This window comes from Nerophis ophidion, linkage group LG16 (assembly GCF_033978795.1).
Source record: "Nerophis ophidion isolate RoL-2023_Sa linkage group LG16, RoL_Noph_v1.0, whole genome shotgun sequence".
Lineage (NCBI taxonomy): Eukaryota > Metazoa > Chordata > Actinopteri > Syngnathiformes > Syngnathidae > Nerophis > Nerophis ophidion.
In genome coordinates, this window is record NC_084626.1 from 14,653,679 (window position 1) to 14,725,767 (window position 72,089).

A 72,089-nucleotide genomic window follows, 5' to 3' on the forward strand; every position below is an offset into this window, starting at 1 on the left:
TTAGATCCGGGCGACCATTCTTCCCAATCACGCCTCTCCAGGTTTCACTGTCGTTGCCAACATGAGCGTTGAAGTCTCCCAGTAGGACAAGGGAATCACCCGGAGGAGCACTTTCCAGTACTCCCTCGAGTGTACCCAAAAAGGGTGGGTATTCTGAACTGCTGTTTGGTGCGTAAGCACAAACAACAGTCAGGACCCGTCCCCCCACCCGAAGGCGAAGGGAAGCTACCCTCTCGTCCACTGGGTTGAACTCAAACGTACAGGCTTTGAGCCGGGGGGCAACCAGAATTGCCACCCCAGCCCGTCGCCTCTCACTGCCGGCAACGCCAGAGTGGAAGAGGGTCCAGTCCCTCTCGAGAGAACTGGTTCCAGAGCCCTTGCTGTGCGTCGAGGTGAGTCCGACTATATCCAGCCGGAACTTCTCTACCTCGCGCACTAGCTCAGGCTCCTTCCCCCCCAGTGAGGTGACGTTCCACGTCCCAAGAGCTAGCTTCTGTAGCCGAGGATCGGACCGCCAAGTGCCCTGCCTTCGGCTGCCGCCCAGCTCACAATGCACCCGACCTCTATGGCCCCTCCTATGAGTGGTGAGCCCATTGGAGGGATGACCCACGTTGCCTCTTCGGGCTGTGCCCGGCCGGGCCCCATGGGAACAGGCCCGACCACCAGGCGCTCGCCATCGTGCCCCAACTCCGGGCCTGGCTCCAGAGCGGGGCCCCGGTGACCCACGTCCGGGCGAGGGAAATCTGGGTTCATTTCGTTGTAATTCCATAGAAGTCTTTGAGCTGCTCTTTGTCTGATCACTCACCTAGGACCTGTTTGTCTTGGGAGACCCTACCAGGGGGCATGAAAACCCCCAGACAACATAGCTCCTAGGATCATTGGGACACGCAAACTCCTCTACCACGGTAAGGTAGCAGCTCAGAGAGGAGCACCCAGCTTGCAAAGATTGTAATAAATCTATTAGAAGACAGCCTGCTGTTTCCTTAAACTTGGACACACACATCTATACAGTACCTTTGGCCATTCTGAGCAAGTAATTTACAGAAGTTATCTCATCCTGTGAGAAGCCATCATTTTACTAATAATTTCCAATGTTGCAACAACGTGTAGAATATAAATTAAAATACAACATTTCTGTGAACGAAGATTTGTGACAGCCTTAGATAGAAGGCTAATATAACTAATATGGCCACTTACATCATATGTTGTCTTCATTATAACACTTATATAAAACTTTTAAAGTAATTTTGATAGTAGGCAAATATAGCTAATATAGACACTAACCTCATGTGTTGCCTTCATTAAAACACTAATATATAAAACTTTTAAAGTAATTTTGATAGTTAGCTAATATAGACACTTACCTCATGTGTTTCATTCATTATAACACTTATAAAAAACTTTTAAAGTCATTTTGATAGTAGGCTAAAACAGACATAGGGCAATGGGGCGGCATAGCTCGGATGGTAGAGTGGCCGTGCCAGCAAATTGAGGGTTCCAGGTTCAATCCCCGCTTCCGCCATCCTAGTCACTGCCGTTGTGTCCTTGGGCAAGACAATTTACCCACCTGCTCCCAGTGCTATCCACACTGGTTTAAATGTAACTTAAATATTGGGTTTCACTATGTAAAGCTCTTTGAGTCACTAGAGAAAAAGTGCTATATAAATATAATTACTTCACTTCACTTCACATCGTGTGTTGGCTTCATTTTAACACGTATATAAGACTTTTAAAGCTATTTTGATAGTAGGCTAATATAGCTAATATAGACACATCATGTGTTGTCTTCATTATAACACTTATATAAGGGGTTTGATTATTTGTGGCTCCAGACAGATTTTTTTTTGGTACTTTTGGTCCATTATGGCTCTTTCAACATTTTGGGGTGCCGACCCCTTTACTAGTACAAGGCCGTATGGTGTCAGGAGAGTGGATACCTTGATGGACAGCATAGCAGTAAGAACAGCCATGGTGACCCCCATCAGAATATAGCCAAAGCCCATCAGTTTCTTGCGGCCAGCACGGTCTATAATCAAGGACTGAAGCACATCCAGAACTATGTTTAGATAGCATCATATCTATACGGATATAACTTGCTTGGTACTGGTACTGTAGTAAAGGGATCTTCAACATTTTCCCAGGCCAAAGAGCCCCGAACTGATGGAGAGCTGGAGCGGGAACTCCCTACTTATATATCCTGCATATGGTTGTGTTTTAAATCAAAAAGGTTCTTAAGATACCTTGTAATTGTGCAATTCTAAGATTTTAAAAGTTAAAGTTAAAGTACCAATGATTGTCACACACACACCAAGCAATACAGAATACGGTAGCGCCGCTATATGCAAGCTGGCAGCTGATAAAATGAATATAATAATATATATATTTTTTTCTTTTGAACCTATAAGACTCAGTGAATAGTGTGCCCGTATCACTATTGTTTAAACACTACACCACAGTGTGCTGCCTCTATGTTAATGTGTATTTAAAGATATTTACATTTGTCGAAAAATTGCGGGGAGTATAAAAAAAAAAGTCTAATCAACCATTAATTTCACAACCCCTGTTGAAGACCTCTGCTGTAGTACACAATATTTACATCACATATTTAAAGGCCTACCGAAATTAGATTTTCTTATTTAAACGGGGATAGCAGGTCCATTCTATGTGTCATACTTGATCATTTCGCGATATCGCCATATTTTTGCTGAAAGGATTTAGTAGAGAACATTGACGATAAAGTTTGCAACTTTTGGTTGCTAACAGAAAAGCCCTGCCTTTACCGGAAGTCGCAGGCGATGACATCACCCGTTGATGGCTCCTCACATATTCACATTGTTTTTAATGGGAGCCTCCAACAAAAAGAGCTATTCGGACCGAGAAAACAACAATTTCCCCATTAATTTGAGCGAGGATGAAAGATTCGTGTTTGAAGATAGTGATAGCCACGGACTAGAAAAAAAAAAAAAAGTTTAAAAAAAAGAACGCGATTACATTGGGACGGGTTCAGATGTTTTTAGACAAATTTACTAGGATAATTCTGTGAAATCCCTTATCTTTCTATTGTGTTGCTAGTGTTTTAGTGAGTTTAATAGTACCTGATAGTCAGAAGGGTGTATCCAAGAGTGTCTTAAGGCCAGTGTCTGATGGAAGTCGACGGCAGCTGTACGGACGGCACAAGCTCAGCTGATCTCCGGTAAGAAGCGACTTTTTACCACAAATTTTATCACCGAAAACTGCTGGTTGACCGCTCTGATCCATAGTAAAGTTTCACCTCTGGGAATTTTAAACAAGGAATCACCGTGTGTTTGTGTGGCTAAAGGCTAAAGCTTCCCAACTCCATCTTTTTACTTTGACTCCTCCATTAATAATTGAATAAATTGCAAAAGATTCAGCAACACAGATGTCCAAAATACTGTGTAATTATGCGGTTAAAGCAGACGACTTTTAGCTGTGTGTGTGCGCAGCGCTAATATTTCCCAACAGTCCGTGACGTCACGCATACGCGTCATCATTCCGTGACGTTTTCAACAGGACACTTTGCGGGAAATTTAAAATTACAATTTAGTAAACTAAAAAGGCCGTATTGGCATGTGTTGCAATGTTAATATTTCATCATTGATATATAAACTATCAGACTGCGTGGTCGGTAGTAGTGGGTTTCAGTAGGCCTTTAATCTTTTCTTCACATCATCAAAGTGTGGATTTTCTTTCATTTCTTTTCTGTTATTCTTGTTCTTCAAGAGCGATTGTCTCCTTGATGTTGGACATTTTTGACGTTACACAATTACATTTTATTACATTTTATTTTTATTTACTGATGTGTGGCTTTCTACAGTTTATTTTTGTCATGTTAACTATAACCTTTTCTTTTAATGGGATTTTATAAAAATAGAATATAATAGTCTTTAGACTATAATTTATTTTTTACTGTTGAAATGTTTATTTAAAATATATATTTTTTTACAAACATGATCATTTCTAAATAATAAATTATTGTGTACCCAAGTACTGAAATGCACAATATTTTTCTCTCAAGCTGATATTTATATATATGATACATATTTAAAATCATATATATGATAATATAATTTTTCCTCCTTTTTGTTTTTAATTTACAGTGTTTTTCTTTTGTATTATTTTTGTATTTTACTATAAAATTAAGTTCTTTTTTTTAAGTTTACAGTTATTTGTTCTCATTCTATTTTGAAATTTGAAACATGTTTAATTGTTACTCCCCAAAACTGCAGGTTTTCCAATTTATTTTGTTTTCTTTCTTCATAAATGTTTTTATGATTGTATTTTACCAAATTGACGAATAAATATTTTTTTAAAAATGCTTAAAATTCCTTTTATTAAGACTTTTATTTTAATTTATTTTGCCTATCATTCACAATCATTATGAGAGAAAGACCTCACCTCTCTTTTTATTTTTAGGATTCGAAAGATAAAAATACGCTTGCAAAATGAGCCAAAATGGAGTCCCTTTTGTTGCCTCCAAAGCCCCTTAAAACAAGTTAAAAAACCTACATTAACGTTTTATATACATGTTGTACATATAAACTGTGTATATATATATATATATATATATATATATATATATATATATATATATATATATATATATATATATATATATATATATACACACACACACACACACATTACAGGCCAAAAGTTTGGACACACCATCTCATTTCGATGTGTTTTCTTTATTTTCATGACTATATGTTGGCTCTACTGAGGATGTCGTTGAGGTTTGTGCAGCCCTTTGAGACACTTTTGATTTAAGGCTGTTTAAATAAACATTAAATGATTGATTGATATTTACATTGCAGGTTGTCACCGGAGGTCTCAAAACTATGAAGTGAAGCGAAAACCTTATCAGGTGACTACCTCTTGAAGCTTATCAAGAGAATGCCAAGAGTGTGCAAAGCAGTAATCAGAGCAAAGGGTGGCTATTTGGAAGAAACTAGAATATAAGACATGTTTTCAGCTATAGCACTTTTTTTTGTTATGTATATAACTCCACATGTGTTCATTCATAGTTTTGATGCCTTCAGTGACAATCTACAATGTAAAATAGTCATGAAAATAAAAAAAACGCATTGAAATAGAAAGTGTGTCCAAACTTTTGGCCTGTACTGTATATACACATAATAGATAATAGATAACTACAATTCATAATGTGATTGTGAAAGATAGGCAAAATCCCCAAAAAGTGCAGTTAACCTATAAAAAAGAAACATCATCCTCTCATGGTATCATGCGTGGAACGTCAGATTTTATTTAATAAAAGTTTTTGATATCTATTTATTTATTATTAGATTTATCTTATTCATTGTTTTCGGTTTAATTTCATAAAAAAACAAAAACAAAACAAAAAACCACAGAGGCCTTAAAGGCCTACTGAAACCCACTACTACCGACCACGCAGCCCGATAGTTTATATATCAATGATGAAATATTAACATTGCAACACATGCCATTACGGCCTTTTTAGTTTACTAAATTACAATTTTAAATTTCCCGCAGAGTTTCCTGTTGAAAACGTCGCAGAATGATGACGCGTATGATGACGCGTGTTTGTGACGTTATTGGGTGGAGGGGACATATTAGCCCAACACCACTTACGGCTAAAAGTTTTCTCTTTTCATCGCGCAATTACACAGTATTTTGGACATCTGTGTTGCTGAATCTTTTGCAATTTATTCAATTAATAATGAAGACGTCAAAGTAGAAATTGTCAAAGTAGAAATTGTGGTAAAAAGTCGCCTCTTACCGGAGATCAGCGGAGCTTCTGTCCTGCTGCAGCTTCGTGACTTCCCTCAGAGACTGGCGTTAACACACCCGTGGACACACCCCTCCGACTATCAGGTACTATCAGGTACTATTTAACTCACTAAAACACTAGCAACACAATATGTAGATAAGGGATTTCCCAGAATTATCCTAGTAAATGTGTCTAAAAACATCTGAATCGCTCCCAATGTTGTGCATTTCAGTACTTTGGTACACAATAATTTATTATTTAGAAATGATCATGTTTTAACTTTATTTTATTTAAAAAAAAAATTTTTTTAGTCCTTCATTCTAAATTTCCTCATCCATGAATATTTCATCCTCGCTCAAATTTATGGGGAAATTGTCGCTTTCTCGGTCCGAATAGCTCTTGCTGCTGGAGGTTCACATTATAAACAATGTGAGGAGCCCTCACACCGGTGACGTCACGCGCACATCGTCTGCTACTTCCGGTAAAGGCAAGGCTTTTTTATTAGCGACCACAAGTTGCAAACTTTATCGTCGATGTTCTCTACTAAATCCTTTCAGCAAAAATATGGAAATACCGCGAAATGATCAAGTATGACGCATAGAATGGACCTGCTATCCCGTTTAAATAAGAAAATTGTATTTCAGTAGGCCTTTAGATTCCTGTGTCTGCTGTTTTGATGTTTCTCACTCCAAGTTCTATCAACTATATCAAGTAGGTAAAAAGTGAATGTGTTGAGTCTGTGAGACACTCACACACAGCATCACAGTGATGAGCTCTGTGGCTCCGATCCCGATTGCCAAGTAATGCATCTGCTCCTCCGGCACTCCTGACTCCCGGAAAATGTCGAATGCGTAAAAATAGAGCTACAAGAAAGGCTTGGGTGATGCGAAGCAGCTTTCTAACAACGTAGGAGTGTGGAACGAGCGAAGGTACATACGGCATTGATGCCGCAGAACTGGATGCCAGCACAGGGGATGGCCAAGGTCAACAGCTGCCATCTGACGCAGCGACGAGTCAGAACGTCCTTCACCGTCTTGGCCTGCTCGCCTTGGACACTCTCACGCTCCTTGTCCATGTCTTCCAGCTCCTGCTTCAAGTCGTCTTCCTGCCACAGCCACTGCAATGCTGTGGCGCAGGAAGGACACGTGCCGGTGAACTTCCATTAAGAGCACACTTAATGGTTTACAAGTGTAAAGAAGACAAGATATAAAACAACAATTGTGTCCTGATCCTTTGAATAATCTTGATCAGATTATGTCTGTGTAGTGCGGGGGTCAACAACCCGTGGCTCTTTAGTGGCTCTCTGGAGCATTTTTAAAAAAAGATTGGAAATGGAAAAAGATGGGGGAAAAATAATATTTTTGTTTTAGTATGTTTGTTGTTTGAGGACAAACACGACACAAAACTTCCCAATTGTTAAAAAGCCCACTGTTTAATATGTTTGTGTGTACGCTTCCTGATGAGGATTTGGTGAACAGTATTTTGTCCTACTCATTTCGGCGGTTCTTGAACCCACCATAGTGTGGACTGTGAAGCAATAGTTCGTTTACATGTAAAATCTTCCACTCCTTCTTTGTCTCATTTTGTCCACCGAACGTTTTATGCTGTGCGTGTATGCACAAAGGTGCTCTTTGTTGATGTTAATGACTTGTTGGAGTGCTGATCAGGCATATTTGGTCAGTACATGACTGCAAGCTAATCAATGCAAACATGCCATTTAGGCTAGCTGTATGTACATAATGCATCATTATGCCTCATTTGTAGGTAGATTTGAGCTCATATAATATCCTTTACGTTTACATCTATACATTTGGCCAATAAAAGCCAGTAATTTCCAGGAGTTATCTCACCTTCTGAGTAGCCTCTGATTTACTAATATTTTCCAATGTTGTAAATATGTTTAGAATAAATATTTCATGTCAAAATTTCTGTCAACGAAGATTTGCTTCAGCCTGCGACACATAGTCATTTTGATAGTAGGCTATTATAGCTAATCCGCTGTGAACGGGACTCTCGCTGCTGTGTTGGATCCGCTTTAGACTGGACTCTCGCGGCTGTGTTGGATTCATTATGGATTGAACTTTCACAGTAACATGTTAGACCCGCTCGATATCCATTGCTTTCGTCCTCTCCAAGGTTTTCATAGTCATCATTGTCACCGATGTCCCACTGGGTGTGAGTTTTCCTTGCCCTTATGTGGGCCTACCGAGCATGTCGTAGTGGTTTGTGTTGTGGTTTGTGCAGCCCTTTGAGACACTAGTGATTTAGGGCTATATAAGTAAACATTGATTGATTGATTAATAATCTAGACACTTACGTCATGTGTTTCCTTCATTATAACACTATAAGGCTATTCATCTTTTGCGGCTACAGACAGATTTGTTTTTTGTATTTTTGGTCCAATGTGGCTCTTTCAACATCTTGGGTTGCCTACCCCTGATGTAGTCTGTTTTGCTCTCGCCAACATCTCTGTTGTGACTTATTTTTGTATTAATGTGACACTGTTATTCAAAATATTGCACCGTATTTTTTGGGAGAAATGTTATTTGAATGGAACCGGTACAAAAATATTGGTAAACTGAAAGTACCTTTATTGTGAAGGGCACTAAACTGGATGTTTTCGCCTGTGTCTGACATCTTTACAACTAACAAGAGCTAATCAATTTGTTGCTTTTCAAAAACAAATTTGAACATCTAAGTTCCACCAAAGACTTTGACTCGACTAACGTCTCTTCGGCCAGATGGATAAGAGGTTCTCATTTGAGAGCTTTTCAAAAGTCTTTACTTTAAAACACTGTAAAACTGAACTTACATAAATAAAGTAATGTTAATATAACTTAGATGAGATACAAAATAACTTTTCTCTAAAATTCCGACAAAAAAAAAAAAATGGATTAAACAAATGGGCTAGCTGGATGCTAATTTACATGGGATTTACTATATACATGAGACTAATTAGCATTAGCGATTTGACATGGGAATTTCAACGCCACCAAATTTGGTAATCAAAACTACAACTAAGATACACATTACAATCTGTTTAATAATCATTACAAAAAGCTTGGTAACTTCTGGATAATTATTGTCCAAATATTGATAAATAAGTTTTGTTTAACGTTTTTCACGATCGCATTTAACACGTGCACTCGTCAGTACCCTAAAAATGTGCTCCAATTTCGCTGTGACTTGGCTAAGCACCCGAAGGTTACATTGTTTACTTCGTGTTGTGCTGTGTTAGAAAATCCATGTCAATCCAACATATGGGGTTTAATAACAGCGCCATCATGTGGTGTTTTTGTCAGAAAAATGATAGAATAGGCCGTTCAGTAGGGTTGCATGTTTTGACAATTTTTTTTACCTTTGCGGTGGTTCAGTTGTAGAAGAGTTAGCTTACACACAAATAAATTCCGACATGTGGACGTGATGTTTGCAGTGCAATACTGGCATCTAGTGGTGCTTTATAGGTATTGCTGGGGTTAACTGTGTAAAGTATTTAATTTACAATCTGCTTGGTTAAATGACTTAGTTTATGTCAATGATAAGTCACTGTCATACATTAACACCCTTTCCTAAGTTTCATTTCTGGCTCTGCGGTTATCGTCACACTTTTCCTCTTGGTTACTCTTCACAAAAACAGACTTGGGATCTGCTTGGTGACGTGTCCACTCACCTTTCTTGCCGCCTTCAAAGTCCCCTTTGTCGATGTAAAGGTACCGAGGAGACTCGGGAAAGAATAACAGTGCCACAAACTGCACAATGGCGGGAATGCCGCTGATTGCCAACAGGAAAGGCCACATTTCTTCAGAGCCCATTATCTCCCTGCAGGGACACAGTGAAGGACAATCAATCCTGTGTTACTTAATCAGCTTGATGCTGTGGTAGCCTTCTGGAAAATGTTTTGTCATTCCTATGCTGATTTTATTCAAATGTAGAACAAAATTTGTGTTTTGTTTATGTACTCTCCCTTCACACACTTCTGAAATACAAGCCTTTCTGCAAGACAATACAGTATAATAGAAATGTTGTCCCACCATTGCCTGAAGATCACAGTTCAGTTTGCCACAGTAAACATGACATTAAACTAACCTAGTGAGGCATCTGTTACCTTCCACAAGCGTACCAAAGAGTACCACTGCAATGAGCGGTACCAAAAAGTGAATATTTTGGTGCCCTTTCCATAAGGTCTCAAATTGTACCACTCGGTTGAATCAATGTGCATTAAAGGCAGGGGGATAGATACAGTTCTTTTTATTCCGATACGATACCGATATTGAAGTCTTGCGTATTGGCCGATACCAATATATTATTCTAATACAATATCAGCAGCAATCATACAAATGTGTATTATTTTGTAGTTTTGAATGTTAGAAAAAGTTTGAGCAAATGAAATGACTCAAAGAAAGAACAATGTTAAGTATAAAAAAAACTGAAATGGACTTAAGCAGTCTACGGGGCGGAGCCACCTTTGCACACACCTGATACCCATTTTCTCCTGACTACTTCAAGAGGAACTGCACTGGGTTTTTTTTGGAATTTTGCCTATCGTTGACAATCATTATGAAAGAAATTACAACGGATGTGTTTTTTTTTAATGCATTCTAAATATTGAGTAAATAAAAGTCTGCTTACAGCGGAGCCAATGGAGCTCCACTATCTGATAAATAAGCGTTCAAAAAGGGCTAACAATGCTCAATTGATTTGAATATCAACCAAGTATTAGTGATATTGTAAGCTTTCTATAGCGACGACGTGATCACTTCTGTGTCTCCCTATGTTTACATCATCGAGTGATCTGCTGCTTCCTCACTTCCCTGCTCCCTGCAAGTTTATTGTAGACCATAAATCTTGCCTCTCCCCTGGACGTGAGACATTTGGGTAGGTAATGCGACAAGTTGGGAGACTTTGACAGCCAATTTAGGACCTGGAACGGGCGAGGACGACACGAAAAGTGCTTTTTTCTCCCCCACCCCGTTTCTTCGCGAGGATTATGAGTCATTCTTCATCTAAAGGGGAATTTAAGAACATCTTAGCAGTCGACATCCTAATGACAGCAGCGAGCAGAAATCAGTGACAAAAAAAAAGCAACGATTATAATGTGTTTTGGAAATAAAAAGATCAAAACACGTAAATATTAACTGGCTGTCCAGCTTTGGACAAGTAAATGCTTTTTAGGAGTGTTTGTATTGGGGCGGCGTGCCTTACTTGGTAGAACAGCTATGCCATCAACTTAAAGGTTCCAGGTTTGAACCCCGCTTCGCCATCCTAGTCACTGCCCTTGTGTCCATGGGCAAAACACTTGACCCACCTGCTCCCAATGCCCCCCACGCTGGTTTAATTGTAGCTTAGATATTTGGTTTCACTATGTAAATCACTTTGAATCACTAGAGAAAAGTGCTATGTCATTATAATTAACTTCATATTGGTCATTTTATATGCAAGGGGATATCATCCGATACTATTTTTTTTTTTTTCAGAATTATATAAATATCAGATCAAGTACACCCCTAATTAAGCATTCAATCTAAGTGGGAGTATAGGTATTGCTATGATTTGCTGTAATGTGCAGTATTAAGCATCTATCAGCAAAATTTAACTTCATACTTGATGCCAATGATTTGACCCATAACCTTCCCCAAACCAATAAAGATGGAGCTGGTGAGAGTCAGGAATCCTCTTAGTTTCTTTGGAGAGCTTTCACCCAAGTACATGAGGTGCACGCTCAAGCCAAGACCTACACACACATCACACAACAGGGAGGTTACAACATGAAAACGTCATCATCATTATCATCATCATCACGTACCAATGTTGTATCCGAAGAGAAAGCGGCCTAGCAAAATCATCTCAAAAGATTTGGCCGCGCGGCTGAAGAGCATGAACAAGGCGGCCACGACGGCCACGACATCGTTGATCAATAACGCTTTCTTCCTGCAAGACAACGATTGTTTCCTTCATCATCATGCAACAGCTGGAGCCCTAACCCAAGGAGTCTGTTAAGTCGATGTATTTGTGGCCTGCAACTTGTCTTTATTAGTCCCACCTCTGGTGCCTTTTATTTTATGTCAAAGTGTGGACACGTCTACTGAAAAATATTTACTCTCTTTTGTTCCTGATGCCGAGTCATACCAAAGACTATAAAAATGGGACTCACTACCTCCCTGCTTGGCACTCAGCATCAATGTTTGGAATTGGGGGTTAAATCACCATAAATGATTCCCGGGCGCGGCACCGCTGCTGCCCACTGCTCCCCTCACCTCCCAGGGGGTGATCAAGGGTGATGGGTGAAATGCAGAGAATAATTTCGCCACATCCAGTGTGTGTGTGACAATCATTGGTACTTTAACTTAACTTTAACTTCTAAAATTGCAGTAAGAAACACATTGGTTTCCACTTTCCACTCTGAGTAATATGAGTAAATGATTGGCAGTTTGATATGTATTTTTTCATTTTCATTTTCCTACGATATGAGTTTAAAAAAAAAACACTTGAGGTCCAAATGACAAGAAATCTCTGTAAAAATATAAAATATTATATTATCATGACAGAAAGGACAAGATCACGGGTACAAGTGGCCGAAATGAGTTTCCTCCGCCGGGTGGCGGGGCTCTCCCTTAGAAATAAATAAATGATAAATGGGTTGTACTTGTATAGCGCTTTTCTACCTTCAAAGTACTCAAAGCGCTTTGACACTACTTCCACATTTACCCATTCACACACACATTCACACACTGATGGAGGGAGCTGCCATCCAAGGCGCCAACTAGCACCCATCAGGAGCAAGGGTGAAGTGTCTTGCTCAGGACACAACGGACGTGACGAGGTTGGTATTAGGTGGGATTTGAACCAGTGACCATCGGGTTGGGCATGGCCACTCTTCCACTGCGCCACGCCGTCCCTACGAGATAGGATGAGAAGCTCTGTCATCCGGGATGAACTCAAAGTAAAGCCGCTGCTCCTCCACGTCGAGAGGAGCCAGATGAGGTTGTTCAGACATCTGGTAAGGATGCCACCCAAACGCCTCCCTAGGGAGGTGTTTAGGGCACGTCCGACCGGCAGGAGGCCACGGGGAAGACCCAGGACATGTTGGGAAGACTATGTCTCCCGGCTGGCCTGGGAACGCTTCGGGATCCCCCGGGAAGAGCTGGACGAAGTGCCTGGGGAGAGGGAAGTCTGGTTTTCCCTGCTTAGGCTGCTGCCCCTGCAACCCGACCTTGGATAAGTGGAAGAAGATGGACGGATGGATGGACCACATTTTAGAAAAAAAATTAATATATTTGCTGCATACTTTGAATTAGAAAAAGTAGTGCTATTTGGTGGATTTGTATGAAAAAAATAAGTAGAAAGCTGGTACTCACACTGGATTGCATTAGTTCATGTTAGAATAAAAGTGGGCTCAAAAACGACATTGTCTATTGATTTCAACGGGACATTTTTTGTAGCTTGCATTCAAAGCAAATTTATGGAAAAAAGTTTAAAAAATACAAAATACAGTATTCATTCCATCAATCCATTTTACTACCACTTATTCCCTCTTGGGGTCGCTGGCGCCTATCTCAGCTACAATCGGGCGGAAGGCGGTGTACACCCTGGACAAGTCGCCACCTCATCGCAGGGCCAACACAGATAGACAGACAACATTCACACTCACATTCACACACTAGGGCCAATTCATTCCAACTAAGACAAAATCATAAAAAAACGCTCTTACCGGCCATATTTGACGGGCAGACTTCCGCTGTGAACGGCGCCAAGCCACGCCCCCAAACTCAACACAGCCACGATGAAGGACCAAATGAGTTGCTCGGTGGAATTTTCCACGGGAGTTTGGTATCTCAGCAACCACGTTTGGTTGATAAAAGCCTCGACGTGCTAGAGGAAAGTTCAGAAACACAGATACTTTTATAATTATCATTATTGTTTTCAATTTATTTTTTGTCCTGTTTTAAGTGTTTTGACACTTCAGGGATGCCGTACTGCAAGCTTGTAATACGGAGGTAAACCAAAACCTTGAAAAAAAAATTAAAAATTCCCCCACTGCTGGAGTCGTCACAGCTTTTACTATTACTATTTACAATATTATTGATACTATATTATATGCTATACTATATTTATTTATTTATTTATTTATTATTTATTTAAATTACTAATTACTAATAATTCGGTTTCAAGGTTTACATACTCTTGTCCATGCTATTGAATTTGAAGGTGTGTACGAACATTGTATATTATTCAAACAAAACGCCACATACTGTGTGCCAAACAACAAACTCAAGCCAGATTTGACTACGCTCAACTTTAATACAACTAAAATTAGAAACTTAAACCATTACTTTATATCAAACATTTTCCCGCCAAATACTACCTCAGAAAACACTCGGCTGTCCAAGTGTCCCCATAATGACCCACGTTAAAATACAGTAACGCAAATATTGATTAAAAACAAGGCAGATGTTTTATTTAATTATTGTATTTAATATTTAATAACAATACACACAGTTTGAACAGCAACATTGTGTTTGAATGTAAGAAAATAAAACCCTGTACATTATTCAAGTGAGTCTTTGGCGTACGCGGCTCTTTAGCGTCGTCTAAGTGGCTCCCTGGAGCATTTAAAAAAAAGGTTTGAAAATAGAAAAAGGTGTGGGGGTGAATATATATTTTTGTTTTAACATGTTTTTTGTTTAAGGACAAACATGACACAAAACTTCCCAATTGTTAGAAAACCCACTGTTTATATGTTTGTGTGTATGCTTCAATGATGAGAGTATTCGGTGAACATGGTTTTGTCCTATTAATTTTGCCCGTTCTTGAACACATCATAGTGTGAACTGTGACTGAACAGTTTGTTTACATGTAAAATCTTCCACTCCTTCTTTGTCTCATTTTGTCCACCAAAAGTTTTATACTGTGCGTGAATGCCCAAAGGTGCGCATTGTTGATGTTATTCACTTTTTAGAGTGCTAATCAGGCATGTTTGATCACTGCATGACTGCAAGCTAATCTATCAAAATATGCTATTTAGGCTATCTGTATGTACATTTGGCATCAGTATGCCTCATTTGTAGGGATATTTGAGCTTATTTAATATCCTTTCATCGTCTTTGTATATAATTAAATGTTGCATGTCTCACAGCACATTATTTGTATGTAATATTGGCTGCATTTCTGATAGTTGTTTGTGTGCCATGTTGCTCCAGACCACAGCAAACATTACCCAGTTTGCCAAAGATTGTAATAAATCCATTAGAAGAAGACAGCCCGTCGTTTCCTTTAACTTGGACACACACATCTATACTTTTGGCCATTCCAAGACAGTAATTTCCAGGAGTTATCTCACCCTCTGAGAGGTTGTACTATTGTTGTAAAAATGTGTATAATAAATATTAAATTGAAACATTTCTGTCAATGAAATGGGGATAGGTTGATTGGCAACACTAAATTGGCCCTAGTGTGTGAATGTGAGAGTGAATGTTGTCTGTCTATCTGTGTTGGCCCTGTGATGAGGTGGCGACTTGTCCAGGATGTACCCCGCCTTCCGCCCGATTGTAGCTGAGATAGGCGCCAGCGCCCCCCGCGACCCCAAAAGGGAATAAGCGGTAGGAAATGGATGGATGGATGGATGTCAATGAAGATTTGATTCAGCCTGCGACACAATCATTTTGATAGTCAAGCTATCATAGCTGGGGACGGGGACGGCGTGGCGCGGTTGGGAGAGTGGCCATGCCAGCAACCTGAGGGTTCCTGATTCAATCCCCACCTTCTACCAACCTCGTCACGTCCGTTGTGTCCTTGTGCGAGACACTTCACCCTTGCTCCTGATGGGTCGGGGTTAGGGCCTTGCACGGCAGCTCCCGCCATCAATGTGTGAATGGGTGAATGTGGAAATAGTGTCAAAAGTGCTTTGAGCTCCTTGAAGGTAGAAAAGCGCTATACAAGTATAAGATACAAGACACTTACATCATGTGTGGCCTTCATAATAAGACTTATATAAGACTTTTTGAGTAATTTGGATAGTAGGCTACTATAAATAATGTAGACACTTACATAATGTGTTGTCTTCATTAGAACACTTATATAAGACTTTTAAAGTAATTTTGATAGTAGGCTAATATAGACACTTACATCATGTGTTGCCTCCATGATAATACTTATATAAGACTTTTAAAGTCATTTTGGTAGTAGGCTATTACAGCTAATATAGACCCGTGTACCCGTACCACAGTTTGAGAAATGAAAGATTATGTGAGTCCAGCCATTCAAATGAAACACAAGAGTGGATGTAAACACAAAATTGTATTCACAGAATATAGTCAGTGTAAGTCAAAGCTGATGGTTCACATTTATCCTGGATGATGTCATCATATCTGTCTGCATACATCCTTTTTCTGACACTAAAACACCAAATTCTTACCTCAGCTGGAGCAGCAATGGCCGACACTTGAATGCCATACTGAAAGGAGCCACCAATCCCCAGAACCACGGCCAGAAGATAAAGTCTCCAGTATTGTAGCTAGTGCGACAATAAAACGTGCGCACACACACACACACACACACACACACACACACACACACACACACACACACACACACACACACACACACACACACACACACACACACACACACACACACACACACAGTCTTTGAGTTAGCTATTACACATATTCACACTTCCACACTTCTTGCACTGGACTGTCATGCTCCACTGATGTGTGCTTAATTATTACAACTTTTGCTTGTTCTTCTCTTGTTACTCAAGTTTTTTTTCCCGTTTTTTTTTACCAACATCAACAAGCTTACTGGTGTCCATAACACAAGCCACACCTGCAAAATAGCATCACACCCAACAATAACATGATAATGTTGTACAAACCCCGTTTCCATATGAGTTGGGAAATTGTGTTTCAATGATTTGCAAATCCTTTTCAACCCATATTCAATTGAATGCAAAGACAAGATATTTGACGTTCAAACTCATAAACTTTAATTGTTTTTTTTTTGCAAATAATAATTAACATAGAATTTCATGGCTGCACCATGTGCCAAAGTAGTTGGTAAAGGGCATGTTCACCACTGTGTAACATCACCTTTTCTTTTAACAACACTCAATAAACGTTTGGGAACTGAGGAAACTAATTGTTCTTGAGCTTTGAAAGTGGAATTGTTTCCTATTCTTCTTTTATGTAGAGCTTTAGTCGTTCAACAGTCCGGGGTCTCAGCTGTCATATTTTACGCTTCATAATGCGCCACACATTTTCGATGGGAGACAGGTCTGGACTGCAGGCGGGCCAGGAAAGTACCTGCGCTCTTTTTTTACGAAGCCGCGCTGTTGTAACATGTGCTGAATGTAGCTTGGCATTGAAATAAGCAGGGGCGTCCATGAAAATGATGGCGCTTAGATGGCAGCATATTTTGTTCCAAAACATGTATGTACCTTTTAGCATAAATGGTACCTTCACAGATGTGTAAGTTACCCATGCCTTGGGCACTAATGCACCCCCATACCATCACAGATGCTGGCTTTTGAACTTTGTGTCGATAACAGTCTGGATGGTTCGCTCCCCTTTGGTCTGGATGACACAATGTCGAATATTTCCAAAAACAATTTGAAATGTGGACTCATCAGACCACAGAAAACTTTTCCACTTTGCATCAGTCCATCTTAGATGATATCGGGCCCAGAGAAGCCGGCGGCGTTTCTGGATGTTGTTGATAAATGGCTTTCGCTTTGCCTAGTAGAGCTTTAACTTGCACTTACAGATGTAGCGACAAACTGTATTTAGTGACAGTGGTTTTCTGACGTGTTCTTGAGCCCATGTGGTGATATCCTTTAGGGACTGATGTGGGTTTTTAATTGATACAGTGCCATCTAAGGGATCGAAGGTCACGGTCTTTCAATCTTGGTTTCCGGCCATGCCGCTTACGTGGAGTGATTTCTCCAGATTCTCTGCACCTTTTGATGATATTATGGACAGTAAATGTTGAAATCCCTGAATTTCTTGCAATTGCACTTTGAGAAACATTGTTCTTAAACTGTTTGAGTATTTGCTCACGCAGTTGTGGACAAAGGGGTGTACCTCGCCCCATTCTTTCTTGTGAAAGACTGAGCATTTTTTGGGAAGCTGTTTTTATACCCAATCATGGCACCCACCTGTTATTAATTAGCCTGCACACCTGTGGGATGTTCCAAATAAGTGTTTGATGAGCATTCCTCAACTTTATCAGTATTTATTGCCACCTTTCCCAACTTCTTTGTCACGGGTTGCTGGCATCAAATTCTAAAGTTTATGATTATTTGCAATTAAAAAAAGTTTATCAGTTTGAACATGAAATATGTTGTGTTTGTACCATATTTAACTGAATTTGGATTGAAAATGATTTTCAAATTATTGTATTACGTTTATATTTACATCTAACACAATTTCCCAACTCATATGGAAACGGGGTTTGTATTATGTTTGATTGCAGATGTACAAAACCATATCAGTAAACCCTTGTTTATCGCTGTTAATTAGTTACGGGCCTGACAATGATAATTGAATACCTTTGAAGTCTGAATTATTAATTGAATATGTTGTACTATAACCACGAAACAACACTCACATAGTCATTCATACTTGTTAAGGTGGGACTGAATGCTGCCTGAGGCTGAGCCAATCAGTGGCCGCAATACTGAACTGTGTTTGGTTTGGTCTCATGTAGTTGCCAATACTATTGTAGTATTATGGTACATTTAGCCGTGTTTATTGTTACTAATGCTCAATTTAGGCCAAAATTATGCAGAATAATTCAATCGAATGCGCGATTGAATAAAGCCGCCAACTTCAAAAGGAAAAGTGCCAAGAGACAAATGTATTTTTATTCAGGTATTTTATTAGTATTAATAGCATTTTGAGGTGAAGGAGTAAAAGCTGATAAAACTTTTTCGGAAAAGATGAGTCATCGAGGTTTACACATGCGAAACGAGTCAGAGCTTTTCTTCTTGTCACTCTCTCTATAACACCAGTGCCTGTGTTAAAGATTGTTAGCGAGTTAGCAGACGGCACAGGTGTTATGATGCTAGTTAGCAGCTACTGGTGATCAACAAAGTGCAAAAGTGTATGTTGTCACATATCAAGTAAGAAATTAGATTTCAATGGTGATTTTTTTTTTTTTTTTGATGTATATGAATTTGACTAAAAAAGATGACGTGCCCTTAAAGACCCCTGGAAAAAAATGATTCAAACACAAGAATTGTACTCTTGTTGAGTACGATTCTGAATCGATCCAAAATAGTCAAGAATCCATTTTTTAAAACATGTTTTTTAGGCCATGACTTTACCTACTGACAGTACGAACACGTCAGCAGCCAAAGCAACAGTTTTTGCAAACTGTTTTTAAATCTTTTTATTATTTTTTATTTACTAAGCAGAATTTAATTTGAAGACCTCCCCCCATTAGAATTTTTTTGTACATGTTTTTTATGTGTAACAATTTTCATACTTATTTTTTCCTCAAACTGGAATTTAATTTGATGCATGTTTTGAACAATTAAGACCTTCAGTATATCTGTATGTGGAATTAAATTATGGAATGGATTAAGCAAAGAAATCAAACAATGTACTAACATGATCCACTTCAAGGAACTCTTCAAACTTTTAGAGTGTTTACAAAGTACAAAGAAGAAGAACCATGATAAACATTCTGAACTTATTTCCTCCATCCATCCGTTCATTTTCAAAATAATCTTACTCATCTCACCATGTGAAATGTAACTTTACTTCACTGAGTATTATTTATTTTAATTGTGAATACTCATGGAGTATTCATAACTAAGCAAGGTAGAAGAGGGGTTAGTACGTCTGCCTCACAATACAAAGGTCTTAAGTAGTCCTGGGTTCGATCCCGGCCTCGGGATCTTTCCGTGTGGAGTTTGCATGTCCTCCCCATGACTGCGTGGGTTCCCTCCGGGTACTCCGGCTTCCTCCTACCTCAAAAGACATGCACCTGGGGATAGGTTGATTGGAAACACAAAATTAGCCCTAGTGTGTGAATGTGAGTGTGACGGACTCACGCCGTCGCGTGGGTTCCCAGGACCACCAAGAAAGGACATGGCTTGAGCAGGTGAAGACTTCTTTACTTTTCAATAAGGAAAATCTTTTTCGGGTTGCTTTTCTTAGTCGCCCGCGTCGTCTGCCTCTTGCTCTCCCTCTCCCGCTCTTCCGCGTTGCATGTGCTGCTTGTCCTGGCTCTCGTGTCTCTCGCTCCTCTCGTTCCTCTCCTGCCTCTTGTGCTGCTGATGTCCTTTTATACAGCGAGAAGAGATCCATTAATAGTGTACAGGTGCGCGACCCCGCACTGGATCTCGATTGCGGCATCGCTCAAGGCTCGCCCCGCCTCGCCGCTCGCCGTCCACGCCTCCATCTTGGGCCGGGCTCCGGCGTGCCCTTCCCCGCCGTCGGACCGCCAGACCCGCCTCTCCACACACCTCCATCGCCAGACGCAAGCTGGAACTCCGACCGGCCAAGCCAACTCCCCCCTCCCCTTTTTGAAGGGGCGGGAAATGAAAACTGCCACCTGTGCCCCCGGTCTTCTCTTTATTTTTCCCTTGTTCTTCTTCTCTATCTTCCTCCATGTCTTTGTCTTCCTCCTTGTCTTTGTCTTCTTTGTTTTCTTTGTCTTTGTATTCCACTTCTTCCACCACCACCTCTTCTTCTTCTTCCACCACCACCACTTCTTCTTCCACCACCACCACTTATTTTTCTTCTTTTTCTTCCACCACCACCACTTATTTTTCATCTTCTTCTTCTTCCACCACCACCACCACTTATTTTTCTTCTTCTTCTTCTTCTTCTTCTTCTTCTTCTTCTTCTTCTTTTTCTTCTTCTTCTTCTTCTTCCACCACCACTTCTTCTTTTTCCTCCACCCCCACTTCTTCTTTTTCCTCCACCACTTCTTCTTTGGGAACTATTCGCCGCCCCCCACTTAATCCGCCAGCACCTGCAGGAGCTGCAACTCTTAGCGGGACTCCTCGAGCTGCTGCTGGCTGCCTGCCGCCAGCTACATGAACACGCCGACAATAGGCAATAAGGAGATTGTTCTCCCCCACCTCCACTGGTCATTCCACAATGGCCACCAAATGTGACGGACTCACGCCGTTGCGTGGGTTCCCAGGACCACCAAGGAAGGGCATGGCTTGAGCAGGTGTAGACTTCTTTATTTGTCAATAAGGAAAATCTTTTTCGGGTAGCTTTTTTAGTCGTCCGCGTCGTCTGCCTCTTGCTCTCCCTTTCCCTCACTTCCGCCTTGCATGTGCTGCTTGTCCTGGCTCTCGTGTCTCTCGCTCCTCTGGTTCCTCTCCTGCCTCTCGTGCTGCTAATGCCCTTTTATACAGCGAGAGGAGATTCATTAATAGTGTACTGGTGCGCGACCTCCGCACCTGATCCCGATTGCGGCATCGCTCCTGGCACGCCCTGTCTCGCCGATTGCCATCCACGCCTCCATCATGGGCCGGGCCCGGCGTGCCCTGCCCCGCCGTTGGAACGCCAGACCCGCTTCTCCACAGTGAGTGTGAATGTTGTCTGTCTATCTGTGTTGGCCCTGCGATGAGGTGGCGACTTGTCTGGGTTGTACACCTCCTTCCGCCCGATTGTAGCTGAGATAGGCACCAGCGACCCCAAAGGGAATAAGCGGTAGAAATGGATGGATGGATGGATTTATGGAGTATATTGTGAATAAATTAAGGACAGGAAGTGAACAAACGTTTTAGCAACTGTTATGTGAAAGAAAAGGGGTAGGATTAAATAAGCTCAGCTTCTTCCTACTCCTTTTTGAACATGATGAAAAGAGAAACTGGAAATTGTGATGTATTATGTTGCGTGCATGCATGTTCGAAATAAACTCAAACTAATATGCTCAATCATTTATTATTCTACTGCAAAAAACAATAATTCAACCTAATAGAAACTAACTTGCTTACAACCCATCATTTTTGCACTATTTCCCCCATAGGGGGCACTGAGAAAAAAGAACATATACCATTATATTCTTATCACTGATTAAGCAGGAAAGGGCTAGGAATATAATTGCGGTAAAATATCGTATGATCCTGGGAGCAATAAGCACAGCGCATGATTGATTTTTGTAAGATTCACACCACTGGTGGCGTATCTCGCCACTTTGTGCTTCGAGTTATCGTGTTTTTTTAACATATATCCATACAAAAAATAATATCACAGTTCCTGGCTGTTTTGCTTTTGACTATGGCAGTGCTAGGCAAAATACGGCCCGCGGTCTGTTCTACTCAATTTTTTTAGACTTTTAACATCAAAACTGTCGCCGTCATCATAATGCGCAGTGCTGTTTTTAAATGACCGTAAGTCTTGAACAATAGAAATTATTTCAATGGTCGGAATCTGCGCTTTTGAGTGTTGTAGAAGTTATTATGGTGATCTACGTCACAGCAGCTCGGACAAGGAACAAATCAGAGTGGGCGGGGTTTGTTTTCAGAGCAGCCAGCCCGAAACGCACGTGTCAGCAACAGATGCAGAAGCTTATTTTTAAAACAAATTTCTGCATAAAAGTGATAATGCATCATATTTTAGGTGTTTATTACACTTAGCATTCATATTTTGCTGTTTTTATTTTTTATTTTTGTTGTGTTTTGCTTGATTGTAAAAGATGTCTATCGAGGAGCTGGTCTGAGAAGTAAAAGTGGAGCGACGTTTATATAATGTTAATATTCAATGTTTTATTGTTCATAGGTAATATTGTTATGGAGGGGGGCGTGGAATGCGGGCCTGAGTAGATGGCCCAGGTGGTCTTGTTATCTAATCACCTTTCGCCTTTATTAGCAGCAGCCGGTACGAGACACAGGGTTGGAGTTGGGAGATGGAGAGCAAGCGAGAGCGACACACCTAAAAGAGACTGCTGAAAAGAAATTCCAGACTGTTGTGTTCAAATAAAAGACTGTATTTAAAATGTCTACCAGGCTCACAGAGGACCTTTCGGACTCAGGAGAACCTTCACGGCAAAGAGTCTTTTTACAATTGTAAATCACTTTTTCTTTATTTTAATGTACATTTTGGGTGTCCCATTCAGTAAAAAATTGTAAAATTTCATGACGTTTTTTGTAAGTGGTCTCTCATAACTTTTTTAGATCGGACATTGTGACGTTTGGTATTAGTGTTCCTGTAAAAAAGGGACTCACACACATACTGTACAACAGACTTTTACAGCTACATGTATGTGTATCATTTATACACACAAACACATTGGCCCACCTGACACATTTTTCCTCTCAATATGGCCCCCGAGTCAAAACTATGGCCTGTTATTAATCAAAAAGATTCACATTTTAGCAGGTTGTATGTATATTTGGCCCGAATTAGGCTTTTCAAGCATAAAAAACAAACTTATCAAATCAGGCACTCAGCAGCAAGGGTTTGAATTGGGGGTTAAATCACCAAAAATGATTCCCGGGCGCAGCCACCGCTGCTGCCCACTGCTCCCCTCACCTTACAGGGGGTGATCAAGGGTGATGGGTCAAATGCAGAGAATAATTTTGCCGCACCTATAGTGTGTGTGACTATCATTGGTACTTTAACTTTAACTCAGGCACTGTAATGTATTGCACATTATCATCAACATCATCACAGGAAGTGGCAGTATTTTCACAGCTTCGTGGTCGTGTTAAAAAAACTAATGTCTTATTTTTTTCTTATTAGTATTTCTATATTGCGTAAACCAAGTGTAAAGGTGACTATAGTAGTCTTATTTCATGTCTAGAGGGCTTTAATAATAGTAAAAATGGTACAATGTCATTGTTTTTTAATCTGCAATGAAAATAAAAGCCTATTCCATTCTTTTTAGAAGCTGGTACATAGTTTTTTAATGCTCTAAATATGAAAATATTTGCAACCAATTAACTGTGATAAACAAGTGAACTACTCTACATAGAAATATGAAATCATAATATCATGATAGAAAGTAAGCACTTAATCCAATATCAAATAATATTTCTCCAAGAATAATAGATCCCACCTTCTTTGATGCTCCCTCCATGTTTGTGCTGCAGCTCGCTGGATGCTGACCTCAGCAGAGCTGCACATATGAAGGCCGTCGCCATGCAGTTACACATCGATAGCTTTGGTTGTCCATTAATGTCGTTAGCGCAGCATTGTCGTGTTTTTGACGTAAATCGCAGCACCGGATAAAACCTGGTCTGTCTGGCGGTGGCGTGTTCTAGTAAAACATTAGGTTCCCTCGGGACCGCGTTCCCGTCCATCAAATATCAACTTGAAGTGAGACGGTCTTCCATCGAACGTTCAAGGCCTCAAAAATCTAACTAAACTTAATTATCATGCTTGCCGTCAGAGAGCCTCTAAATGTGATGATAACCATAGAACCAGAAATGGAACACAATTACAAATATCAATGACATCAAATGAACATGTTGAACGTAGTATTAAAGTCAGTAGATTATTTTCTTTATTTATTTTTTTTATAATAAAATAATAAAAATATTCTCCGTAAAACTAAAACTGGTGCAAGTTTTCCATTTACTGTTATGCACTGTATAAACAAAGACCTCAGATTTTCCTGTTAAAAACTTGCAGAATTGTAATGCAAAAAAAAACATTTTTCAATTTACAGTTAGGCACTGTAAAAAAACAAAACAAAAAAGTGGTAAAGAAAATGGTAAGAAAACTGGCAGCTCAGTCGACAAAATTTTACGTGAAAAATAACAATGGTATCATTTTTCATGCACTATAAAAACAAATCTCAAAAAGTCAGTAGATTTTATAAAAAAATGTTGTAAAAATAATAATGATAGTGTTTTGTTTTTTCGTTTTTAGGAAGACACTGTAAAAACAGACCGGGGGAGTTAACTGTAAAAAAACAAGGAAATACCGGAAATAAACAATAATATTTATTTAATTTATTCCATTTGCAGTAATTGGCTGTAAAAAAGAACAGATTTTATGATAAGGAAACCTGCAGCCCAGAGCCCAGAATTGTAATATGAAAATAATAATGTTAGCGTTTTCCAATTTAAAGTAAGGCACTGTAAAAACAACCAATATACAGTATATGTCGCTGTAAGATGAGGCTGAAAGCAGCACTCCTTTGAGAACAAAAAAGTACAGATTCTGGACAGCGAGAACGGATTGGTTAAAAAAACATCCCTGAACAGAGGTGGGAGTCTTGCACATCACCTATTTCCCACATTCAACAATGTCCTTTAAAACAACCCTAAAATACTCGGCAATTTAGCCTCCAACAATTAACAAGACTTAGAAACATTCTGGTCTCCTTTGTGCCACTTCTTTACAACTGACTGGAACGTGGGCGATGCCGACTATTTTGGGCCAGTAGTGGTCGATCCACGAGGTATCCTTTCTGCCAAACGATACCTTAATGCTAATCCGGGGAGTTTACACTTCAACGACTGTCATTGGCATTGACAGTTAGGATTGCTCTTTTGCATCAAAACAGTGGTTTTGCTTACTACCATAGGGTGAGACAATACTTTCCCAGGCACAGCCTTCTGGTTTTGGAGTACAAATATTTGGGGTTCGAAGCCAGCCGCGAGACTACATCTGACCAATCTAAGTCAATGAGTAAGAACTTATGAAGCTTACTTGAAGGTCGGGTCGCGGAGGCAGCAGCCCTAGCAGAAAAACCCAGACTTCCCTCTCCCCTGCCACCGAGTCCAGACCTTCCCGGGATCCTGAATGTTTCCCAGGCCAGCTGGGAGACATAGTCTTCCCAACGTATCCTAAGTCTTCCTTGTGACCTCCTGCCGGTCGGACGTGCCCATAACACCTCCCCAGGAAAGCGTTCCGGTGGCATCCTGACCAGATGCCCGAACCACCTCATCTGGCTCATCTCGATTTATTCTGAGCTCCTCCCGGATGACAGAGCTTCTCACCCTATCTCTAAGGGAGAGCCCCACCACCTGGCGGAGGAAACTCATTTTGTACACGTGATTTTGTCCTTTCGGTCAGAAACCAAAGCTCATGACCATAGGTGAGGATGTAGATCGACCGGTAAATTGAGAGCTTTGCTTTCCGGCTCAGCTCTTTCTCTACCACGACAAATCGATACAGGGTCTACATGTCTGCAGATGATGCCTCAATCTGACTGTCGATCTAACGATGCACTCCCCCACTCGTGAGCACATACTTGCCAACCCTCTCGGATTTTCCGAGAGACTCCCGAAATTCTGCGCCTCTCTTGAAAATCTCCCAGAAGAAATTTTCTCCCGAAAATCTCCCGAAATTCAGCCGGAGCAGGAGGCCACGCCCCATCCAGCTCCAAGCGGACTTGAGTGGGAACAGCCTGTTTTCACGTCCGCTTTCCCACTATATAAACAGCTTGCCTGCCCAATCACGTTACAACATCTGCGGATTTTAATAAAAAACTGCACACACAAGGAGACAAAGCAGAAGAACAAGGAAGTTACAGCCATGGCGACGCCGTGGACGAGCAAAATTAAGAAATACGCTTGCAAGTTCCAAAACGATTCGAAACAAGAATTTCAGTTTATCCAGGAGATTTTAAAGGGTAAGGGGTATGTTGCCTGTTAATTTTGTAGAACAGACTTCTTCATTGAACACGGTGGCCGAACGGATATACTCAGTCATTAACGGTCAGCGAAGCACAAAGCGTCCGCAGCGCAGCATTGTTCACAACCCAGTATTATGGGCCACCTTGCAAAATGGAGACACAATGGTGTAACTTTTGCTGAGACAAAGATGGCTATGCTGATAGCAGGAAGCAACATCCCGTTCTCCTTTGCGGATGTCTACAACAAGTCTGTGAAGGATATGTTCCCGTATTCGGAGATCGCTCGCCAGTACGCAAATGGCAGAATAAAGGTTTCTCAAATAGTGACAGGTAAGTGTTGTTTTGTTTTTTTAGTAACTAGCAAGCACAGTACAGTTAGTACAAACCCTGTTTCTATATGAGTTGGGAAATTGTGTTAGATGTAAATATAAACAGAATACAATGATTTGCAAATCCTTTTCAACCCATATTCAATTGAATGCACTACAAAGACAAGATATTTGATGTTCAAACTCATTGACTTTATTTTTTTTTGCAAATAATAATTAACTTATAATTTCATGGTTGCAACACGTGCCAAAGTAGTTGGGAAAGGACATGTTCACCACTCTGTTACATCACCTTTTCTTTTAAAAACACTCAATAAATGTTTGGGAACTGAGGAAATTAATTGTTGAAGCTTTGAAAGTGGAATTCTTTCCCATTCTTTTTTAATGTAGAGCTTCAGTCGTTCAACAGTCCGGGGTCTCCCCTGTCGTATTTTACTCTTCATAATGCGCCACACATTTTCGATGGGAGACAGGTTTCGACTGCAGGCGGGCCAGGAAAATACCTGCACTCTTTTTTTATGAAGCCACGCTGTTGTACACTTGTCTTGCTGAAATAAGCAGGGGCGTTCATGATAACGTTACTTGGAATAGAACATGTGTTGCTCAAAAAACCTGTATGGACCTTTCAGCATTAAGGGTGCCTTCACAGATGTGTAAGTTACCCATGCCTTGGGCACTAATACACCCTCATACCATCACCATACTTGCCAACCCTCCCGGATTTTCCGGGAGACTCCCGAAATTCAGCGCATCTCCAGAAAACCTCCCGGGACAAATTTTCTCCCGAAATTCAGGCGGAGCTGGAGGCCACGCCCCCTCCAGCTCCATGCGGACCTGGGTGAAGACAGCCTGTTTTGACGTCCGCTTTCCCACATTATAAACAGTGTGCCTGCCCAATGACGTTATAACTGTAGAATGATCGAGGGCGAGTTCTTGGTTTCTTATGTGGGTTTATTGTTAGGCAGTTTCATTAACGTCCTCCCAGCGCAGTAACAACACAAAACAACAGCAGTCACGTTTACGTCTACCGTAAGCCGTAAACAGCATGTGACACTCTTAAACATTACAATACTGGCATCTTCTGTACATGCACCACAACACCTCCAGGAAACTTCAACCATACACATCCAATCTCCCCGGATTGTAAATAACCTAATGTAAATAATCAAATGTATTTCTAATGTATATACTTGTTTTTATGCTATGTGAACTCACTATGTTCTCTGCTCGCTGTACATATCCTACTAAGTAAGACCTACACTGTTTCAATGTCCATTTCTCTGTTGGTGCAATTGTTGATGACTGAAGTACTGATATCAACCAAAGCTCCTCATCCTCAGCCCCCGGATTGTAAATAATTCCATTTATGTACTATGATGATTAACTTGTGTGGTGACTGTATTATGCTGATTGTATATATTTGTACCATGAGTTGATTAACGTGGACCCCGACTTAAACAAGTTGAAAAACGTATTGCGGTGTTACCCTTTAGTGGTGAATTGTACGGAATATGTACTGTACTGTGCAATCTACTAATAAAAGTTTCAATCAATCAATCAATCATGCATATGTGACAATAACATCTACTTTAGAAAGTGCAGTGCACAACTGTGCACACAGCAGCTGTAAATATACTCCTCCCCTCTTAACCGCACCCCCAAACACACCCCCGACCCACCCACGACCACCCCCCCACCCCCACTTCCCGAAATCGGAGGTCTCAAGGTTGGTAGGTATGACCATCACAGATGCTGGCTTTTGAACTTTGCGCCTATAACAATCCGAATGGTTATTTTCCTCTTTGTTCTGGAGGACACCACCATGATTTTACGGACTGTAGATGGTAAAATCCCTAAATTCCTTGCAATAGCTCGTTGAGAAATGTTGCTATTGCAAGGAATTTAGGGATTTTACCATCTACGGTCCGTAAAATCATGGTGGTGTCCTCCAGAACAAAGAGGAAAATAACCATTCGGATTGTTATATATATATATATATATATATATATATATATATATATATATATATATATATATATATATATATATATATATATATATATGAAATATTCGAGGTGGTGCATTGTAGCTGTAAATATACTCCTCCTATCTTAACCACGCCCCAACCACGCCCCCCGCCCCCAACCACACCCTTAACCACGCCTTAACAACTATGATTAATCCTAATACAATATATAGTATATTGATATTTCTAGATGGACCATTACAATCAAGGGGGTGGCGACTTGTCCAGGGTGTACGCTGCCTTCTGCCCGAGGCTCCAGCACCCCCGGCGATCCCGAAAAGGACAAGCTGGATGACATTTCAATCGCTGAAATAAACATTACATTTGTTTGTCAAACAACCATATATCCATATGAAATTAATATTTTTGATTTCTTAAAAATAACATATTTATTTTAAACAATGTAAACTAATTCATTAATGTCATTAAGAAACATGTAACCTTTTCCAATAATTTGTGTGTGTGTGTGTGTATATATATATATATATATATATATATATATATAAAATGCATTATGTGTTTGTGCGTGTATATGTATATATATTATGCACTGACATTTCTTTATTTAAAACTTCGTTTTTATTTTCTATATTTTATTGTTGGCATTTAAAAATATTAATAATATAATGATATTAACTGAGCATTCTTCCTTATTTGTCATTTTGTTTTCTTTTTTCCCCAAAAAACGTTACACAGTTCTTCCCAAGACCCTAGACCAGGGGTCACCAACCTTTTTGAAACGAAGAGCTACTTCTTGGGTACTGTTTAATGCGAAGGGCTACCAGTTTGATACACACTTAAATAAATTGCTAGAAATAGCCAATTTGCTCAATTTATCTTTAATAAATATATATATATATATATATATATATATATATATATATATATATATATATATATATATATATACATATATATGGGTATTTCTGTCTGTCATTTCGTTGTACATTTTTTTCCTTTTACAGAAGGTTTTTTGTAGAGAATAAATGATGAAAAAAAACACTTAATTGAACGGTTTAAAAGAGGAGAAAACACGGTAAAAATGAAAATTAAATTTTGAAACAAAATTTATCTTCAATTTCGACTCTTTAAAATTCAAAATTCAACCGAAAAAAATGATGACAAAAACTAGCTAATTCGAATATTTTTGAAAAAATTAAAAAAAGAATTTATGGAACATCATCTGTCATTTTTCCTGATTAAGATTAATTTTTAAATTTTGATGACATGTTTTAAATAGGTTAAAATCCAATCTGCACTTTGTTAGAATATATAACAAACTGGACCAAGCTATATTTCTAACAAAGACAAATCATTATTCCTTCTAAATTACCCAGAACAAAAATTTTCAAAGAAATTCAAAAGACTTTGAAATAAGATTTAAATTTGATTCTAAAGATTTTCTAGATTTGCCAGAATTTTTCTTTTAAATTTTAATCATAATAAGTTTGAAGAAATATTCCACAAATATTCTTTGTCGAAAAAACAGAAGCTAAAATGAAGAATTAAATTAAAATATATTTATTATTCTTTACAATTATAAAATTAAAAAAATACTTGAACATTGATTTAAATTGTCAGGAAAGAAGAGGAAGGGATTTAAAAGGCAAAAAGGTATATGTGTTTAAAAATCCTAAAATCATAAGGTTGTATTTTTTCTCTAAAATTGTCTTTCTGAAAGTTATAAGAAGCAAAGTAAAAAAACCAAACAAATGAGTTTATTTAAACAAGTGAAGACAAGGTCCTTAAAATATTTTCTTGGATTTTCAAATTCTTTTTGTTTTGTCTCTCTTAGAATTAAAAATGTCGAGCAAAGCAAGACCAGCTTGCTAGTAAAAAATTACAATTTAAAAAAATAGAGGCAGCTCACTGGTAAGTGTTGCTATTTCAGCTATTTTTAGAACAGGCCAGCGGGCTACTCATCTGGTCCTTACGGGCGACCTGGTGCCCACGGGCACCGCGTTGGTGACCCCTGATCTAGACCCAAAACACATAGTCTTTCCAATCCAATCTAAAGCTACTTGCCTTGTTTTTTTTTAATAAATTCGACAAAATTATTCACACTTTTTAAAAATCTAATTAACGTCATTCTTAATTAAGTAGAATATAATTATTTTTTTCAGTCCTTACAAATGTGTTGAAATTGTATTTGTTGAACTATATTTTTCTTCGCGTTTTTCCTGAAAAACGACGCACTGCTCCTATCTGCTGTTAAACTGGAGTACTGCAGATCCTATTCTGATCTACCGGCCTCCCTTGATTTTGCTTTGTTTTTGTTTAAAATAAATCAATCGTGTCACCATTTATAATATAACTGTTCTATATTTCATTTATTAAATGTTTTTTTCAAACAGTGTCATGTTCTAAAATATGTTTCTATTCAATATATTATGTTATTTCTGCTTTGTTTTTTTTCCCAGCGTCAAACTACGCAGTGTCGCCCCCTGCTGTCAGGCTTGCAGGTCACACTCGAAATGAGCCACCTCGCAAGCTTTGGATTTGATTGAATAACAAATTGTACCAACACAATTTATGTTGTGGAGTATAGTAAAAGCTTTATTTGTATTTAGTTGAAAAGAAGAATGAATAAAAAAGGGAAATAAACATGTACGATATAATATTTATTGGATTACAATTAATACCTACAAATATTTAAGTCTCATACACATGTGTTCTCATTCACACGCACACTCGCACGCATGCAGAGCTTGACTCTAATATATGATTGCTGCATTATATCATCTTGTGTTGTCAAAGAAGATGAAAGGTGTCTAAAAGGCCGTGGACGCACACACTTGGCCCGCCTGATACTGACTTTGACCATGACCCTTGCTTTCCTGGTTCTTGAAGTTGAGCTTGTGGAACTCAGCGGTGATGGCCGATAAAGACTTGCCCTTGGTCTCCGGCAGAACCAGGCCGACGTACAGCGCGGAGAGCAGGCACACAGCGGCGAAAGGCACGAAACAATACTGGCGCATCTCACTCTGCCAAAGAAAACGAGGAGTTTAACATAGTGGCCGCCAGAGAGCGCCATAGTGATAGTGGTAAGAGACTGAAAGCGCTGTAAAATAAAATGACATTGTTGAAAACAATTATTTAAAAAAATCATTTGAATCTAAAAAATACAGAAACATATCTAAATAAACTATGTTATAAATAAAAGGAAACTGAAACCATAGAAAAAATAGAGAATTGAAAAAAAATCTAATGATTTGATGGACCGAAATAAATCAATATAAACAAAAAATACATTTATAGTATAACAGTTGAATACAATACAACATTCAATATTAAAGATAAGTCACATACTGGCAATCAACAAATAATTAAAATTGAGTAAATTATTCTAAAATAAAATGGGTGGACTGCACAAAATAAATCAATAAAAAGACACAAAAATAACGATCGAACAATTTAGTTAAAAAAGCTTACTTGAAAGAAAATGTTTTAATTATTTTAAGATATCAATCAATAACTTCCATTTAAATACTACAAATTAACCAGATTAAAGTATAATTGACTCTAAAAAAAAGAAAATTATGAAAAAAAGAAGAAAACAACAAATCTAAACTAACAAAAGGATAAATCACATATTTCTGATTAATGAATACAAAAAGGACTGAATACAAAAGGGAGTGAAAATAGTGCAAAATTGAATGACATTATTTAAAATAAATCAATATTGATATTTTCTGCGATCAGGAGGCGGCTTGTCCGGGGTGTACCCTGCCTTCTGCCCGAATGCAGCTGAGATAGGCTCCAGCGACCCCCCGCGACCCCAGAAGGGACAAGCGGTAGAAAATGAATGGATGGAATAATGAAATTTCTTGGCTAAATACAAAAACATTTAATTTGTTGAAGGAAGCAGAAGATAGACTGGGAAATTTAACCATTAAAAATAAAAATCACACAACTTGAACCATTGGATTATTAATATTTATGATTAAATTGTTTTAAAATAATCAAAATCACTTAATTGGTTGATTGATTAAAAAGAGACAAACTAGAATAAAATCACACAATTAGGAAATCTAATGATTGTAAAAAAAACTAAATGGAAAGAACAAAACAATTTCACTTAAATAGATAAATAAAGAAAGAAAGAAAGAAAGAAAGAAAGAAAGAAAGAAAGAAAGAGACTAATGCTGGTAAGGTTTTCACAATCTGAAACTGATATCGGTCCAAAATCAGAACAAAAACAGATGATATCACTTGCAAATAAAATGTCAGTTACATGCAGTCCTGCAGCGTATTTACTTATGCAAAGCTGGACAGCCAGTTAACATCTAAATGTCCTCCATTAGGCACACAAGGTTGTTTTTTCTTCTATTTTTGTAAATTCATTTACCAAAGGTAAACATGGTAGGCTATAGGCTACTCAAAGCTAGCAGCTACACAACAGCTAAGCACACAAGCTAGACATACACTATATTGCCAAAAGTATTTGGCCAACCATCCAAATGATGAGAATAAGGTGTCCTAATTACTTGGCCCGGTGTATAAAATCAAGCAGTCAGGTATGGAGACTGTTTCTACAAACATTTGTAAAAGAACAGTGATTTCCAGCGTGGAACTATTATAGGATGCCACCTGTGCAACAAATCCAGTCGAGAAATTTCCTTGCTCCTAAATATTCCAAAGTCAACTTTATTATAGGAAAAGTGAAGAGTTTGGGAACAACAGCAAGTCAGCCACCAAGTGGTAGGCCATGTAAACTGACAGAGGGGGGTCAGCAGATGCTGAAGCGCATAGTGAAAATACTTTCTGCACAATCAGTTCCCACAGAGCTCCAAACTTCATGTGACCTTCCAATTAGCCCACGTGCAGTACACAGAGAGCTTCATGGTATAGGTTTCCATGGCCGTTGAGCTGTATCTAAGCCATACATCAGCAACTCCAATGCAAAGCGTGGGATGCAGTGGTGTAAAGCACATCGCCACTGGACTCTACAGCAGTGGAGACGCCTTCTCTGGTGTGATGAATCATGGTTTTCCATCTGGCAATCTGATGGACTAGTCTGAGTTTGGAGGTTGCCAGGAGAACAGTACATTTCGGACTGCATTGTGCCGAGTGTGAAATTCGGTAGAGGAGGAATTATGGTGTGGGGTTGGTTTTTCAGGAGTTGGGCTTGGCCCCTTAATTCCAGTGAAAGGAACTTTGAATGCTCCAAGATACCAAAACATTTTGGACAATTCCATAGGATGGCACTTCAAGTTCATATGTGAGTAAAGACAGGTGGCCAAATACTTTTGGCAATATAGTGTACGTAACAAGTCTCCTCCATTGAAAAATAGTGAGGTCTAAAACAGCACATGTGTCAATATAAATATAATCAAACAAATATAGTTGCATATTACTTCCACAAACAGAGGCTACAAGGCAGAAGCATATTAAAAAGTATCCAGTAACAAATGTGTCCGCATCATTCAACTTACTGCATCATCATCTTAACTTAATACATTTTTTGAAACAATTACCATGCCACTTCCCCTACAGGCAGCATAAGTCAATTCCAGACAGATAATAATTAAATAGGAAGTCAATTACAGACAGTTAATAATTAAATAGGAAGTCAATTCCAGACCGTTAATAATTAAATAGGTTAGTGTTTTTCATAGCTACCATTGTTTTCTGTTTGACAAATTTCACTTTATCAAACCTTTTCTAATATTCCACACTAAATAAATAAATAAATAATAAATGGGTTGTACTTGTATAGCGCTTTTCTACCTTCAAGGTACTCAAAGCGCTTTGACACTACTTCCACATTCACCCATTCACACACTGATGGAGGGAGCTGCCATGCAAGGCGCTAACCAGCACCCGTCAGGAGCAAGGGTGAAGTGTCTTGCTCAGGACACAATGGACGTGACGAGGTTGGGATTGAACCAGGGACCCTCGGGTTGCGCACGGCCACTCTTCCACTGCACCACGCTATACACTACAAAATCATAAAGTACCTAAAGTACCAATGATTGTCACACACACACACTAGGTGTGGCAAAATTATTTTCTGCATTGAACCCATCATTTTTGATCACCACCTGGTAGGTGAGGGGAGCAGTGAGCAGCAATGGTGGCCGTGCCCAGGAATAATTTTTTGTGATTTAACCCCCAATTCCAACCCTTGATGCCGAGTGTCAAGCAGGGAGGTAATGTGTCCCATTTTTATCATCTTTGGTATTACTGAGGCGGGGTTTGAACTCACGACCTACCAACCTCAGGGCGAACACTCTAACCACTAGGCCACTGAGTAGGTTTCGTGATCCATGCTAATATCGTATCAGATGAATATTGGTATCGCCAATACTCAAGATTGCAATGATGTTCTGTTTACATTTTGTCTGGACAAGAGTACATGTACAAACCACGAGAAAGGGAAAGATCATTCCAACGATGAAGAGGTTAATCCACATCATGGAGCCAGCGATCATGTACGCCGCTGGCCGAGCCGTTTGATTGAACACTTCCGTGGGAAGAAGTCCTGTCACACCCGCTGGAAGAACAACATTGAAGAACGCTAGTAAGAATAACGAAGTGCAATAATCTATCCTGCGATGCGTGTGATGGTGCCACACTGACCTGGACCCATGCCAAAGCTGAGGATGTAAGTGAAGATGCAGGCCATGCTAAGGTACGGCATCCAGGATACCAGGTGCTGCGCTCAGCACATCACAACAAAACACGGTAACACAAAACAACATAACACACCGCAAATCCATCTGGTGGAAATACCTCGTAATACAGTGCGATGGTGAAGACAATCGCCCACACGGTCATGAGGATGAAGCCTCCCATCAGCAGGAACCTGCGACCTTTGCGCTCGATCAGCAGGTTCTGAAAACATGTCAAGATATCAACTTCTAATGTGGCTAACTTTTAGAAACATATCTCAGCACGACACAGTGTGTAATAATAAACGCAGCTTATTTTTAAGGCAAAGCGTTTCATTAAATTCTTCTAGGCATACTTCATATTTGGGCCCGTTAGTATACTTTACATCTTTGATTCATAACAATTCTCAAAATCAAACATTTTGAAAATTAAGTTTCACTGTTTTTTTCAGCACCTTGTGTTTGGGAGTCAATGAAATAATTAGTTATTTTATCATGTAAAAAAATGTTTTTTTATATTTTATTTAACTATATGTACAAACCCCAATACGGGTGAAGTTGGTGTGTTGTGTGAATCGTAAATAAAAACAGAATACAATGATTTGCAAATCCTTTTAAACTTACATTCAATAGAATAGACTGCAAAAACAAGATAGTTAACGTTCGAACTGGAGAACGTTATTTTTGGCAAATATTAGCTCATTTGGAATTTGATGCCTGCAACATGTTTCAAAAAAGCTGGCATAAGTAACAAAAAGACTGAGAAAGTTGAGGAATGCTCATCAAACACTCATTTGGAACATCCCACAGGTGAACAGGCTAATTGGAAAAAGGTGGGTGCCATGATTGGGTATAAAAGCAGCTTCCATTAAAATTCTCAGTCATTCACAATTTAGGATGGGGCGAGGGTCACCACTTTGTGAACAAATGCGTGAGCAAATTGTCAAACAGTTTAAGAACAATATTTATCATCAAGCTAGTGCAAGCAATTTAGGGATTTCACCATCCAAGGTCAGTAATATCATCAAAAGGTTGAGAGAATCTGGAAAAATCACTGCACGTAACCTTGAATGCCCGTGACTTTCGATCCCTAAGGCGGTACTGCATCAAAAAACGACATCAGTGTGCAATGGATATCACCCAATGGGCTCAGGAACACTTCAGAAAACCACTGTCAGTAACTACAGTTGGTTGCTATATCTGTAAGTGCAAGTTAAAACTGTACTATGCAAAGCGAAACCCATTTACAAACAACACCCAGAAACGCAGCTGGCTTCGCTGGGCTCAAACTCATCTAAGATGGACTGATGCAAAGTGTAAAAGTGTTCTGTGGTCTGACAAGTCCACATTTCGAATTGTTTTTGGAAACTGTGGACATCATGTCCTCTGGAACAAAGAGGAAAAAAAAACCCATCCAGATTGTTATAGGCGCAAAGTTCAAAAGCCAGCATCTGTAATGGTATGGGGTCGTATTAGTGCCCAATGCATGGGTAACGTATTCATCTGTGAAGGCACCATTAATGCTGAAAGGTACATACAGATATTGGAGCAACATATGTTCCCATCCTAGCAATGTTATCATGGAAGCCCCTGCTAATTTCAGCAAGACAATACCAAGCCACGTGTTATAACAGCGTGGCTTCATAGTAAAGGAGTGCGGGTACTAAACTGGCCTGCCTGTAGTCCAGACCTGTCTCCCATTGAAAATGTGTGGCGCATTATGAAGCGTAAAATACCACAAAAGAGACCCCGGACTCTGGAACAACTTAAGCTGTACATCAAGCAAGAATGGGAAAGAATTCCACCTGAACAGCTTCAAAAATCGGTCTCTTCAGTTCCCAAACGTTTAGTGAGTGTTGTTAAAAGGAAAGGCCAAGTAACACAGCCCCTGTGCCAACTTTTTTGCAACGTGTTGCTGTCATTAAAATTAAGTTTTTCAGTTTGAACATTAAATATCCTGTCTTTGCAGTCTATTCAGTTAAATATAGGTTAAAAAGGATTTGCAAATCATTGTATTCTCTTTTTATTTATAATTTACACAACGTGCCAACTTCACTTTTTTTGGGTTTTGTACTATGAAAATAATAATACATTTGATTTATTGAGAACTTTTCAAAAACGCAAAGACGCTTTAAAGGGTAAAACCCCCCCAAAAAACGAGTACATATAATAGCAAATAACAGTGAAAAAACAAAAACACACAAAACAGACCAAATGGCAATTAAAAGTTCATATAGAATGCAAGAATAATACAGATATAAAATATTAATGTATTTTAGTAATTGTAACACATTTAATTGACTTTATTTAAATGTATTCAACTTTAGACTGTTTCATTACCTGCATAAGTGAGGAGGATTTAGACATACAGTAGCCAACCCAATGTGTGTGTGTGTGTGTGCGTGTGTGTGTGTGTGTGTGTGTGTGTGTGTGTGTGTGTGTGTGTGCGCGCGCGCGCGTGCGTGTGTGTGCGTGTGTGTGTGTGTGTGTATGAAGCAACTTACACACATGATGCAGGCTGTGAATTCACACATGCCCGTGCCGATTGTGATATATTGGATTTGGTCATCACATACTCCCGCCTCTTTAAAGACGTATGACGCATAGAAGTAGATCTGCAAGACAACAGGGAGTCTTTTACGCGCTGAAGACCCTTCACAAGCACACACAGTTTTAGTCACTCAGTTAATTCTTTGTAAATCCGACAGGATTAAACTTAAACTTTGTGAACAGTCGGCACATTATTAGGTACCGTACATGTAATAATAACGCTAACTTTTGCTTAACGTTGTTAGGGAATTATTCACGAAACAATAGTTTTGTTATTCTGTATTGGGTAGCACTACTGACGCCATCAAACATCTGGAGCAGGGGTCCCCAAACTTTTAGATTCGGGGGCCGCATTGGGTTAAACAATTTTGTCCGGGACCGGGATGTGTCTATATATATATATATATATATATATATATATATATATATATATATATATATATATATATATATATATATATATATACATACATATATGTCTTAATTGGAATTATCCAGAGAATAGTGCTCGATACCGTGGTAAAGCGCAATATGTATGTGTGGGGAAAAGTCACAAGACTATTTCTTCTCTACAGAACTGTTTCATGAGGGGTTCCCTAAATCGTCAGGAGATTTATATATACATGTATAGATACATATATATATATATATATATATATATATATATGTATATATATATATATATATATATATATATATATATATATATATATATATATATACATATATATATATATATATATATATATATATATATATATATATATATATGTATATATATATATATATATATATATATACATATATATATATATATATATATATATATATATATATATATATATATTTTTTTTTTTTTTTTTAAATAACTATATATATATATATATATATATATATATATACATTAGGGCTGGGCAACGATTAAAAATTTTAATCGAAGTTAATCGCACTATTTCTCCGATTAATCGCGATTAACTGCATTGTATACGCAAAGCCCAATAATGAATTCAAAAGTAGTGTGTAGTGCACTTTTATTGGAATATTCTCCCACATGAACAAAAGCGCCAAAACATTTGTTGTGCAAACACAATTTAAATCAGTCCTTGTTAAACAGTTGCAGTTAAATAGCATATTTTATGAAAATCAACTCAAAAAATGTAAATACAAACATTTAAGCTTATTGCCACTGCCAGGGTATTTAAGTTATCCTGTTTGTTATGGAAAATAAATATAATCTACATACAAATCACTGAGCCACAATCATAACATCTGAACAGGCAATTTCTGAGGTAACAGCAGAAACATTTTTTTTTATCAGGGATCTTATGTTTAAAAAACCTATATTATAGGTAGTGGGCTGTTTTAGGGAATTTTTTTATCAAATTATCCGTAGTAGCAATATTAATAATGTTGTGTTTATTCTGCGTAGTGCACTTAAAATAATTATGACCATATCTAGGAATTGATATGATGGGAATTTTCCGATTGTTTGCTTGGTGCTTTGATAAACTGAACGCATCATATACATGGTACTATATTGTGATGTTATGAGCCAGGGAAAAAAAGAACTACCCTACTCAGCATGCAACAGGAGTGACGAGCATGCGCGGTAGCCCGGTATAGGTTGTGTGTCGCCATGGCGGCATCTTGTATGTTGTGATATGCACGCTCTGAAAGCAAACGTTAAGAACTCAGCCAACACTCCTCGCCTGCATTATTCATAAATAGACAGACAACACATATACTGCGCTGCTTCACAGGCTGCTGGATGTAGCCGGCAAAGTATTCCCATGCTAGCTAGCCGGTCTAGCAAACACGCGTCATTCAGTCCAAAACGGCCCGATCTATCCACATTCAGAATTGTCTGGCGGTCGTAAGTGATCCCGAAGTGAACACGCTGTAAGCCAGCCATGAAATTTGCAGAATTGTCCGGTATTTTTGCCAAATGTTCCATCTTTACCAAGAGCCCCTCGACGCCGAAGTACATCCGGGAGATGCCATCTTGTTAAGAAAAGGCGTTAACAAAATAAAAGCATGTAAACAACATACGCAAATGTGCGATAAAATAATTGTCGGCGTTAATAGATTGATGAGTTAACGCGTAATTAACGCATTAATTTGCCCACCCCTAATATATATATATATATATATATATATATACATATATATATATATATATATATATATATATATATATATATATATATATATATATATATATGTATATATGTATATATATATATATATATATATATATATATATATATATATATATATATGTATATATATCTGTCCATTGAGCCATTTTCCACAGCTTATCCCCTTTGGGGTCGCGGGGGGCACTGGTGCCTATCTCAGCTACATTCGGGCGGAAGGCGGTGTACACACTGGTCAAGTCGCCACCTCATCGCAGTATATATATCTATCTATATCTATATATAGATAGATAGATGGATACAGTAGATGGATAGATAGATAGATAGATAGATAGATAGATAGATAGATAGATAGATAGATAGATAGATAGATAGGTAGACAGATAGATAGATGGATAGATAGATGGAGGGATGGATGGATAGATGGATGGATGGATGGATGGATGGATGGATGGATGGATGGATGGATGGATGGATGGATGGATAGATAGATAGATAGATGGATAGATAGATAGATAGATAGATAGATAGATAGATAGATAGATAGATAGATAGATAGATAGATATATTCCGAGCGCCATGATGTCACGTTATCAATGGGAAAATGCATTTTTAGACAATATGATTTGTCTGAGCAGCCAGGAGACACCGAGAGTAACAATTAGTAGAAAATTGATTAGAAAGGACAGATTTTAAAAAACAAAAAAAATTAAAAATAAAATCTTTTATTATTTTTTTTTTAACTTGGAAATTCCCTTAGGCCAGATTTTGGCCAGATCCGGCCCACGGGCCATTATTTGGGAACCCCTGATCTGGAGGCCCAATTTCATTGTCTTCTTTTCATTTTACTTTCACTTTCCAAACATAACGCTAAACTTTGGAGCTGTTGATCCACTTTAATAAAGTTCTGTTACAACCACTTCACTTCCAATACAATGAAGCCTCGAGCATTGGCCCATACCGAAGTTAAGCCGATACAATATCAGCAGGAATCCTAAACACTTTAATTATTTTGTAGTTGGAAAATCAAGTGAAATTAGTCAGAAACGATGATAGTTACGAAAAACACCAACCTTGTGACTGAATGATGTTGTTTTTAAATTGAACCGAGGTGCTAATTAGTTTTTTGTGAAACCAAGTGGTCTCAATAATTCATTAAGTTAAGTTAGTTGAATGATGTGGACACGTTTGTTACTGGATACTTTCTAATACATATTTTATTTTGACAAATGCGCTGTTTTACACTGAATTATTGTTCAATGAAGGACACTTATTACGTATGTCTTTTTTGTGTGCTATTGTGTGCTGAGTTGTTGTGTTAGCTACTAATAACCGATAGCCTACTATTTTTACGTTTTGTAAATGACTTGACTATCCATCCATTTTCTACCTAGAATACAGGAAAAGGAGGAAATTTAAGAAGTGTCAATGAGAGTTTAAACTGCCAATCACAGCATTAATTTTTTATGCGACCAGCTGTAACCTTCTCCAATTTCCAATCAAGATGCAACATTCGATCCTGCGCGTGCGGTGTCAATGACATCGTGCAACATACTACACACCGAGTCGTTGCCGCACAGCTGCATAGCGCTGCTGACAACCATGACGGTGATGAGCTGCCAGCGCACCGTGCGGTCACCAAAGAGCTCCCAGGGACGCCTGGGCCTCAGGCCCTTGGTTTCGGCCTGTTCTTGCAGGATCTCGGCCAGCTCGCTGCTCTGGACTTCGCAGCCACGCAGTCGCCGCAGAGCTGAGGACACAACCTCAATGAGCTCAATGTGTTGCTTTTTATAATTTACTGATGAAGGTTGAAATATTTTTGGAAAAGCCAGCATTGTGACAAAAGTCCATCTATTCATTTCATTTTCTTCTGCTTAGCCGAGGTTGGGTCGCGGGGGCAGCAGTCTAAGCAGAGAAACCCAGACTTCCCTCTCCCCAGCCACTTTGTCCAGCTCCTCCCGGGGAATCCAGAGGCGTTTCCAGGCCAGCCGGGAGAAATAGTCTTCCCAACACGTCCTGGGTCTTACCCTTGGCCTCCTGCTGGTCGGACATGCCCTAAACACCTCCCTAGGGAGGCGTTCGGGTGGCATCCTGACCAGATGCTCAAACCACCTCCTCTGGCTCCTCTCGATGTGGAGGAGCAGCGGCTTTACTTTGAGCTCCCCCCGGATGACAGAGCTTCTCATCCTATCTCTAAGGGAGAGCCCCGCCACACGGCGGAGGAAACTCAATTGGCCGCTTGTACCCGTGATCTTGTCCTTTCGGTCATAACCCAAAGCTCATGACCATAGGTGAGGATGGGAACGTAGATCAACCAGTAAATTGAGAGCTTTTCCTTCTGGCTCAGCTCCTTCTTCACCACGACGGATTGATACAGCATTCGCATTACTGAAGACGTCGCACTGATCCGCCTGTCGATCTGACGATCCACTCTTCCCTCACTCGTGAACAAGATTACGAGGTACTTGAACTCCTCCACATGAGACAAGAGCTCTTCCCCAACTCGGAGATGGCACTCCAGGCGAGAACCATGGACTCGGACTTGGAGGTGCTGATTCTCATCCCAGTCGCTTCACACTCGGCTGCAAACCAATCCAGTGAGAGCTGAAGATCTTGGCCAGATGAAGCCATCAGGACCACATCATCTGCAAAAAGCAGAGACCTATTCCTGCAGCCACCAAACCGGATCCCCTCAACGCCTTGACTGCGCCAAGAAATTCTGTCCATAAAAGCTATGAACAGAGTCGGTGACAAAGGGCAGCCTTGGCGGAGTCCAACCCTCACCGGAAACGGGTCCGACTTACTGCCGGCAATCCGGACCAAGCTCTGACACCAATCATACAGGGAGCTTGAGCTCTCCCCTCAGGACATAAGTCATTCATAAGATTTTTAAATGGCTTTGAAATAAGGACAATTCGACCACATGCACGAGCTAATGAAAAAATACAAAATTGTTTTTGCTTTCTATTGAGATACCCACCCTTGATGCAGGCCTCTTTGTCCTCCTGGTCTATGAGTAAGTATCTGGGGCTTTCTGGGAACCACGGCAGGGTTAGGAGCTGAATCAAGCCAGGAAGGGCGTTACTGGCAAGAAGATACTGCCAACATGACTCGCTGCCCAGAATCTCTCTACAAGCATAAGATTCTACAGTTATTGTGCTTTTTCATGATCATTATCAGAACATCATCCTCACCTGAGTCCCACAACTTGTCCCAGCACCACACCAAAGGCTGTGAAAACTGCAGAGGACAAAGCCACGGCCCCTCTCAAGTGCTTCGGTGCACTCTCTCCAAAATACATCGGCTGCACGTTCATGCTGATTCCTGCAAGACAAACAGATTAGGGAATTATAGTTCTTTGTACTGGTGGTCAACAACCCTTGGCTCTCGAGCCACATTTGGCTCTTTAGTGCCACCCTAATGGCTTCATGGAGCATTTTTTTTAAATAATTGAAAATGGAGAAAGAGGGGGAAAAAATACAAACAAACGTAACAGTTTGTTTACATGTAAAATCTTCCACTCCTTCTTGGTCTCATTTTGTCCACTAAAAGTTTTATGTTGTGCCTGAATGCTGCAGAAAGGTGAGCTTTGTTGACCTTATTAACTTGTTGGAGAGCTAATCAGGCAAATTTGGTCAGAGCATGACTGCAAGCTAATCAATGCTAACATGCTATTTGGGCTAGCTGCATGTACATAGTGCATCATTATGCCTCATTTGTAGCTATATTTGATCTCATCTAATATCCTATATCATTGTATATAATTTAGTTTTGCATGTTTCAAGTAAGGACTTCACGGTGGTAGAGGGGTTAGTGCGTCTGCCTCACAATACGAAGGTCCTGCAGTCTTGGGTTCAATCCCAGGCTCGGGATCTTTCTGTGTGGAGTTTGCATGTTCTCCCAGTGACCTTGTGGGTTCCCTCCGGGTACTCCGGCTTCCTCCCACTTCCAAAGACACGCACCTGGGGATAGGTTGATTGGCAACACTAAATTGGCCCTAGTGGGTGAAGGTGAGTGTGAATGTTGTCTATCTGTGTTGGCCCTGCGATGAGGTGGCGACTTGTCCAGGGTGTAGCCCGCCTTCCGCCCGATTGTAGCTGAGATAGGCGCCAGCGCCCCCCGTGACCCCAAAATGGAATAAGCGGTAGAAAATGGATGGATGGATGTTTCAAGTAATATTGGCTGCATTTCAGATAGTTGTGTGTGTGCCATGTTGTTCCAGACCACAGCAAACATTACCTAGCTTGCCAAAGATTGTAATAAATCTATTAGAAAAAGACAGCCTGCCGTTTTCTTTAACTTGGACACACACATCTATAGCCTTGGCCATTACAAGACAGTCATTTTAAGGAGCTATCTCACCTTCTAATTTACTAATGGTCTCTAATGTTGTAAAAATGTGTAGAATAAATATTACTTTTCAACATTTCTGTCAACGAAGATTTGCTTCAGCCTGCGACACATAGTCATTTTGATAGTAGGCTATTATAGCTAATAGACACTTATATAATGCATTGTCTTCATCATATCACATATATAAGACTTTAGGAGTCATTTTGATAGTAGGCTATTATAGCTAATATAGACACTTATATAATGCATTGTCTTCATCATATCACATATATAAGACTTTAGGAGTCATTTTGATAGTAGGCTATTGTAGCTAATATAGACACTTGCATCATGATTTGTCTTCATTATAAGACTTGTTTACAACTTTTCAATTTTTGCGACTCCAGACAGATATGTTTTTTTATATTTTTGGTCCAATATGGATGGCTCTTTCAATGTTTTGGGTTCCCGACCCCTGTCTTAAACGTAGTGTACTGAAGCATAGCGTAGCGCAGCACAGCGTAACGTAACGTAGCTTAACATAACATAGCATAGGATAGGTGTCCAAAGTGTGGCCCGGGGGCCATTTGCGGCCCACATCTAATGTTTTAACGCCCGCGGCACTTTCTAAAAATACTATTAAAAAAAACAAAAAACATTAAAGTGAAGTAAAAGAGCTAACAGGTGAAATCTAACAAGAATATGTTGCAAAGTGGACTTCACGGTGGCAGAGGGGTTAGTGCGTCTGCTTCACAATATGAAGGTCCTGAGTAGTCAGGGTTCAATCCCGGGCTCGGGATCTTTCTGTGTGGAGTTTGCATGTCCGTGGGTGCCCTCCGGGAAGTGGCTTCCTCCCACTTCCAAAGACATGCACCTGGGGATAGGTTGATTGGCAACACTAAATTGGCCCTAGTGTGTGAATGTGAGTGTGAATGTTGTCTGTCTATCTGTGTTGGCCCTGCGATGAGGTGGCGACTTGTCCTGGGTATACACCGACTTCCGCCCGATTGTAGCTGAGGTAGGCATCAGCGCCCCCCGCAATAAGCGGCAGAAAATGGATGGATGTTGCAATGTTGACTCTAATAACTACGGTTGTTAACAGCAAAATGATGCGACCGAAAATTCGGTTTAAGAAGTGGGCGGTTTGGCTACACCGGATACAGCCCCCTCAATCAATCAGATTCAGTTGTGCATCCTTAGGTTAATCCAGTGCAGACACATGAACCGTTTATCATGACAAACTAGAAATCAGTTGACGGTTTTTGTCTTAAAAACTACACGAGAGCCAGGGTTGTCCGTGGAAAGAATCACGTTTCCGTGTTTTGTTTCTTGTGTAGCTGGAATCGAGAATAAAGGTAGACACGTGGACCAGGTGTCATGCGAGACTCAAAATCAGTGGAGAGTTTATCTTTAAAACAACGAACAAATCATGGCTGCCCGCCAAACAATTACCCGCAGTACACGTTATGTCAACATCGCGGACCGCCTCCATCATATTGTAACATCCCAAGTAATAGCGGAACAGACAGATTCCCAGTTTGTCTTTCCTTATTTCACAAAATGCATCGTTCTCGTACAACGGGCTCAATTTCAGTGTCTTGTTCTCTTTTCAACTTTACTTTCCCCTTTCAACTCCGCAACACACGTCACTTCCCATCCTTGTCCCAGAAGCCCTGCCTCCCCAGTCAAGCCATTCGCTAGAACCTGTAGGCGTCTGTGACCACACTGACTTGACTTGACTCATGGAAAAGAAATATAATTGGCATGTGTTTGCCTTTTTACTTTATTTAAGATCTTTAGGGACATATTATACACAGTATGTTGTGTTTCAAAATGTGAAAATACTGTCACATTTATAGAATTTTTTTTTTTTTTATATTTGAAGATGAATTTGCCTCTTGGTGTTCTCATTCATCAGGTTATTTTTATTCTCATGGCATTCAACTGATCAGTTTTATTAGAACACGTTTGGCCTCTAGTTCGAGTAGTTTTCATCTGATCATGCTCATAAACCTAGCTTGGACAGATCTGGTCTGAGCGCTGGGTGCCAAGGTCCTAACTATTTATCGTCTAACATGAGGAGACAGGTATGTACAGGAATGAATGCACATGTTCTTTTGTGGTGTAAAAAAGAATGGGTCAATCAACAAATGTTAACCCTAGACTCGAATCGTTCATACATCGTATCAAATCTTATTAAATCGTTCATACACTAAATCGAATCATATTGAATTCTTCATACACTAAATTGAATCTCATCAAATCTTTCTGTTTTATAAATAAATTGTTTTTAAATCACATCGTAACCCATGTATTGAGATGTGTATCAAATCATCCGTCACGAAGAGATTTACATATCCACTAATGACACAAAGCTGGTATGCAAGCAGTTTTTCTTTAAAACTGTCACTTCTCAAAAATAATACCGGTAATAATGACAATAAATAAAAATTAATTTTATGAATTGTTGATCTTTTCAAGTTTCCAATTAATTCACATCAAATTAGTGCTGGCGATATATCGATGTACTCGATATATCGCGGGTTTGTCTGTGTTCTCACGCAGTTAATTTTAGCTGCTGGCATTACACTACAGGCACTTCCCACTCTTTCTTGTCTCTCCTTCTCACAGACAGCAAGCGCACCTTTCTTATATACGTGACAATGTATGAATTGCCCATCCTTCTTCTATTCTCTGTCACAATTTTTCTAACCATGCGGAACACCCTCCCTGATGATGCATTGCTGTTTGGCACGCACAAAAGTGCTTTCATCAAATGTACTAGAGTCTGGAATCTTCCATCTCTACCTAGCATTGCCCAAAACCGGTCAATCTTTGCTTCCTGAGGAAGATCTTCACTGCCAAGCAATTGGTAGTCCACTACTTTTTTCCGGAGGTTATCCAGCTCCAATCGCAGCTGTGGCTTGGAACTTACAAGCGTATTTCTTCATCTTACTCGTCGTCGGCGTGGCCATGGCTGTATCTTCTTTGTTCTTCTGCACTCTCTAAAAGCCGTAGAAGTTATTGTCACATATGCATGTACAGTAGATGGCAGTATTGTCCTGTTTAGGAGTGTCACAACATTGCTGTTTACGGCAGACAAACTGCTTTACGGTAGACGAAAACGTGACTGCCGTTGTTGTGTGTTGTTACCACGCTGGGAGGACGTTAATGAAACTGCCTTACAATAAACCCACATAAGAAACCAAGAACTCACCCTCGATCATTCTAGAGTTATAACGTCATTGGGCAGGCATGCTGTTTATATTGTGGGAAAGCGGACGTGAAAACAGGCTGTCGACACGTCACTCAGGGCCGCATGGAGCTGGAGGGGGCTTGGCCTCCAGCGCCGCCTGAATTCCGGAAGATTTCCATCCATCCATCCATTTCCTACCGCTTATTCCATTTGGGTTCGCGGGGGGTGCTGGTGCCTATCTCAGCTACAATCGGGCGGAAGGTGGGGTACACCCTGGACAAGTCGCCACCTCATCGCAGGGCCAACACAGATAGACAGACGACATTCACACTCACATTAACACACTCGGGCCAATTTAGTGTTGCCAATCAACCTATCCCCAGGTGCATGTCTTTGGAAGTGGGAGGAAGCCGGAGTACCCAGAGTGAACCCACGCATTTACGGAGAGGACATGCAAACTCCACACAGAAAGATCCCGAGCCCAGGATTGAAACCTGACTACTCAGGACCTTTGAATTGTGAGGCAGGCGCACTAACCCCTCTTTCATCGTGAAGCCCATTTCGGAAGATTTTCGGGAGAAAATTTGTCCCGGGAGGTTTTCAGGAGAGGCGCTGAATTTTCGGGAGTCTCCCGGAAAATCCGGGAGGGTTGGCAAGTTTTCATACGTATATGCCCTTGCGGAACAGAGAGGTAGCAGCATAGGTAACGTTAGCTGTGGTGCGAGTGGTAATACGAGGGAAAGAAGGTGCGAATCTGGTAACAAATGAAGGAAGAATTAATTCCCAAGAAAAACAGCAGGCTGTCCATCGTCTGGCGGTAGTTTGGCTTCAAGCGGAAATATGTCGAACAGACAACCGTAATTTGTCAAATGTGGGGAAAAATCGTTGCTACAAAAAGTAGCATTACTACTAATATGTAGCATCATATGAAAAGTCACCTACGAGAGAATGAAGAATGATTACTCCGCATGTCAACATCTCCATTCAAAATGCCGAGGCAACCATTTCCACATCAACACGGTATGAAAAAAATAGTGAACAATATAAGGAGATAACGTCCGCAGTAACCAACAACATAGCGATTTGATTTCCTATTATGCAGCTCATTTTGTATTTGACAGTTATTGAAATATCTTTTGTCACATCATGCACAAACGGGCACTTTATTTGTTTTACACTATTGTAGTGGCGTTCTGTACAAAAAGTGCACTTTAATTTAGTGTTGTTTTGATATGTCATCTTAGTGACATCATGCACAAAAGTGCACTAATAGCTTGTTTTAAAATGTCTCCGACATTCTTGCACTTTCTGTTTTGAAATGACATGAATGTTTGTGCCACTGCTTAATAACTGTTTAATAACTACAGTTTTGGTCAATTGACTTAGTTGTTATTTCCCTCTCTGCATGAAAGTTTAAAATGAGCATATATTAGGATAGATGGATAGATAGATAGATAGATGGATGGATGGATGGATGGATGGATGGATGGATGGATGGATAGATAGATGGATAGATAGATAGATAGATAGATGGATAGATAGATAGATAGATAGATAGATAGATAGATAGATAGATAGATAGATAGATAGATAGATAGATAGATAGATAGATGGATAGATAGATAGATAGATAGATAGATAGATAGATAGATAGATAGATAGATAGATAGATAGATAGATAGATAGATAGATGGATGGATGGATAGATAGTACTTTATTGATTACTTCAGGAGAGTTCCTCAAGGAAAATGTAGTTTAATGCAGTATGAACAAGAATGTTTTAATGTAGACACATAGAATCATCATACTGCTGTGATTATATGCATCAAGTGTTCATTCAAGGCTAAGGCATAATATGGAGGTATATATCGTGTATCGTGACATGGCCTAAAAATATCGAGGTATTAAAAAAAGGCCATATCGCCCAGCCCTACATCAAATATTCCACTTTCAAATCTTTTTTGGGGAAAATGTTGCATATTTGCCATATAAAAAACTAAGTTTTCTTTGAAAAAAGGGCATTAAACAAACAAACAAAAACATGTTAAAAACTTTTTGGGGGTAAAATACTACACATTTTGTATTTTTGGCATTATAAATTTACTTTTTATTGACAGATCTAAAGTTGATGTAGAGATTTGAATGTTGAATATACATATATATTTTTTGGAAACATTTAAATATGAAATAAGAAAAAAAAAATTATGACCCGGACCCTTTTGGCTCGCCGGGACTAAACTTGAGGGGAGCCGTAAAAGTAAAAAAAAAAAAACGCGATGTATTGTATTGGTTTTGAAATTAAATAATTGTAAAAGTGGCTGCCACATGGTTTGATTTTTCAGTGTGTTGCCCTCAGTGGAAAAAGTTTGGACACCCCTGATATAGTACAACATATGATAGCATAGCATAGCATGGCATAGCATGGCATAGCATGGCATAACATGGCATTCATTTACCATGAATTGATTAACGTGGACCCCAACTTAAACAAGTTGAAAAACTTATTCGGGTGTTACCATTTCGTGGTCAGTTGTACGGAATATGTACTGTACTGTGCAATCTACTAATAAAGTCTCAATCAATCAATCAAAAAAAAGCATAAAAGTAGAGCATAGATAACATAACATCGTATAGCATAGCATAGCACAACATAACTTAGACTTAGTGTATAGATCACATAGCAGAGCATAGCTTAGACCAGGGGTCACCAACCTTTTTGAAACCAAGAGCTACTTCTTGGGTACTGATTAATGCGAAGGGCTACCAATTTGATACACACTTAGATAAATTGCCAGAAATAGCCAATTTTCTCAATTTACCTTTAATAAATAAATCTATATATATTTAAAAAATGGGTATTTCTGTCGGTCATTATGTCGTACATTTTTTTTTCCTTTTACGGAATGTCTTTTGTAGAGAATAAATGATGAAAAAAACACTTAATTGAATGGTTTAAAAGAGGACAAAATACGAAAAAAATAAAAATAAAATTTTGAAACATAGTTTATCTTCAATTTCGACTCTTTAAAATTTAAAATACAGCCGAAAAAAATGAATAGAAAAACTAGCTGATTCGAATCTTTTTGAAAAAAAATTAAAAAAATTATGGAACATCATTAGTTATTTTTCCTGATTAAGATTAATTTTAGAATTTTAATGACATGTTTTAAATAGGTTAAAATCCAATCTGCACTTTGTTAGAATATATAACAAATTGGCCCAAGCTATATTTCTGACAAAGACAAATCATTATTTCTTACAGATTTTACGGAACAAAAATTTTAAAAGAAATTCAAAAGACTTTGAAATAAGATTTGAATTTAATTCTACAGATTTTCTAGATTTGCCAGAATATTTTTTTTGAATTTTAATCACAATAAGTTTGAAGAAATATTTCACAAATATTCTTTGTCAAAAAAACAGAAGCTAAAATGAAGAATTAAATTAAAATGTATTTATTATTCTTTACAATAAAAAAAAAAAAATTGAACATTGATTTAAATTGTCAGGAAAGAAGAGGAAGGAATTTAAAAGGTAAAAAGGTATATGTGTTTAAAAATCCTAAAATCATTTTCAAGGTTGTATTTTTTCTCTAAAATGGTCTTTCTGAAAGTTATAAGAAGCAAAGTAAAAATAATGAATGAATCTATTTAAACAAGTGAATACCAAGTCTTTAAAATATTTTCTTGGATTTTCAAATTCTATTTGAGTTTTGTTTCTCTTAGAATTAAAAATGTTGAGCAAAGCGAGACCAGCTTTCTAGTAAATAAATACAATTTTCAAAAAAGCGGCAGCTCACTGGTAAGTGCTGCTATTTGAGCTATTTTTAGAACAGGCCAGGGGGCTACTCATCTGGTCCTTATGGGCTACCTGGTGCCCGTGGGCACCGCGTTGATGACCCCTGGCTTAGACCTAGAGCATAGATAGCATAGCATAGCATAGCATAGCATAGCATCACATATAAGCAAAACAAACTTACCTGCATTTATTCCAATAAGGACACGTGATAGGATGATCATTTCAAACGACCCGGCGGCACGACTTGTCAAAGCCAATAGAGCGCCGCTTAGGAGGAAGATATTGTTGAGCAGCAGGCATTTTTTCCTACAATAGAAGATTTGTGTCATAATTGTTTCATAAATTGCACTTGTTGCATTTCAAATTTTCAAAACTACATGTAGAGTGTCCCAGTGCTGTCAGTCAGAGAAAACTTAACCATTGTTCAATTAATTACCATAATGTAGTCCATTTGTATATGCCAAAGTCCAAACACATTAAACATTAACTCTAGTCTACTTCATTCTCGAACATGCCTCATCTGCAGTACCTCCCAAAGCGAATGGACATGGGTCCGGCAATGATAGCCCCCACTAAGCCGCCTAACGAGAAGATGGAGACGATAATGGTCCAGATCAGAGTCACCTGGTAGTCCTGCAGCTGGATGGCCCAGCGCTCCACAAAGGTCTCGTTGATGAAGGTCTGAATGAACTACAAGAAGACGCCATCACAAACGTCACAGTTAGTTTCCTCTTTGTACACACTGTAAAGGTTGTTGTTTGTAACAGTCACCTTAAACAATGTTTAAAAAAATACATATTTATGTCATGTAATAATTTAATTATTGGATAAGTTTTCACCATAAGGTATGTTTTCACTCATCAGAAAGCTACTTGCCCAATCCAACGACCTATACCACATCTCAGAACAATTTGATATTGTGCAAAAGTTTTGCAAAAGTTACTGCTTCATGAACTTAACTTAATTAACTATTGTGGCCAATAGTCAAGCCACAATTATAAACATACAGTAAATCTTTGTTTATCGCTGTTAATTGGTTCCGGGCCGTACCATGGTAAATTTTTGTCTCTCATGGACATTCACTTGTTGTTGTGAACTTTGGACTAGCGACAGTAAATACATCAAGGCCGCGGAACAGAGACACACTATGGGCTTATACACACACACACACATGTCCACAAAAAAATATATACGCCACACATACACCCTCCTGTCCCCCAATCCAACACCCTCGACGCAAATCCCGTAGGGGTGATGAATGGATGGTCAGCGCCTGAGAGCTGCAACCTACCACCATGACCTTGAACTACATTCCCTCTGTTGCTAGATATCTCGGGATGTATGTTGTAATTTTTATATATACTTTGCTATGGAGGTTGTTTCTCACTCCGAACTGGGCCCCTTTAGGAACCCAGTCTGGATTGTATTTTTTTACTCATCCGTCCTCAGCGTTTACCTTTTTCCCATCTTTTACGGGGCGCCTTATGGCGACCCATCAGCATTCTTGTTCTGTAACCCTGAACACTGTTTGTTTGTCTAATCTTGAACAGGTTTGTGCTGAAAACAAAGTTTCGTTGTACTTGTGCAATGACAATAAAGACCTACATAACCTAATCTTTTGCTTGGGAGGAATAATTAATTATAAATCTAAACATGTTTACGGCCTTCTAAATATGATTTTTAACATAAGGGGCCTCGAGACATAAAATAACACCCACATAAACACCTTTTAGACCAGGGGTAGGGAACCAATGGCTCGCGAGCCAGATGTGGCTCTTTTGATGACTGCATCTGGCTCTCGGATAAATCTGAGCTGACATTGCTTAACATGATAAGTAATGAATAATTCCACTTGTAATCACAGTGTTAAAAATAACGTTCAAAATATAAAACATTCTCATGCATTTTTAATCCATCCATCCGTTTTCTACCGCACCTGTTCAAGAAGTTGCGTTAAAGGTAAGAAGTTATTTATTTATTATTGGTTAGTGTGGGACTTGCCCTCCTGGGGGTTCTTCAGACCACCAAGCACCGACATGAGAGCCTGTTTCAGGGTTACAATATTGTTTTATTTTTCAATCAGTCTCTCAGTTGCTTTCCAGCAATTGTCTTTTTCTCTTTCGTTCTCGCTCACGCTCTGGCTCCAGCCCCAGCCCCAACCCCGTCTCTCCTCCTGGCTGCTGCTTATAACAGAGCGACAGATGATTAGATAACAAGGCCCAGGTGGGCCATCTACACACCTGTCGCTGATTTCAAGGCAAATCCTGGCAACACCCCACTTCGCTGCAGGCCCGCAGGCCACGCCCCCTCCACATTTAGCTTCAGAATAACAATGTTATTACAAAGAATAAGAGACCTATTATACTCTAAAAATGTTGGTCTTACTTAAAAATGCAGTTGTGTTCAGTGTTAAAAAATATTATATGGCTCTTAAGTAAATATATTCTAAAATATTTGGCTTCTTGGCTCTTTCAGTCAAAAAGGTTCCCGACCCCTGTTTAAGACCAAACCTCTGGGCAAATTAAGGCCCGGGGGCCAGATGTGGCCCGTTAAGCTTTTCAATCCGGCTCGCCGGACTTTTCCAAATATTATTTTTTAGATAATTAGGATGGAAACTGTAGCCGCCATTATGATATGCAGTGATGTTTTCAAATGACCCTAAGTCTTGAACTATACAAAGTATTTCAATGGTTGGAATCTGCGCTTTTGCAGGATATCACCAAATCACCGATCAACAATCACCAAAATTATTCCTGAGCGTGGTATCAGCTGTTGCTCACTGCTCCTCTCACTTCCCAGGGGGTGGAGCAAGAGTATGGGTCAAATGCAGAGGGTAATTTCACCACACCTAGTGTGTGTGTGATTATCAGTGGTACTTTAACTTTAACTTTAACTTTAATATACTAGTTACCAAGGTAATCTAATGAGTTACAATGGTAATCTAATTAGTTACTATGGTAATCTAAGTCACAGCAGCTCAGACGAAGCACCAAGCAGTGTGGAGTGGGAAGTGTTTCCAGAGTGGCCAGCATGAAATACGGGTGTCAGGGACAGACGCGGATGGAGATTTTTACAACTAAGTTCTAAAGCTTTGTGATAAATCAGATTGTAGGTGGGGTTTTTTTTTACCCTTTGCGGTCATATTTCTGTGTTTTTTGCATTTTTGTTGCATTTCGCTTGACTGAAAAATATGTCAATAGGGAGGGTGTGTGATGTTCAATGTTGTCAATATTCAGTGTTTTATCAAACATAGGTAATATTGTAAACCCCACATTCTTTATTTTCTCGGACATTCTGAGTGTCTCATTCAGTAAAAAAAGTTGAAATTCCATTCTGTTTTTAAGGCGGTCTGTCATAACGCTTTTAGCATTCAATCAGACATTATTGTGAACTTTCGTATTAGTGTTAGTAAAAATAGATATACCGGCCCCCAGACACATTTCTTTCTCTAAATTTGGCCGCCGAGTCAAAATAATTACCCAGGTCTGTTTTAGACTCATTTAATCCGGTAAATGAATGCTACCTGAGGCTGAGACAATCAGTGGCCATGATATTAAACAGCACTCTCTAATTGGTTTGGTTTAATCTCGTGGCCGATGTTGATACAGATGTTACTAGTTTAATTTTGCCTCAATTTTCACTTTAGGAGTGACAACTGCGTAAAGAATGCCAGACCGACCTGATAAATCCAAATGAGAAAAAGATTATACAGTATTATCTGCTTGCAGGCGGTACCTGGTGGTTGTTTGAGCACACTGCAGTTAGTCCTGGACAGTCCCACTCCTCAATGTTGAGTCACATGCAAGATTCTCACAAGAATGTGGCCAAACTAATCGCTTATTTTAGGCCAAAAATATATTTCAAAACATACATAGCATGTTACTAGACACCGCGCTGTGCCCGGGAAGGGCCCTGTTTTGCTCGAAGAAGTGCACGTAAAATATCAAATAATGAATGACAGGGCGCTTCATATGAAACCTATTCCAAGCCTCTACCCGCTTTGTCACTGATTAATATAGAATGCAATATTCCCACTGTTCTACATGGCATGAAGTATATAATTGAAATGCGGTCAAATTGATGTTTTATCCTAAATTTATTTTGCACTAAAAGTACACTATTGAACAATTTATTACAAATGAAAGACATGCACCTGGGGATAGGTTGATTGGCAACACTAAATTGGCCCTAGTGTGTGAATGTGAGTGTGAATGTTGTCCGTCTATCTGTGATGGCCCTGCGATGAGGTGGCGACTTGTCCAGGGTGTACCCCGCCTTCCGCCCGATTGTAGCTGAGATAGGCGCCAGCGCCCCCCGCGACCCCGAAAGGGAATAAGCGGTAGAAAATGGATGGATGGATGGAATGTGTTTCAGTAAAAATCCTCTGAAGAACCTCTTCACTCGTATTTTTGTGTGCTACTTTATTAACCTGCTTTTTGGGGGGTACTTGTGGGAAATTTTGAAATAAAGGAAAACACAAAAAATTGCATCATTGGCTTTATTTCAACAAAAAATCTTAGGGTACATTAAACATATGTTTCTAATTGTAAGTTTGTCCTTAAATAAAATAGTGAACATATAAGACAACTTGTCTTTTAGTAGTAAGTAAGCAAACAAAGACTGCTTATTTAGCTGCTGACATATGCGGTAACATATTGTGTCATTTTCCATTCTATTATTTTGTCAAAATTATTAAGGACAAGTGGTAGAAAATTAATTATTAATCTACTTGTTCATTTACCGTTAATATCTGCTTACTTTCTCTTTTAACATGTTCTATCTACACTTCTGTTAAAATGTAATAATCACATATTCTTCTGTTGTTTGGATACTTTACATTAGTTTTGGATTATACCACAAATTTAGGTATCAATCCGATACCAAGTTGTTACAGAATTATACATTGGTCATATTCAAAGTCCTCATGGGTCCAGGAACATATTTCCGGAGTTTATAAACATAATATAAATGAAAAAAACAAAACAAAAGAAGATGTTGTGATGCCAAAAAATATAGACGTAATCATAGTAGTATTGACTAGATACGCGCCTGTACTTGGTATCATTACAGTGGATGTCAGGTGTAGGCCCACCAATGGTGTTTGTTTACTTTGTGACACAGGTGAGCTACGGTGTGAAGTGAAACATGTTTAACTATTGCTCGTTCTCCAGGGATGATACTTGTAAGAAACATACTTTATTTGTCGCCATGGAGGCGAGGATTAGTGTTTTAGAAGTAGTTAAAACACTGCCGACTGCAGCTGAATTTTAGCCGCTAGCTAGATAGCCATGTATTTAAGCACCTCTTCCTGAGAGCATTTCAGTGTTATAACTTCACCTTTATCGTTAGTTTTCCAGCCAAAATGTGTCCGTTCTCCCTTTTCTGTCCACACACTGTGTCTGCTTGTAAGTACTCCGTGATTGCGCGCTGCCGAACATGCTCCTCTGCTCGTAAACCAGCAATGACATGATGTGACGACGACGGGGGCGCTGGGTGGTGGGGGGCCAATATTTTTCAGAGGCGGTATAGTACCGAATATGATTAATTAGTATCGCGGCACTATTGTAATACCGGTAAACGGTACAACCCTAGTGCATGTACGAGCCAGTCTGCCCCACACAAGAGGATAGAGAAAAATAAGAAATGTATTGACTAAAACAGAATAAAAATGGTGCCTCGCAAAGCTCTTGTAAACTTCTACCATTTATGGAGATATCCGCTGACTTAGATAAGGCAAAATACATTACTATGTAAATAAATGTGTGTAAATAAATAAATAAAACACAAACAAATGTAGCAACTCACAGTCGTTGGAGCATTCATGATGGCCAGGTTGTATCCGTACTGAAGTGTGCCTCCAATGGCTGCGGAAGCAACCATCAGCACCAGAATCAACGAACTACTCTGTGAATATCAATTTAATATCTATTAAAGCATTTGTGAATTGTGTGGAAGTCCAGCATACATTCTTGGCCATTGTAACATTCTTTAAACATAAGCTGCATGACTGAATTAGTCCCAGAATAAATCATATGTAGAGCTTGTCCAAAGGTTCCTGCTGCTTAAACCCTCTAATAAGTAGGCAACTATTCCTGTGATGATGTAACTTTTATACTGATTATCCTTTGTTCATTTTATTGCAAGCCACAGCAAGCAAAAATAATAGACAAGCTTCATTGGACTTACCTTTTGTGGCCCGGCGTGTGACATCTTCAAGTTACCTTCTCCCTGCCAGTTAGTTGGAGCGCCTCTGACAGGTCCACTTGCAGACCCACGGGTCCTGAAGCAACTCTCTCATACCTGATTGGCCGCTGCGATGGCAGACGTCCTGTTTCACTTGCTGCCGGTTAAAGAGAGCTCCATTAATAAATCACCACCAAGAAAAATAAACAAATGAAAACTGCACTTTTGAAGGCATAAAAATACATATACTATGCTTTAACGATGACTGATGGACTTAGTACTTTAAACCAGTGACTCTCAACCTTTTTTTCAGTGATGTACCCCCTGTGAACATCTTTTTAATTCAAATACCCCCTGATCAAAGCAAAGCATTTTTGGTTGAAAAAAAGAGATAAAGAAAAAAATACAGCACTATGTCATCAGTTTCTGGTTTACTAAATTGTATAACAGTGCAAAATCATTGCTCCTTTATAGTGGTCTTTCTTGAACTATTTGGAAAAAAGATATAAAAATAACTTAAAACTTGTTGAAAAATAAAGAAGTGACTCAAATATAAATGAAGATTTCTGCACATAGAAGTAATCATCAACTTAAAGTGCCCTCTTTGGGGATTGTAATAGAGATCCATTTCTTTTTTACAGTTTATGAACTTACATTCTTATTTTGTTGAAGTATTATTCAATAAATATATTTAAAAAGGATTTTTGAATTGTTGCTATTTTTAGAATATTTAAAAAAAATGTCACGTACCCTTTGAAATGCCTTCAAGTACCCCCAGGGGTACGCGTACCCCCATTTGAGTACCACTGCTTTAAACCATTGTTTTTTAACAATAGGGTTGGGGCCGCCAAAAATATCTATCTCAGCTGTGGTCCGTATGAGCCACAGTGGTACGCCATTGTGATAAACTTTTCCACCACTAGTGGCAGTAATGACATCTAAAAAAAAAAAAAAAAAAAAAAAAGAAGTTTGAAGCTAAAGTCATAGAGAAATTTCTTAAGCACAAATATGATAACTAAACTGGTAAAGCTGTATTTTAATGTGCACTCTAATTTAACAGACAGATTATTTAAAAAAATATACATATATGGATGTATGTATATATGTATGTATTAAATCAAATGAAATCAAACTTTATTTATAAAGTGCTTTTCATACATAAAATGAATGCAACGCAAAATTTTTTACAGATTTCAAATTAATACACCGATGACCCAGATCCCCTATTATTGCACACACAAATTACCAATCACACAATTGTACATATATGAACAAATGTATGCATGACTGAGTACAGAGGAGACATGTGATTAAACACTATCAGTGGAGCCAATTGCACCAGGAGGTCATCAGACCATGGCCACCAGAACGTTGACACAAAGCCCCCCTTCACCATGGCCGATAACCCCTGATGCAGATGGCTTCCTCCGAGGAACGCTGAAAAGTAAAAATAATAAAACCTGTAAAATATTAAGAACCATCATTACAATTGAAGGATAAAATACAAGAAAGACGTATGAATATACAATAAATTACAGTAAATATATCATAAATAAATAGAAATAAATAAAATCTTGCATAACTAATAAGATAAAAAGTGAAGTACGAAGGACTGCAATACATTTTATAAATATTAGGTAAAAGCCGGCGCCTATCTCAGCTACAATCGGGCGGAAGGCGGGGTACACCCTGGACAAGTCGCCACTTCATCGCAGGGCCAACACGGATAGACAGACAACATTCACACTCACATTCACACATTAGGGCCAATTTAGTGTTGCCAATCAACCTATCCCCAGGTGCAGCGCCCCCCGCAACCCCGAAAGGGAATAAGCGGTAGAAAATGGATGGATGGGATAGGTAAAAGCCAAATCAAAAAGCTGCTCTTAAAAACATGAACGTTCTCCTCGGCCCTGAGGTCCTCCGGCAAGCTGTTCTATAGACAGGGGCCATAATAGTTGAAAGATATATACATATATATCTGAAATGAACAAGCGGTAGTAAATGGATGGATGGATGGATGTATATACATTGTCATGATCCGCTGCTTGGATCATGTCATATTCGGGTTTTGGTTCTGTTTTGTGTCTGATCTTGTTAGTATTTGACTTCCTTAGTTCCTGGTGGCACTTCCTGTTTTGTTCTGTTGTCATAGTTACGTATTAGTGTCACCTGCCTCTTGTTTTTTACGCGCACCTGCTTTGTAATTACTCCCCTTATTTAAGTCTGCCTTTTCCATTACTCATCCTTGTATCCTAGTTTCTGTTCTGTGCAACAGGTGATGACGCTGTTTCCCAATTGTGGTAAAAAACTGTTTCTTGTCCTTGCTAGCTTCCGGGCTATGCTTCTTGTGTTTGTTCCCTGGCTCACATGCTAGCGCTTTTAGTTCTTCTAGCTCCCATGCTAGTTCTGTTCGTTTGGCCTTTAGTGCCTTGTGCAAGTGTTTCTTAGTCTGTTTTGTTAGTGTAAATAAATCATCATTTCCTTCCTTCACGCTGTGTCCAAATCCGACTGCATCCCTGAGAGAACGAATATATGTCTGGGAAGGTAAATAAGCTCTCTCTCTCTCTCGCTCTCTCTCTCTCTCTCTCTCTCTCTCTCTCTCTCTCTCTCTCTCTCTCTCTCTCTCTCCCTCTCTTGCTCTCTCCCTCCCTCTCTCTCCCCTTCTCTCTCTCTCTCTCTCTCTCTCTGATTGTCTCTCTCTCTCCCTCTCTTTTAATCAGCATTATGAGTCCCTTACCGTGCTTAGCTTTGACTCTGGATATTTTAATCATCTGAATATATTAAATGCACATACGTTGTTATATTTTCATTGGTAAATTAAATTGTAAATTAAAGTACATTCATTAGTTAAATATTATGATTATGATATGTATTTATGCAATAGATAAAATAGTCACATCCAGTTGTGGTCTGTTAAAATGTGACCGTTTAGCTGCTGTTTGTGTGAATGGTTGACCCTTTCGGCCTTCACACGTTTACAACAACACAGTGGATAACTAACTAGCAGTGAGGACCTAAAAATATGGAATCACCAGACTTGGAGGATGTTCATTCAATTCTATTTAATTTTGCAGAACAAAAGCAGCTAAAGACCGGACACAAAACAATAGTAATTTCAAATGGCAACTTTCAGGCTTCAAGAAACACTACAATACCTAAAAAATATTGTGGTAGTCCGTACTTGTTTAATTTTTGGATCAAACAGTTAAAAATATGGAAACACTTAAATCTGAGGAAAATTTGGAATGTACTGAAAAACAAATGAAGAACAAAAGGGCGTAAACTGTGACCAAACTGCAAGAAAGTGCCTAAAGGAAATGGGATTTAAATACAGAAACGCCAAACTAAAACCTTCATTAACATTTAAACATAAAAAAACAAGGTAACGATAGGCGCAAGGGAAAAAAAGCAATCGCACACTATGGATAACTGAATTAAAGTAATATGAATGACTGATTAATTGTGAATCTTCATTGGGCAAGGTGATGATGCTGGAACTTTTGTTTGGTGCAGTTCCAGTGAGACTTATGAAGACGACTGCCTGAAGAAAACATGAACATTACTACAGTCATCATTGATGACTACCATGAATAGATTTACGTGGACCCCGACCTAAACAAGTTGAAAAACTTATTCGGGTGGTACCATGTAGTGATACCACGACCTACTCAGTGGACTAGTGGTTAGAGTGTCCACCCTGAGATCGGTAGGTCGTGAGTTCAAATCCCGGCCGAGTCATACCAAAGACTATAAAAATGGGACCCATTACCTCCCTGCGTGGCACTTAGCATTAAGGGTTGGAATTGGGGGTTGAATCACCATAAAAAAACTAACAAAAAAAAAACACTTCACCGCCGAGCTATTAATTGCTTGGGGCAATGAACGCAGCTACGAGCATGTGCCCTGCGCCTGAAGATGGGGGTAGGGGACTCATGGACTGGGGAATCGTCCAAAACGACGTGTTATGGACATCACCACAATGGAGATTTCACTCCAAAAGATTGAACTACACACGATGGGAACCGAGGGAGGGGGGAACAATGGGGTGTGAGTGTTGTGTATGTGTGAATCTGAGCATGAATGTGGAGGAAACAGATGTACAATCATATTTCAACTTACTAATTACTAAGGTTTTTTTTTTTCACACTAGTTTCATGGAATGTTAGGGGCTTAGCCAAAAATATTAAAGCAGGGAAGGTTTTTTCACATTTAAATTCATTAAAAGCAGATGTTGTATTCTTACAAGAAACACGTCTCTGTAAAGACAACCAACACAAACTTAAAACAAGCTGGATATCTCAGGTTTATCACGCACCCTTTACTTCACAAGCTAGAGGTGTAGCTATTTTATTTCATAAAAATGTGCCTTTCATACTTACATCAAAAATAATTGACCCTAATGGGAGATTTATTTTATTGAATGGTCATATTACATCCTACCCAGTAACTTTTTTGAATATCTATGGACCAAACACTGATGACTCAAACTTTTATCATCGAGTCTTTGGTCTACTTCCTGATGATAGCTCCTCTCATATCTACATTGGTGGTGTTTTTAACTTCCTTTTGGACCCCACTTTAGATAGATTGTCAACTAAATCTCATGTAAATGCTAACTCAACTAAAACTATTAATAATCTTATGAGATCAAGAAATATCATAGACATATGGAGAGTAAAACACCCTAATAAAAGGGAGTATTCATTTTACTCTGCTGTACAAAATTCATACACGAGAATTGATTACTTTTTAGTGGAAGCCTCTGCCCTCTCCAATGTCAGTAATCCTGAGTACCATAGTAGAATAATCTCAGATTCCAGTCCTGTGAGTTTGCAGATTCAAATTGATCTCCTTAAAATCAAACAAAAATGGAGATTTAATCCACAACTATTATTATATGAAGATTTTAAAGAGTATATAAACAAGATTATCCAAGATTTTATTGAGGTAAATGATAACGGAGAGGTCTCAGACTCCACATTGTGGGAAGCTCTTAAAGCTACTGTGAGAGGATATATCATTTCATTTGAAATCTCAAAACAAAAAGAAACAAGAAAAAGGCAGAGAGAATTAGAAAAAGAAATTAAAGAAATGGAAAAAATTCATATAAATTCTCTTTTGCAGTCTGATTACAATAAGATGCTGAAACTGAAAAATCAATACAACTCTCTTCTTCATGGGGAAGTATCTAAACTCCTGCTTAAAAATAAACAAAAACATTTTGAAATATCAGATAAACCACAAAAACTTCTATCTAAATGATAAATGGGTTGTACTTGTATAGCGCTTTTCTACCTTCAAGGTACTCAAAGCGCTTTAACACTACTTCCACATTTACCCATTCACACACAAACATTCACACACTGATGGAGGGAGCTGCCATGCAAGGCGCCAACCAGCACCCATCAGGAGCAAGGGTGAAGTGTCTTGCTCAGGACACAACGAGGTTGGTACTAGGTGGGATTTGAACCAGTGACCCTTGGGTTGCGCACGGTCACTCTTCCACTGCGCCACGCCGTCTAGACAGCTCAAAGGAGATCAAGCAAAAGCTGCTATTCACAAAATATGCTCAAAAACAGGTGAAACATGTACAGATCTAAAGGATATCAATAATGTCTTCAAAGACTTTTATTCAGAATTATATAAATCTAATTCAGCTATATCGGTTAATGATTTAAATGATTTTTTTACCTCATTAAACTTACCTCAACTGAGTCCAAATCATCAGAATTCTTTAGACAACACTATTTCAACTGAAGAACTGCAAAAAGCACTGAAATCTTTCTCCTTGAATAAAAGCCCTGGTCCAGATGGATTTGGTGCGGAGTTTTATCAAGCTTTCAGTGAAATACTATCCCCTATAATACTTAGACTGTTAAATGATTATTTTGTGAACAACAAACTTCCAAGTTCTTTGTATGAAGCCCAGATATGTATAATACCAAAAAAGGGAAAAAATCCACTTGATCCAGCCAATTATAGACCTATCTCCCTGCTCAATTTAGACCATAAGATTCTAACTAAGGTACTCGCAACAAGGTTAAGCAACCACATAACAGAAATTATTCATCCAGATCAGGTCGGTTTCATCCCGGACAGACCTTCTTTTGGCAATGTACGGAGATTACTGAACGTATTGTACTCAGACTGCACAGGAAACAAAAAGGCTGCCGTCCTGACTCTGGATGCTCATAAAGCTTTTGATTCAATTGAGTGGGCTTATCTTTTTCATGTTCTCAAATTATTTGGATTGGGAGAAAATTTTATAAAATGGGTTAAAATAATTTATTCTGCACCAAAATCATATGTCATAACTAATAATGTAATATCGGATAGTTTTGAATTACATCGCGGTGTGAGACAGGGTGACTGCCTTTCGCCCTAACTCTTCAATTTGGCCCTCGAACCACTGGCTATTGGTTTAAGAATGAACTCTAATATTAAAGGATTTTCAGTGGGCTCATCAGAGAGTCTCATCTCACTTTATGCAGATGATGTACTTGTTACACTCACTGAGCCAGAAGTTGCACTACCACTTCTTTTAGAATATGTAGACTCTTTTGGTAGAATATCTGGTTATAAAATAAACTGGTCCAAAAGTGAGCTTATGTTCCTGGGAGATAACATTGAGATCAGTCAAAATCCAGTTAAAGTCGCAGAAAATTACATATACTATCTTGGCTTAAAAATATCTAAAAAATTATGAATCATTACTAAAGTTGAACTTTATTGAAGCCTTTGAGAAACTGAAAGTGTGTATTGAGTATTGGAAGACCCTACCTCTCTCTATGTTAGGCAAGGTGAATGCTATTAAAATGATCACTCTGCCAAAATGTATTTATCTTTTTCAAAATTTACCAATTGTAATTCCTGTAGATTTTTTCCAAAAACTTGAATCTCTAGTTCTAGATTTTGTGTGGGGATGTAAAAAACGCAGAATATCCAAAAAGCACTTATTTAGATCTACAGAGGAAGGGGGACTGGGTCTTCCAATGTTCAAAAATTATTATTGGGCATCAAATCTGAACGCATTGACCTATTGGAAGATGGGGTACCCAAACAATGAATCTCTTAATTCTGCTCCCTTATGGCTGAAATTGGAACTGCAGTCATTAGTGAAACCTTATACATCATTGCTATCGTTACTTTTTACTAAACCAGTCTCTTCAATTAAATCAATAAGTCATAGTGTTGTAGTACGAAATTCTATCAAAATTCTTTCTCAAATTAAAAAACAATTGAATATTTCCAATGTAACTATGTATTCACCAATATATCACAATCATGCATTTATTCCATCGATAACAGATAAAAAAAATTTTGACTGGTACTCAAATGGAATTAAATGCATAAAAGACATTTATGTCGAGGACAGTCTTGTGTCATTTGAGCAATTGCGAATCAAATTTATATTGTCCCAATTCAGTTGGTTTTGCTATTTGCAGGTAAAAACATTTATTAAAGAAAACATTTCAAAGTCTCAGCTGGTAAATGAAAAACATCCTCTTTTAGAACTATTAAATTTACCACCTACAAGTAAAAAGTTTATCGCTAAATTTGTCAGCTGCTTCATTATGCCCATGACATCAGCAGACAGTGTTAAAAGAGCATGGGAACAGGAACTAAGAACAACAATACCCAATCAGCAATGGGAACAGACACTTTCTCAAATTCACAAGTGCTTAATTAACAGCAGACATAGACTCATACAGTTTAAAGTGATTCATCGTTTTTACTATTCTAAAGTTTTATTACACAAATTTTATCCTGATACATCTGCACTTTGTGATAAATGTGAATCTGCTGAAGGATCATTGTCTCACTCGTTTTGGGGATGTCCAATTATTCAATCATTTTGGTCCAGAATTTTCTTTTTTTACTCGGGGGTATATCAGAGAAAAATTGTCCCTGATAGGGATATGATCTTATTTGGGTGGTCTTCAGAAACACAAAAGCTTCCAAAACATATTAGAACTGTGTTGCTGCTTGGGACGGTCTTGGCCAAAAGACTCATTCTCAGAGACTGGAATACTCTATCTGCACCCAACTTCAGGAACTGGTTAAATGAACTTGTGAATGTAATGACGCTTGAAAAAATAAGATTTCTAAACTCTACAAATATGAATAAATGGGAATTAACCTGGAAACCTTTACTGACATATATTGAAGCATAACTTATAGACATTTAAAGGAAAACTAAACTGCCATTTTTTTGTAGTTGTATTCCTTTTTTATTTTTTATTTTTATTGTTATTATCTTTTGTACTGATTCAACACTACATTTGTTTTTCTTGTGTCACTTCTGATATGGTTTTGTCATGGTTGACTTGCTTTTTTGTTCTGTTTTTTTTTGTGATTATTGTTTTGTATTGATCAAGTCCTGTAACTTTTCCTTTTTTTTCCCTCTAAGTGTGTACGGTGGACAGGCCCTCGGGAGGTGATCTTGTGAACACTTCCTGAGGATCCTTGATGCCGAGGTATGTTCATCCATTTTGCTGTGATCTCGATAGCCTGCTGATCGTGAGCCGCAGCGGGATGGATGGATATATGCATATATATATATGTATGGATATATATATGTGTGTGTGTGTGTGTATATATATATATACAATATTTGGGTATATTTTCTAATAATGTCTGTACTGTAAACCTTGAGTTGTTAAAGTTCATGTACACCGCTCTCCTCAAGTGTGTATGTGTGTGTGTATGAGTGGATGTGACTGTTTGTCATTTTAACTGTAAAATCTAATAAAATATATTTGCACAAAAAAAAATCACCATAAATGATCCCCAGGTGCGGCACCGCTGCTGCCCACTGCTCCCCTCACTTCCCAGGGGGTGATCAAGGGTCATGGGTCAAATGCAGAGAATAATTTCGCCACATCTAGTATGTGTGTGACAATCATTGGTATTTTAACTTTAACTTTAACTTATTGGTCAATTATACGGAATATGTACTGTACTGTGCAATCTACTAATAAAAGTTTCAATCAATCAATCAATGATATGGGGCTGCATGTCAGGTAATGGTACTGTCATTACATCTTCAATGAATGCACAAGTTTACATCGACATTTTGGGCACATTTCCTATTCCATCAATGGAAAATATGTTTGGGGGTGATAACATCATTTTTCAAGATAATAATGCATCTTGCCATATAGAGCAAAAACTCTAAAAACAATGTTCCCTGAAGAAAGATACATGAGGTCAATATCACGACCTGCAAACAGGGCCTTAACCGGGATTTGACAAATACAGAGGTCAACATTTTGCCTTCACCCTGTTCTCTTTCCATTTCTCCATCCACTGTCCTGTCTCTCCACATTCTATCACTCTCTCTCCTCCTGCCACTTGTATTACAAGAGGAGTAGGTAAAAGGAAATCCAACTCCTTCGAATCAACAGAGACACATTTAAAAAAGAATGACAGAGTGTCCATACATCCATCCATCTTCTTCTGCTTGTCCGAGGTCGGGTCGCGGGGGCAGCAGCCTAAGCAGGGAAGCCCAGACTTTCCTCTCCCCAGCCACTTTGTCCAGCTCTTCTCTGGGGATCCCAAGGCGTTCCTTGTCCTGGGTCTTCCCCGTGGCCTCCTACCGGTTGGACGTGCCCTAAACACCTCCCTAGGGAGGAGTTCGGGTGGCATCCTGACCAGATGCCCGAACCACCTCATCAGGCTTCTCGCGATGTGGAGGAACAGCGGCTTTACTTTGAGCTCCTCCCGGATGTCAGAGCTTCTCAACCTATCTCTAAGGGGGAGCCCCGCCACCCAGCGGAGGAAATTCATTTCGGCCGCTTGTACCCGTGATCTTGTCCTTTTGGTCATTAACCAAAGCTTATGACCATAGGTGAAGATGGGAACGTAGATCAGCCGGTAAATTAGAAGACACCGCACCGATCCGCCTGGCGATCTCACGATCCACTCTTCCCTCACTCGTGAACAAGACTCCTAGGTACTTGAACTCATCCACTTGGGGCAGGGTCTCCTCCTCAACCCGGAGATGGCATTCCAACCTTTTCCGGGCGAGAACCATGCACTAGGACTTGGAGGTGCTGATTCTCATTCCGGTCGCTTCACACTCGGCTGCGAACCGATTCAGTGAGAACTGAAGATCCCGGCCAGATGAAGCCATCAGGACCACATCATCTGCAAAAAGCAAAGACCTAATCCCGCGGCCACCAAACCGGAACCCCTCAATGCCTTGACCGCGCCTAGGAATTCTGTCCATAAAAGTTATGAACAGAATCGGTGACAAAGGACAGCCTTGGCGGAGTCCAACCCTCAATGGAGATGTGTCCGACTTACTGCGCAATGCGGACCAAGCTCTGACACTGATCGTACAGGGAGCGGACCGCCACAATCAGACAGTCCGGTACCCAATACTCTCTGAGCACTCCCCACAGGACTTCCCGAGGCACACGGTCGAATGCCTTCTCCAAGTCCACAAAGCACAAGTAGACTGGTTGGGCAAACTCCCATGCACCCTCAAGAACTCTGCCGAGAGAATAGAGCTGGTCCACAGTTCCACGACCAGGACGAAAACCCCGCTGTTCCTCCTGAATCCGAGGTTCGACTATCCGGCGTAGCCTCCTCTCCAGTACACCTGAATAAACCTTACTAGGAAGGCTGAGAAGTGTGATCCCATGATAGTTGGAACACACCCTCTGGTCCCCCTTCTTAAAGAGAGGGACCACCACCCCGGTCTGCCAATCCAGAGGTACCGCCCCTGATGTCCATGTGATGCTGCAGAGTCTTGTCAACCAAGACAGCCCCACAACATCCAGAGCCTTAAGGAACGCCGGGCGGATCTCATCCACCCCTGGGGCCTTGCCACCGAGGAGCTTTTTAACTACCTCAGCAACCTCAGCCCCAGAAATAAAAGAGCCCACCACAGATTCCCCAGGCACTGCTTCCGCAAAGGAAGAAGTGTTGGTGGGATTGAGGAGGTCTTCAAAGTATTCCTTCCGCCGATACACAACATCCGCAGTCGAGGTCAGCAGAACACCATTCGCACCATACACGGTGTTGACAGTGCACTGCTTCCCCTTCCTGGGTCGGCTGGTGGTATTCCAGAATCGCTTCGAAGCCGTCCGGAAGTCGTTTTCCATGGCTTCCCCGAACTCCTCCCATGTCCGAGTTTTTGCCTCCCCGACTGCTGAAGCTGCACACCACTTGGCCTGTCAGTACCTGTCCACTGCCTCCGGAGTCCTGTAAGCCAAAATAACCCAATAGGACTCCTTTTTCAGCTTGACGGCATCCCTCACCGCTGGTGTCCACCAACAAGTTCTAGGATTACCGCCACAACAGGCACCAACTACCTTGCGGCCACAGCTCCAATCAGCCGCCTCGACAATAGAGGTGCGGAACATGGTCCATTCGGACTCAATGTCCAGCACCTACCCCGTGACATGACATGTTCAAAGTTCTTCCGGAGGTGGGAATTGAAACTTTGTCTGACAGGAGACTCTGCCAGACGTTCCCAGCAGACCCTCACAATGCGTTTGGGCCTGCCAGGTCTGTCCGGCATCCTCCCCCACAGCCGCAGTCAACTCATCACCAGGTGGTGAACAGTAGAAAGCTACACCCCTCTCTTCACCCGAGTGTCCAAAACATGAGGCCGCAAATCCGATGATACAACTACAAAGTCGATCATGGAATTGCGGCCTAGGGTGTCCTGGTGCCAAGTGCACATATGGACACCCTTATGTTTGAACATGGTGTTTGTTATGGACAATCTGTGATGCGCACAAAAGTCCAATAAACAAACACAACTCGGGTTTAGTTCCGGGCGGCCATTGTTCCCAATCACGCCTCTCCAGGTTTCACTGTCGTAGCCAACATGAGCGTTGAAGTCCTCCAGTAGGACAAGGGAATCACCCGAGGGAGCACTTTCCAGTACTCCCTCGAGTGTATCCAAAAAGGGTGGGTACTCTAAACTGCTGTTTGGTGCGTAAACACAAAAAACAGTCAGGACCCGTCCCCCTACCCGAAGGCGGAGGGAGGCTACCCTCTCGTCCAATGGGTTGAACTCCAGCGTACAGGCTTTGAACCAGGGGAAACAAGAATTGCTACCCCAGCTCGTTGCCTCTCACTGCGTGCAACGCCAGAGTGAAAGAGAGTCCAGTCCTTCTCGAGAGAACTGGTTCCAGAGCCCTTGCTGTGCGTCGTGGTGAGTCCGACTGTATCCAGTTGGAACTTCTCTACCTCGCTTGCTCCTTCCCCCCGAGTTAGGTGACGTTCCACGTCCCAAGAGCTAGCTTCTGTAGCCGAGGATTGGACCGCCAAGTGTCCTGCCTTCGGCTCCGCCCAGTTCACAACGCACCCGACCTCTATGGCCCCTGCTACGGATGGTGAGCCCATTGGAGGTGTGACCCACGCTGCCTCTTCGGGCTGTGCCTGGCCGGGCCCCATGGGAACAGGCCCGGCCACCAGGCGCTCGCCATCGTGCCCCAACTACGGGCCTGGCTCCAGAGGGGGGCCCCAGTGATCCGCGTCCGGGCGAGGGAAAACTGAGTCTCTGTTGTTGTATATCCATAGAAGTCTTTGAGCTGCTCTTTGTCTGATCCCTCACCTAGGACATGTTTGTCTTGGGAGACCCTACAGGGGCATAGAAGTCCCCGGACAACATAGCTCCTAGGATCATTGGGACACGCAAACTCCTCTACCACGGTAAGGTGGCAGCTCAGAGAGGAGATGACAGAGTGTAATCAACAAAATACAAGCAAAACAAGAGTAAAAGTAAAATTAGGTTGTATAATGTTGTTACTCTTGTATGTTGGTATGCTGTTAAATTTAGGCTACATAAGTTCTGCTATGATTGCCAAAGAAAACTTCTGTGGTCATTCTTCTAAGCAAATCATCTGAGCAAAGGAAAGTTTAGTTTCTTGTACGTAATCATTATGTGTACAGTCATGGTCAAAAGTTTACATAAACTTGTGAAGGACATAATGTCATGGCTGTCTTGAGTTTCCAATACTTTCTACAACTGTCATTTTTTTTGTGATAGAGTGATTGGGGCACATACTTGTTTGTCACAAAAAACATTCATGAAGTCTGGTTCTTTTATGGTCTACTGAAAATGTGACCAAATCTGCTGGGTCAATAGTATCCATACAGCAATGTTAATATTTGGTTACATGGCGCTTTTGGTAGCCATCCACAAGCTTCTGGCAAGCTTCTGGTTGATAGTAGTATTAGTGCTGGGGAAGCCATGAATTTCCATGAATTGATTAACAAGTAAAAAAAAACTCATTCGAGTGTTACCATTTAGTGGTCAATTGTACGGAATATGTACTCAACTGTGCAATCTACTAATAAAAGTTTCAATCCATCAATCAATCAATCAATCAAAAAAGCACTCAACAACCATTTTTTTTTACCATTAATAAAGCTGAATATTGTGTTTTTGACCAAATAGCTCTTCATATTTTCTTGGGCTTGCTTGTGTTACCATGTCTGAGTTATTATGTAGAAATATGGGGAAATAATTACAAAAGTACACTTCATTATCTAACCGAGGTCAGTTATAACAATACATAATGTTGGATATAGACAACATACAAAACCCTTCATTTGGTGATTAACAAAAACATTTGAATTCAATGATTTGGTGCATTTGCAAACATCCATCCATCCATCCATTTTCTACCGCTTGTCCTTTCCAGGGTCGCAGTGGGTGCTGGAACCTATCTCAGCAGCATTCAGGCGTAAGGTGGTGTACACCCTGGACAAGTCGCCCCCTTATCATAGGGCCGCGTTTGCAAACAAATAATCTCTCTCTTTTTGAAGGAACAGCATTAGAGGAACTCCTGCGACTTGTAAATGGTACAAATCAAACAAAGTTTAATTACTGGGAAACTTATCAAAGAGCTATTAGGACCCATCAGTGCTAAATATGATTAACTTATCATTTTCCTGTGGTACTGTTCCACTACCATTCAAAAATGTGGTTATTCATCCTCTGCTTAAATGACCTAACCTCAATCCTGACCTCATGTTAAACTACCGGCCGGTGTTCCACCTTCCTTCTACCTCGAAAATCCTCGATAAAACTGCTGCACAGTGGCTAAATGAACACACCAATCTCTCTGAACCCTTTCATTCCGGTTTCTGTTACGTCTGCGAGGGCGCATGGGTGTGAATGTCGTGTTCCTCAGTAACGCAGGCAGCAAGCAGGAGTAGCGTGGAGGTAAGATGAAGTTTCTTTAATATATTTAAAGCAGAATCAAAAATATCAACTGAGGACGCTAACAAGCGTGGAGCTAAACAAAAATCAAAATGTCACCAAGGGTGAAAAAACAAGGAATGCTAGTGTGTACAGACTTATACAGCAAGGACAATGAACAGGAGAACGAAAATGTTGCTGTGAACGACATTCCATGTCGCCGCTCGGGTTCCACTGACCACCCCGTAAGGACATCGCTTTATCAATCAATCAATCAATCAATGTTTACTTATATAGCCCTAAATCACTAGTGTCTCAAAGGGCTGCACAAACCACCACGACATCCTCGGTAGGCCCACATAAGGGCAAGGAAAACTCACACCCAGTGGGACATTGGTGACAATAATGACCCAGT

General features: G+C 39.6%; 1 protein-coding gene and 1 pseudogene across 1 annotated transcript; both read right to left on the reverse strand.

Annotated features, from left to right (window-relative positions):
• LOC133535717 (solute carrier family 2, facilitated glucose transporter member 11-like) overlaps window positions 1-16,292 on the reverse strand; it is a 21,127-nt pseudogene extending 4,835 nt beyond the window's left edge.
• Window positions 16,293-31,225: 14,933 nt separating this feature from the next.
• LOC133535642 (solute carrier family 2, facilitated glucose transporter member 11-like) lies at window positions 31,226-57,679 on the reverse strand. The gene is made up of 12 exons (XM_061875605.1): window positions 57,508-57,679; window positions 57,127-57,225; window positions 51,851-52,011; window positions 51,503-51,627; window positions 43,190-43,319; window positions 42,976-43,124; window positions 41,558-41,745; window positions 37,794-37,904; window positions 35,411-35,512; window positions 35,258-35,333; window positions 35,044-35,171; window positions 31,226-31,659 (listed from the first exon to the last, which is right to left on the reverse strand). The coding sequence occupies exons 1-12, from the start codon at window positions 57,529-57,531 to the stop codon at window positions 31,447-31,449; spliced, it is 1,506 nt and encodes a 501-aa protein (XP_061731589.1). The 5' UTR covers window positions 57,532-57,679; the 3' UTR covers window positions 31,226-31,446.
• Window positions 57,680-72,089: the final 14,410 nt, after the last annotated feature.

What these genes read in the sequence shown, in the direction of transcription:
- LOC133535642 (XM_061875605.1), bottom strand. Translation starts at nt 57,531, where the DNA reads ATGTCACACGCCGGGCCACAAAAG. An exon ending in CAAAGAGGCCTGCATCAAGG is followed by an intron (nt 41,746 to 42,975) that starts GTGGGTATCTCA and finishes TTGTGTCCTCAG; the next exon opens with CTCTGCGGCGACTGCGTGGC. An exon ending in CCATCGCACTGTATTACGAG is followed by an intron (nt 35,334 to 35,410) that starts GTATTTCCACCA and finishes TGCTGAGCGCAG; the next exon opens with CACCTGGTATCCTGGATGCC.